This window comes from Dipodomys ordii, unplaced genomic scaffold (genome assembly GCF_000151885.1).
Source record: "Dipodomys ordii isolate 6190 unplaced genomic scaffold, Dord_2.0 Scaffold11, whole genome shotgun sequence".
Taxonomy (NCBI): domain Eukaryota; kingdom Metazoa; phylum Chordata; class Mammalia; order Rodentia; family Heteromyidae; genus Dipodomys; species Dipodomys ordii.
The window spans coordinates 14,467,871-14,539,292 of record NW_012267227.1 but is presented as its reverse complement, the minus strand read 5'-3'; the positions used below and the strand labels follow the sequence as shown (position 1 = coordinate 14,539,292).

General features: G+C 41.7%; 3 protein-coding genes across 3 annotated transcripts in view; all 3 read left to right on the top strand.

Moving 5' to 3' along the window:
• Positions 1–6,587, top strand: part of Bloc1s6 (biogenesis of lysosomal organelles complex-1, subunit 6, pallidin) — an 8,855-nt gene extending 2,268 nt beyond the window's left edge. Inside the window, exons 2-5 of the mRNA XM_013010220.1 lie at positions 2,123–2,267; positions 3,328–3,415; positions 5,370–5,456; positions 6,081–6,587. Of these exons, the coding sequence (XP_012865674.1) occupies positions 2,123–2,267; positions 3,328–3,415; positions 5,370–5,456; positions 6,081–6,200 (440 nt within the window). The 3' untranslated portion in view covers positions 6,201–6,587. The remainder of the gene's footprint in view (positions 1–2,122; positions 2,268–3,327; positions 3,416–5,369; positions 5,457–6,080) is intronic.
• A 15,042-nt stretch (positions 6,588–21,629) lies between these two features.
• Positions 21,630–64,153, top strand: Sqrdl (sulfide quinone reductase-like (yeast)). Its single transcript, XM_013010296.1, has 10 exons — positions 21,630–21,709; positions 35,483–35,733; positions 38,760–38,930; positions 45,760–45,813; positions 49,223–49,417; positions 50,894–51,103; positions 56,019–56,202; positions 61,298–61,365; positions 62,149–62,327; positions 63,832–64,153. The coding sequence occupies exons 2-10, from the start codon at positions 35,497–35,499 to the stop codon at positions 63,887–63,889; spliced, it is 1,356 nt and encodes a 451-aa protein (XP_012865750.1). The 5' UTR covers positions 21,630–21,709; positions 35,483–35,496; the 3' UTR covers positions 63,890–64,153.
• Positions 31,753–31,988, top strand: LOC105981213 (cytochrome c oxidase subunit 6C-like). Its single transcript, XM_013010297.1, has one exon. The coding sequence runs from the start codon at positions 31,761–31,763 to the stop codon at positions 31,986–31,988; it is 228 nt and encodes a 75-aa protein (XP_012865751.1). The 5' UTR covers positions 31,753–31,760.
• Positions 64,154–71,422: the final 7,269 nt, after the last annotated feature.

The window sequence follows — 71,422 nt, the reverse complement described above, 5'->3', positions numbered from 1 at the left end:
GGGAATGGGAGAGAATGAGGGAACAGATGACACTATGTGAAAGGAAATGTACTTACTACCTGACCTATATAAAGGTAACCTCACTGTATATCACCTCTAAAACAAGTAAATTAGAAAAAAATAGAGAGGAAGGTTTCATAACACAAAAAGAGAAAGGTCTCACCACAGTAAGACATATATTTCCTTTATGATGCAAAGTCAATTTTGGAAGACTATGTAAGAAACTCCATTGAGGGTTAGAGGATAAGAAGGCGTTTTACTTTTGAACTTGTACCCACTTCCATAGTTAAAAAATTTTACAGTAAGAAACACATAAAAAGAAAAGGGAAGGAGAAGGAAAGAAGGAAGGAGCGAGTGAACTTCAACTCCTCCTCATTTCCCTTAGGAATTATTCTTAGACTTCTGTAATGGATGTATTTCCCCTGTAATGATACCTGTCCTACTCTGATGTCCTTGCATCGCTTAGGAGGGCAGTTTTGCAGAAGCCTTCCAGGGCCTTGAACCTTTTGTAATATGGACAAATACTTTTTTTTTTTTTAAGCATCTGGATTCTTAAGTAGTTTAGAATTAGTGTCAGTATTTCAGCTCCTTGAGTGAAGATTTGAAAGTTTCAGTTCATTGTATGGTATGATTTTCCTTTAGTGCTATGCAACAGTCATTTTTGGTGGTATTGCCTTTTAGTGCTTATTACAAAGGAACGTCAGTTGTTTAATCCTGTTAGAGGATCTGCCTTGAAAAATACATAAACATCTGGCCGCGGTGGCTCACACCTTTAATCCTAGCAACTCAGGAGGCTGAGGTCTGAGGATCACGGTTCAAAGCCAGCTTGGGCAGGAAAGTCTGTGAAACTCTTTTTGTTGTTGTTGTTGTTGGTCATGGGGCTTGAACTCTGGGCCTGGGCACTGTCCTTCAGCTCTTTAGATCAAGGCTAGCGCTCTACCACTTGAGCAACAGCGCCACTTCAAGTTTTCTGAAGATAAGGGTTTATTGAAGATAAGAGTTTCATGGACTCTCCTGCCTGGGCTAGCTTTGAATCACGATCCTCAGCTCTCAGCCTTCTGAGTAGCTAGGATGACAGGCGTGAGCCACCAGCACCCAGCATCTGTGAGACTTATCTCTAATGAACCACCAGAAAACTGAAGTGGCACTGTGACTCAAGTGGGAAAGTGCTCACCTTGAACTGAAGTGCTGAGGGACAGCACCCAGGCCCAGAGTTCAAGCCCCACAACTGACAAACATTAATCCTAGAATTTGGACTTTATGTTAAACTAGTAGCTTAAATAACTTTTTCTCTGGTGTAGTTTACTCCTATAATTCTAGAACACAGGAGATTGAGACAGGAGAATTGTGAGTTACAGGCCACCTTGGGCCACAAAGGTAGACCCTGTCTGTAGAAACGAACAACAACAAAAAGTAACAACACAGAAAAATACCTTTTGAGTGCTAATAATCCCTCCCGCTCCCTTTTTTTTTGTGCCAATCCTGGGGCTTGAACTGGGGGTCTGGGTGCTGTCTCTGACCTTTTGTGCTGAAAGGTCATGCTCTTATCACTTGAACCACAGCTCCACTTCTAGTCTCTTGAACTTTTCCTGTCCAGGCTGGCTTCAAACTGTGAGCTTCAGATCTTAGCCTCCTGAGTAGTAGCTAGAATTATAGATATGAGCCATTGGTGCTGTGCTTTAACACTCCCAACCCCCCCTCTCTTCCCCCCCCCCCTGCCTTTTTTAAAGAAAAGCTTAGATAAAATGTTAAAAGGAAAGAATATTTGTAGAACCTGGTGCTGGTGGCTTGTGCCTGTAATCCTAGCTATTCAGAAGTCTGGGGTGACGATTTGAAACCATCCCTGGCAGGAAAGCTTATGAGACTCATCTCAGATTATCCAAAAAAGCTGAAAGTGCAGCTGTGGCTCAAGTGGTGCAGTGCTAGCCTTGAGCAAAAAAAAAGCTGACGGACAGTACCGAGGCTCTGAGTTCAAGGCCCAAGACTGGCACCAAAACAAAAAACAAGCCCCTGTAAGTTGGGATGATAGGTGTTTGCCTTCATCTCCGCTGTGGGCCTTCTTCCCTCCTTCCTGCTTATGGAATTAACTTGTTTCCTAAATTTGATTTTTGCTTGGGGACAGGATTAAGTGATGCTTCTCCGGATGAAGGATTTACAGTAGAGGACTTGATGGTTGAAGACAAAGCTGTTGAGCAGCTGGCAGAAGGATTGCTTTCTCACTACTTGCCAGATTTGCAGAGATCCAAGCAGGCCCTGCAGGAACTCACGTAAGCTAACAAAAAGTCAGGTCTGCATTCATTTCCCCTCTCTGTTAAAGTTGTGTATATATTGGTGTGCACACACAGAGATACCCATATACATATATGTTTCTTTCTTTTTTTGAGGGGAGGGAGTTGGTTGTGGGGCTTGAACTCTCAGGGCCTGGGTGCTGTCCCTGAGCCTCTTTGTGCTCAAGGCTGCGTTCTACCGCTTGAGCTACAGCACCACTCCCAGCTTTTTCTGAGTAGTTAATTGGAGGTAAGAGTCTTAGAGACTTTTCTGCCTTGGCTGGCTTTGAACTAAGATCTTCAGATTTTAGCTTCCTAAGTAGTGAGGATTTCAGGCATGAGCCACCAGTGCCAGACTTGGAACACTAATTTTAAGATAAACCTTGCAAGTGTGATGTAATTGGAGAAGCTTGGAATCCCAGTATAACGAGTAGTTATGATTGGAGAATGATGGCTTGAGGCTAGCATGGGCAGAAAGTTAGTGACACATCTCCTCAATCCCATCTCAACTAAACAAGCTGGGCATGGTAGGTCACAGCTGCAATCCCAGCTATCTGAGGCATTGGTAACAGGATAGGTGAAGTGATCCCAGGAAAAAACAAGATATTTTACTTGAACAACTAAATAAAGGGCTTAGACATGGCTTAGGTGGTAGAGTATCCTCCTAGCAAGCTTGAAGCCCTGAGTTCAAACCCCTGGTACCTCCATTCAAAAAAAAAACAACAACAACAGAAAGTTGAGTTTCTTAGGCTAGTTATTATAAAGTAACTTTTTTTGAGGGGAGAAAATACAGTTACTAAAACTAATAATAAAATACTTTTAAATTACTTGGTTATTTTAATAATTAGAGGCTGAACTTGAGGCAATAATGAAAGTCACATTTATTTGTTAAAGTATTATCTTGAAAAAATTATGCTAAATTGAACAAGCCTTGGAAGGGCAATCAATTTCCAACTTAATTTCTAACTTTCAACATTGATCCAGATGTTTGAGATTTTTTTAAAATAAACTAACAATTACAGTGCATGAGACTTATTTGTCCATGTGCTTTTTGTTTCAGACAGAACCAAGTTGTATTACTAGACACACTGGAACAAGAGATTTCAAAGTTTAAAGAATGCCATTCCATGTTGGATATTAATGCTTTGGTAAGTATGATTTTCTTGATGTAATGACATTCTGTTGTAGAAATAACTGGTTTTTATCCCCCCAGCTCTGTGTTGGTGTATCTTTAGGATCTTTAACCTCTAATTTTTTTTTTCTTGTTCTTGGGTTTATTTCGGGGCCGGGCTCTGTCCCTGAACCTTTCTATGCTCATGCTTAAGGCTAGCGCTCTACCACTTGAGCCACAGCACCACTTCTGACTTTTTCTGAGTAGTTCATTGGGATAAGGGTCCCATGGACTTTTCTGCTTGGGCTGGCTTTGAACTGTGAATTCTCAGGTCACAACCTCCTGGCTAGTTAAGATTATAGGTGTGAGCCACTGGCCCCTGGCTAAAATTGGTCTTTTTGTAGAGAAAACCTTCCTTTATTTATTTTACTAGAGCTTCCAGATTCTTGAATCACTGTCTTTTGTATGTTGCACTTGTAACAGACAGTTGAAGAACTTATGAATCTAGAATAGATCAGCTTATAATTAAAGGTGTAGAAAAGAAAAGTGAGAGGAAGGAACTTTGGGGAACTGCTTTTGCCATTAAGGAAAGTGCATCTTCTATCAGTTACATGATTTCTTAAGTTGGCATTTCATTGAATTATCAGGCATTATGTGCAATGCCATAGTAAGTTCATTTCATGAGCTGGAATGGACACCTTAAAATAATTAATTCATCTCTGAGGATAAATAGAGTGGTTGAATTTCTTCAGAAGCTGTTGAGAGGAACTGATAACTATTTTAAGGGGAACATCAGAAATAAGAGTTGATGCTCTTTATTTCAACATTAGTAATTGCTTGGTTTGTATGATTTTGTAGGGATTTATAACTACCCCAAAGATGGATTTTTCACTGGACACATATGGTTTAGCAATATTCTCCTTGTGCAATAATATTTAATAATAATAATAATAATCTGTATTAGGCCTGTTGTAGTAAGGGCAGATCTGTGCACGGTAGTTCCTGACTTCTTGTGAAGGAGGTGAGCAAGGCTACTCTGACCTACTACTTTCTTCCTTGCCCAGTTCACCTTGCTGTAGAATACTGTTTATTGAAGCATGTGTAATTCTGTTGCTTTAGTCTAAAGGGTCAGAGACCGAATCTTCTCCTTTTTCTTCTTTCAGTCCAAGATTAGTTTTAATTATATAAGCACTGAAAAGTGGAAGGCTTTGAGTGGTGCAGAGATGATCTGTTAGTCCTAGAGCTCATCAGACTATGATTTTACTCGCGGCTATGTTACGGTTTCAAATCTGTCTGCTGACACTTTTCTTGTTTCTTTTCCTATTGCCTTGTCTGAGGACAAGGCATTCTTCCCTTTTCTCCCACCTCTATGAGTCTGCCTCATCCTCCCATCTTCTGACAGGGACAGGTAGGCCAACTGAGCTTACAAAGTGTGTATTTACGCTTGTGGGAGGTAGAGTCTCCTCACGTAGGCGGCTGTTTTGCTTGGTCCAACCCCAAAAAGCAAAGGAACATGACTGAACATTTCTTTGTGCTCTTGGGGATTTCTGGCACAGCTTGGGTTTTCTTGATAAGCAGATGAGTCACACTATACTGTCCTTATATGTCCTGTGTACCCTAGCATACTCTCTCCTTTATAAAGGAGTGTTTTAGACAGTTTTAATTTCTTAAATGAAATAGATGGCATTATTGGATAGTTTCAACTTAGATTTTAGAACTATACATGTTTTTAAAGCACAGTGTACTCTATACTAAATTTAATGTGAATATCTCTTTTTGGGCTTAGCAAATTGTTTAGATGTATTCTATTCTGGAGTCTAAAAAGTAGATAATATTAAGGTTCTACAAAACTTGAGCAGTTTAGGAAGTTTAGGTACTTTCAGCTGGTTTGGCTGTTAACTGCTTTTTGCAATGTAGGCACTGACATACTGACTCATTGTGATATTCTAGTCTGTGTTAACTTGACTTCTCATTTACTTTACTGTGGTTAGTTCACTGAAGCAAAGCATTACCATGCCAAATTGGTGAATATAAGAAAAGAGATGCTGATGCTTCATGAGAAGACATCCAGGTTAAAAGTAAGTTGAAAACTCTTTTTACATTCTTTATAAAACTGAAAGTTTGTTTCATTTTTTGACTTTTTATATCTCTACCTACAGTAACATACTTAAATCATTAATTTCTTTTAAAAAATTGTCATTTTGAACCCTTCTTAGCTTTACTGTTACCTTGGGCTTGATAAGCCCATATTTTCTGCATATACAACTACTATTTCATTTAATAAGGGTTTGGAATAACTAACACATATTTTGTTGAATCAAAGGACCATAAATTACCAGAAATCATATTTATAAACCAAATGTGTGATGTCTTGGATTATCTCAAGCCAAATAATCACTTTTTTTTTTTTTTGTCGGTTGTGGGGCCTGAACTCTGGGCCTAGGCACTGTCCCTCAGCTTTTCAGCTCAAGGCTAGCACTCTACCACTTGAGCCACAGCACCACTTTTGGCTTTTTCTGCTTATGTGGCGCTGAGGAATCGAACCCAGGACCTCATACGTGCAAGGCAAGCACTCTACCGTGGAGCCACCTTCCCAGCCCAAAGAATCACTTTTAAGTTAGGGCACCATTTTAAAATTAGGTCATAAACTATAACCCTTGATTGTTGACTTGAGTTTTAATTTTTTTTATTTTTTGACACAGAAAAGAGCACTTAAACTGCAGCAGAAGAGGCAAAAAGAAGAGCTGGAGAGGGAGCAGCAGCGGGAGAAGGAATTTGAAAGGGAAAAGCAGTTAACGGCCAAACCAGCTAAAAGGACATGAAAAGTCGTGTCTGTGTGCATTTTCTTTTCTTGTCCCATATTCTTTGGATGTAAGAGGAAGTGAGTGGAGTGAGGTTCAGGTAGTGCCTTATACCTTTGTGGTGGTTAGTTTTAAGTCCTTGTTCCAGGATTTATGTGCTCCATATCTTCCTTTCAGTCATTCAAGAAGCCTTTCTTCCTAAATAGTAGATGCAGTATCATTTGTTTTTGATATTTATATGTACTTTTTCAACTTTTGCTTAATTTAAAAATTCATTCTTTTGATCTTAGAGTCATTTATAAAGTATAAAATGCTTTGACCACAAGTGTAGACTCAGACAGGCGCTGATGGCTTACACCTATAATTCTCGCTTCTCAGGAGGCTGAGATCTTAGGAACACAGTTCATAGCCAGCCTGAGCAGAAAAAGTCTGTGAGACTCTTAACTCCAATTAGCTACCAAGAAAGAAAAAAAAAAAGAAGCCTGAAAGTGGAGCTGTGGCTCAGGTGGTAGGGTGCAAGCCTTGAGCATAAAAGCTCAGGGATAGCACTTAGAGCTCAAGCCCCAAGACCAACACACAGAGTCTAGACTCCCAAGTATTCAACATGAGTCCGAATGTTTTAGCTCCTTGAGTGTTGACTTAAAAGTTTCATTTTAATATATGATATGAATTTGTTTTTTCTGTAGTGCAACACTCATTTTTGGTAATTGCCTTTTATTGCTTAGTTACGGAATACCAGTTGTTTAAGAGTGCACTGCTAGAAAAACGAGACGGTAAGTCTTTGTGAAGGATGTAATGGGAAAATATGTATATATAGGAAATAATAACACCTTCGATGTAGACTGTGGTGGGTGCCAGTTTCTAGCCATGTATTCTCTGTTTCTTAGTGTTGATGCGTATTCAGGTTTTGGCTTAACGTAGGTTACATCCATTCCTAAAGTTTGGCAGAGATCGCAGAGCTATCACATACTCATCTGTACTTAGTCAAATGTAGTAACAGTTGTCACACACTGAGCTACAGTTCCTATATGTACAGCTTTTAAAACTCCTTAGATGGATTGAAATGTACCAACTCCCCGCTTTACAGGTAACAATAGGATTGGTAGAAAATTAGTAAATAGTGTCACAAAAGAGGCGGCATGATACCTTCAGTATTACTTAGGATTTTTTCTGATATTGTGTATATGAACTCCTTATGTGAGGTAAATTTATGAGGTTATAAAACAAGCGTGTATTACTATTATTTTAGTATATCCAAATAGTCTCTGATGTCTATTATGTATGTACTGTAAAAAACCTGTGAAAGTGTGTGAGTAGAATGTATATCTTGTACAATCCATATCACCACATGGTAAACTGGAATCACTACCTCTGACCATCTTCAGGCCAATGACAGAGAAAGCACTAAAGTTGAATGTTAAGAACGGACCTGTTTAAAGGTTTAAACAATTTCATGAGTGAAATATGACATTACAGTTCACTTGACTTGGACATTATATTGAAAACTATATTTTATTTGAGTAGGTGTTGGCCTCTTGCTAAGTTTGTGTAGTAGGGCTTGCAGGCCAGCGTCTTCTAAATTGTTGAATGTACTTATTTATAATATATGATAAAGGCTGTGCATTTTTTGCCAGAGTAGTTTTAGACCAACTTCCGTTGTTGTTTAAAATGCTGGTTCCTGGACATCACTTTTCAATCTGTTGAAGTTAATCTATTTTTATTGTTGTTGCTCTATTTTTGTTTAAAAGGTTCCCCCAGTGATTCTTATATACCTTGAAAGATCAGAACCACAGGTCTGGCGGCGAAGGTCTGGGCTTCTTCCCACACTAAGATGCATATCAGCTTCAGTTGGAAACTTGAAATATACACATTCCAAATTCTTGTTTATTAGTTCTGATGTGAAGACCATATGTTTTTAGAGTGCTCCCCAGATAAATATGAAGAAAGAACCAGATGTTTAGAATAGTTTAGCCGTAGAATAGTTTAATCAATAGCATTTGGCATTAATTTTAAATTTTAAACTGCTGTTTTTGATATACAGTCAAATTTAAGGCTGAACCCTAGCTGGCAGGAAATAGATATGTACATCTGGTAAACTGATTGAACTTTAATGAGTTGTATTAAAGTGAATCATGTTTATTTAATGAGTGGCAAGGCATATGGACTTTCAGAATTACATTGCTGAAGTTTTAAAAACTTAAAAATCACAAAGCAGCAGGGTGCTGGTGGCTCACACCTATCATCCTAGCTACTCTGAGGATCATGGTTCTCCGGATCACGGTTCAAAGCCAGCCTGGGCAGGAAAGTCTGTGGCTCAAGTGGTAGAGCGCTAGCCTTGAGCTGAAGAGCTGAGGGACAGCGCCCAGGCCCAGAGTTCAAGCCCCACACCAGCAAAATAAATAAAAATCACAAAGCAAATACATATTACCCATTATTTTAAGGTCATGGATAAATCCTTACCTTGGTAATTAAAATCTAAAACTTTAGCCCGTTACAGTAACCTAGAAACTTAACTAACTAAATTAAAGCCTGTACAGTTAGTCTTAATGTTTTTTTTTTTTTTTGCAAAACAGGGAATTGATTGAAAAAGTTGCCTTTATTTTGGAACTCTGAAATGTGTACTGAGCCGAGATAATGGGTACTGTGCAGTGAGCATTATATAAATATGCAGACACTGAATCTGCTACCGATTGTGTCCATAGGGAAGATTTTGATGTATTCAGCCTAAATATACCCAGTTACCAAACCTAAAACATTTGTCTGGTGTTTGTCTTGTAAAACAGTGATTACTTTTTGTGCATTTAATAAAATCTCTTAGTCAGTATTTATCTAGCAGCATCCTGTACATGGTGTGGTATAGTTCCTTCTTTGTCTATTATGCATCCTACTTTTTTGCTGTTCTTCTCTCTTCTTCCTCCAAGGTTCTTCATGGATTGAGTAACAAAAATGCCAATCTACTTCTCTTCAAGAAAAATGATAGGAAGTATGTGAAAAGTATAGTAGACATACCCTGACTTCATAAAGTTCTTGTTGCTATTGTTATATTGTTATTTTGGCAATATTGGAGTTTGAACTCAGAGCCTCACACTTAGTATGGGCTGGTTCTCTACCATTTCAGTCACACCTCCAGCCTTCTTTTTTGCTGGTTATTTCAAGGTAAGGTTGTCAAGTTTTTCAGCCTGGGCTGGCCTTGAACTACAGTTGTTCTGTTCTCGGTCTCTGGACTATCTGGGATTACAGGTATGAGCCACTGGTGCCCAGTTTCCTTTACAGTTCTTTTAGAATAAATATAATAGCTATAACCTAGCTGTCTGTAATCCTCGGGAGGCTGATGTGGAAGAGCTATGAGTTTGAAGCTAGCCTAAACTACATAGTGAGGTCTACCATTTTTTTAGAAAAGCTATTTTAAAAGTTTGGCAAAAAGTGCTTAGCTTGGTTTGCTTTGTGAAGCCAAATGCCATAGTAAGAGTAAAGCAAAAAACAAGTAGTCTAATGACTCGTGTCTGTAACCCTAGCTATGCAGGAGGCTGAGATCTGAGGATTGTGGTTTGAAGCTGGCCGGGGCAGGGAAGTTCATAAGACTCTTATCTTCAATTAAGAAGCAGAAAATGAAGCTGTAGCTCAAGTGGTAGAACACTAGCCTTGAGCAGAAAATGCTTAGGGACAGTGCCTAAGCCCCGACTATTTAAAAAAAAAAAAAAGCATTTAAAAGAAAAACTCCATAGACAATGTAAGTAAAGGAAAGGCAATTAGAAGATGGGTAAAATTTGGAGTATGGGTGATAATGTAGAGGTAGAAAAGGAAAGACTATCACCAAAGTGGAAGGCCAGGACACTCTATGAACATTCCATGAATAAGGCCTATAGGCTAGTAAAAAAAAATTTCACTTGCTTTTAGGATTAAAAAAATAAGTAATAGAAGGTTGCCCCCTATCGTCACTTCATTATCAACTGAAGAAGAGGTAGCTGCTCATTCTGGTTTATACCATGGATGTATTCCTGATGTACTCCAGGAAGTCCACAGTAGTCAAGTTCAGGTAAGGACGGAGCAGAAAAATGAGTGATAATGTGTGGATGCTGAATACTTACTTTTTTTTCTTGATGGTTTTATTAGTCCATTTGAAAAGATGGTTGGAATATGAAGAAATAATAAGAATCATGTCTATAAACCTGAAGCTTCCTGGCCTCTGATGGTAAAATTTAAAAATATTTAATGCAGGGGCTAGGAAGGTGGCTCAGTGGTAGAGTGCTTGCTTAGCATGCACGAGGCCCTGGGTTCCATTCCTTAGCACCACATAACCAGAAAAAGCCCCAGCAGTGGTGCTATGGCTCAAAACTAGCCTTGAGCATAAAAAAAACTCAGGGGCAGTGCTCAGGCCCTGAATTCAAGCCCCAGGACTGGCAATATATGTTCTTAAAACATTAGGTCCCTAGTAATAAAACGGCACTGTGGACTCTGAGGCAAGACTTGTCTTGGTTCATTTTCCTACTTGATTTGGGGTCTTGGAGCAAATTGCTTAAATTCTATGTCTTTTTTTTTTTTTTTTTTTTGGTCCTGGAGAGATCGAACCCATCCTTGATATGCAAGCACTTTGCTACTGACCTACATCCCGGCCCCAGTTTCTGGAAAGTTGGAATAACCCAAGAGTTTCTTGCTTCATAAGATGGTGAAGTTTTGCCAATTTTTGTATAAAAGTCTTAATAGAGTTCAAAGGTCGAATGTTATCTGAGTGCCTAGACATCACAGGTACACCCAGGGGAGCATACTTAATTTTGCATTTTTTGCTTATAAGTTTTCTATTGCCTAGAATCCTTTGTCCTGTAATCTCTTACTGTCAAAACTCCATTCTTCACATCCTCAAGAACTTTTTTTTTAGTACTTTCATTTACTTAGGATATTAAAAACCTTTTTTTTTTTTTTTTTTGCAGTAGTAGGGTTTGAACTCAGAACCAAACACTTCCTAGGCAGGTGCTCTAAGCTACTATTGGAGCCAGACCCCTACCAAAATCTTAGTTTTCTTTTCAAAATTTATTTTTAAAAATATATTTTCAGTAATAGAGTTGGAACTCAGGTCCTTGCAGGTAGGTACTATACCACTTGAACCATGCCCCCAGCTCTCAAAAGATACTTTTTTTTTCTGATCTGTAGTTGATGTGTTAAAGGTTTTCCAGAGAAACAACCAGTAAGATGCTTAGTTTTTGGTGGTAGTATACACCAATAGTACAAGAGGTTTTATTCATGTTTATATGTATAGGGAGGGGTACATGCATTCATGATAGGAATAAAAAAATGGGTTTGTGTATGTGAGAGGATGTGAAGAAAGGGAATGAGTAAGGTTAGACTGAGATGGAAGCTAGCAAGTCTGAAATTTTTAGGCAGGGTGGAGACAGAGGTTTAGAAGAATTTATTTTGCAGTCTGAGTTGAGAAGTTGGAAGAATTGCTTCTTCCTCGGGACTTCAATCTTTTTTAATAGAAAAAGACCTTCAACTGGGTTAAGCCCCTGTACTCAGTTGAGACACCATAGGCAACCTGCTTCCCTTGAAGTGTACTGACTGGTTGTTTCATGGGATCTAGTGACTTTTCAGTCGAGGCAGGAAGGTCTCTAGTGAACTCTGATAAGCTCCAGCATATTTTACTTGTACTGTGCGCCAACATTGATGCATGGCAGAAAGTAGCCTTTGTCTCTCCTGTCTTTTTAAGAGGGTGTGGGGCAAAAATAGGCTCTGAGGTGTTGTGGAAAGTAGACTTGGGCTTCACCAAGAAGAAAGAAGATCTCATTAAGAGGAGAGATGAGATGGAAAGTGGGATTACCATTATGCAGAATCCATGACAATACAAGCTTTTACACTGGCTTTTTGGGAGGCAGGGATCAGTGTTGGGAATTACATGCATGCATGCTAATCAAGTTTAGTACTGAGTTATAGCCCCAGCCACTCAGATTGGTTCTTGAGCAGACAGGACATGGAGGATGGAAAATACAACTATGTTCTTGCCAGTGGTCTAGACAACAAGCTCTATGAAGACCTGCAGTGACTAAAACTAGGGTCTATACAGGGTTGTATCATACTGTGACCTCATCAGGTTACCATGTAAAATAAACCATCATTTTTCAGATATATTTGGGGATCTAATCTAGTAGAGAAAGGATACATTTTAAATGACTATAATGATTATACATTAAACATCATAAAGTTACACGTTACACAAAGTATTCAATTTTTGAAACTCAGACATGTCTAAGGAACTCGTCCTAGTGGCTTGTTCAATCTAACCACTGCTTTCATGCCTAATTATATGAGACTAAAAACTAATGATAACAGGTACCAAGATCTTGGCATGAACTCAGAGATAAAGAGTGGACTGTAGGACAGAAACATAGATGCCACATATATACTGTTTAGATTTATACTGTCTCTATTTAGTTGGGGCTGGCCACATCTCAGAGGAGAGGTAGGTAATTCCAGAGCAAGCTCAGCAGCTGAACCAGACGTTTTTTTAAACAGCGGCTAAAGTATAGATGGCAGGATGCTGCCATCTTGTGGTAATACTCTGTCATTCTACAAATTCTGACATTGTATAAACTTTATTAGTCTCAATAGGTTTAATGAGATTTGGCTAAGCCATTTAAACCACAGTTCTGGTGAACAGTAAATCTTAGAAAGTTATCTATGTTAGTTATCTAAATTAGTTTAATTTTTCTCACTTTGCCTCATTTAGTTTGATATTGGCCTGAGGACTTCTGAGAATTTTGTTCTCTACCTATCTCTTTCATTATATACCTGTCCTCAAGCAAGCTCGGTTTCCCCTAAAAGCATCTCAAGGGCTGGGAAGGTGGCTCAGTGGTAGAGTGCTTGCCTTGCATGCCTGAGGCCCTGGGTTCGATTCCTCAGCACCACATAAGCAAAAAGAAAAAAGCCGGAAGTGGCGCTGTGGCTCAAGTGGTAGAGCGCTAGCCTTGAGCTGAAGAGCTGAGGGACAGCGTCCAGGCCCAGAGTTCAGGCCCCACGACCGGACCCCCCCCCCCAAAAAAAAAAAAAAGCATCTCAAGATCTTGCTGTGGACAAAAGCCCAGAGAATTCTTTTTTTTTTTAAACCTATATTATTGATTGGATCTGGGTGAATACTTGCCTTGAGAACTGGTAAAAGCTGTGGCCTATAGTGCATTTCACTGGCTCAGTCAGTCACTGTCTTTAGCATTTGGGGGAAATTACAGTAATGATTCCATTTCTATTTTTATACTTTAATAGGTGAAGTGTTTCGTCTCTCTCTGTCTCTTTCTCTGAGTCTATGTTGCCCCAATGCTGATCTTCAACTTTCGTTTCTCCTGCCTCAGCTTCTTTGGGATACAGATGTACTGGGGCTAGGATGACAGTTTCTGGTTCTCTTTTTTTTCCCATTGCCAATTTGATCTTTCCAAGAAACCAAACTTTTCATTTTCAAAATTTTGTTTATGATCTTACATTATTTCTTCTGTTGATTTGAGATTTGATTATTTTATTACTCTTAGTACAAGTTAGGTTGTTGGTTTGAGATCTTGTTTTATTCTCATCACAAAAGTCTTTTAAATGATGATCACTACCCCAAGTAAGAACATGTAACACACTTTTGAATTGTATCATATAGTAATTTTGGTGAAGAGAAGCCCAAACAAGTATGCTAGTGTTCATTATTCTAAAACTTAGCCAGAATGGAGTAATTCAAGTTTGGCCATTGCTTCACACACATTACAAAATTACTAGTTTTTCATAGACAAAGCCCTGCCCTTCAAAAAGAGCCTAAGAGGAAAATTATTGAATACATGTTTTTTTTTCTTCAAAGCTCTTTTCCCTAGATCTAAGAAAAAAGTCAACATTGATACACACGTTGCTTGAATTAAATGACACAGAATAACATAACATATGCCATTAACTTTCTAAAAATATGAAGTAAAAGTGAAATGTTTGGCCATGTATCAAGTCTGAACAAATAAGGTAGATTTTCTGCTGTCAAGGTGAAGATTACCACTCTATGATGTATAAATAATACCTTTTCATAATAATGAGTTTTGGGGGCTGGAAAGGTGGCTCAGTGGTAGAGTGCCTGCCTTGCATGCATGAGGCCCTGGGTTCGATTCCTCGGCACCACATAAGCAGAAAAAGCCAGAAGTGGCGCTGTGGCTCAAGTGGTAGAGCACTAGCCTTGAGCTGAAGAGCTGAGGGACAGTGCCCAGGCCCAGAGTTCAGGCTCCACAACCAGATAAAAGCAGGGAGTTTATCCACCACTCAGTTCATCCTGGCTCTGCCAGGAGGTCTGGAGGATGGTCACCTTCCCTGCTTCTCCTCCTCTATTTCAGTGTTGCAATGATCATAGGATCCCAGTGTGGTGCTTTCCTTGATCTTGAACTCTCTTTTTGCAGGTTGAATTTTGGTCAGAGCTTCAACTTTGCCTGCTTCAGCCTGTGATTCTTTTGTGTACAGTCTTGATATCTTGTTAACCTGCTTCTCAGCCTGAAGTAACTGCTGTACAATATGGATGGGCCATTGTGGCAGCCAGTGAGGTAAGTGATCTCGATTGATTCAGTAGCTCCAGGGGTCAGTTGACCTGGTGCCTCCTGTCCTTTATAGTTTCCTCTTAGCATTGTTTTTTGCTGTGTCCCATAAGTTTTTGTATGTGGTGTTTTTATTTTCATTTGTGTCATTTCCTTTGTGATTCATTTTTGATCTGTTGGTTATTCCCACAATTTTGTGAACGTCCCAGTTTTACTTCTGGTATTGATTTCTAGCTTCATTCCATTTTTTTTCAGAGATAATTTGTATGACATCTGTCTTTTACCATTTATTGAGACATACTTTGTGGCTTAACATACCTGGAATATGTTCCATGTTCACTTGAAAAGAATGTGCTTGTTAGCCTTGCTGGGTGTACTGTAGATATCTGTAAGATCCAGTTGGTTTATTGTGTTATTTTTTTTTAAATTTATCTTCTGTCTGGTAGTTCCTTTTATTTTTGAGGGTGAAATGCTAAAATCTCCAGCTATTGTGGAGCTTTCTGTTTCTCCCTTCTATTCTGTCAAGTTTTACTTTATGCATTTTGATGGCTTGGTTGTAGGTACATACATTCATGTTTACAATTGTTTACATTCATGTTTACAATTGTTATGCCTTTTTGCGATATTGAACATTTTTTCAATGTATATTGTCCCTTGTGTCTTACAAACTTTTTTGATTCAAATTCTGTTTTGTCTAATCCTGTTTGCATGAAGTATTTTTCTATCCTTTCACTTTTTAACATAGTTGTGACTTTTGATCCAGAGTGAGTCTTTTCAAGTCAGCAAAAGTTGGATCATGTTTTTTAATTCATTCTATCAATTGCCATCTTTTCATTGGAGAATTTAATCTATTTACATTTTAAGTAATTATTGACTAGAAGGGATTTCTGTCATTTTGCTATTTGTTTTCTCTTTGCCTTAGAGTCCTTTTCTCCCTTATTTCCTGCCTTTATTCTAGTCTTATTTGGTTAGTTGATTTGTTTTTGGTAGTAAACATTTAAAATTCTTTAAATTTCCTTTCATGTACATTCTATAGATTTTTTTTTGGTGACAATAATGGGTATTGCATTTAACATTAAGTTGTAACACGCTAAGATAAACTTTTGCTAGATGAACTTCAGTAACATATGAAAACTTTGCAAACTTAACAACTCTGTCTTCTACCCTTTTTGTCTGTTGATATAACACATTTGAATCTTTATATACCGTGTCTTCTAAATATCAACTAATCTTTAAAATATGTTACATAAAAATATGGAGTTATAAAATTATAATAATATGAGCTTTTAGGCTAATAATTGTTTTTTAAAGTCATTTAGAAAACAACAAGTAGAGTTATAAACTACCTTGTAATAAAACCTTTTTGTAATTGCCTACATATTTACCTTTTTGGGTTCTAGTGGTACTGGAGCTTGAACTTAGGGCCTTGTATTTGCATGGCTGGCTTGCTTAGCTGGCATTGTACCACTTGATCCATGCCTCCAGCCCTGCCTTTTGTTGGTTATTTTGGAGGTGGATTCTAGCAAACTTTTCTTTCTGGGCTGGTTTCAAATCTTGATCTTATTTCAGCCTCCTGAGTAGCTAGGTTTATAGGCGTGAGTCATAGGCAAGTAGCAAACTATTTGATAACTATTCCTATCACTCTCTCAGTCTGTTTTGTGCTGCTGTAACAGAAATACAAAATGTGAGTAACTTGTTAGGAACAGAAATTCATTGACTTGAGCTTGTAATGAACAGAAACAGAACTGGCTTGCAGTTTGAAGGCTGTTCAATGTCAGGGTATGGGCACTCGGTGCACATCATGGGTGTAAGGTGGGGGTGAAGAGGACAGGAGTGGCAGGATTTGCTCTTTTTTTTTTTTTTTTGGTCTGGTCGTGGGGCCTGAACTCTTGGCCTGGGCGCTGTCCCTCAGCTCTTCAGCTCAAGGCTAGCGTTCTACCACTTGAGCCACAGCGCCACTTCCATTTTTTTTCTTTTTGCTTATGTGGTGCTGAGGAATCGAACCCAGGGCCTCAGGCATGCAAGGCAAGCGCTCTACCACTGAGCCACCTTCCCAGCCTAGGATTTGCTCTTTTATAATGCCATCAACCCCACCCAGGAAAGAGGAACCCTTCCCACAGACTTGTACTTCCCCAAGGCCCCACCTCTAATACCCAGCTATAATGGCAATAAAATTTCAACATGAGATTTGAAAGGGACAGATCAGAGCAATGACATTACAGTTGTAAAATTCTAGTACCAATCACTAACTAAATGCTTACTGTATTCTAGGTAGAGCACTGATCACTTTTATGTAAAAATTTATGAGGTTTATATATGCTTATACATTTATTCATATGAAGTGCTTTAAAAAATACTCACTAGTACAGTTAACTGGGGCCAATTAATGCATTCCCCAAAGTAAACTTTAAGGTTCATATTCCACAGACTGAAGCTCAAAGGATATGCTGTGTCATCTCCTAGCATACTCTTGGGGTAAAGGGATATATTTCAGCTATATTTTACACATAAGGAAATTCAGGAAAATGAAGTGACTAAAGCTGAGTTTGGAACTAAATTTCCGAAACAGACTTGATTCCAGATCTGGTATTTTTCTTTGTTTGCTTGTTTTTTTTTGGGTCTGGTTGTGGAGCCTGATCTCTGGGCCTGGGTGCTGTCCCTCAGCTCTTCAGCTCAAGGCTAGCACTCTACCACTTGAGCCACAACGCCACTTCTGGCTTTTTTCTTTTTTCTTATGTGGTGCTGAGGAATCGAACCCAGGGCCTCATGCATGCAAGGCCAGAGCTCTACCACTGAGCCACCTTCCCAGCCCTAGTATTTTTCTTATATCCTGAGGGAACCCTCTGGATGGAAAGTCTAGGCTTGTCTCTAAGCCACACCACTGATCTATAGCATTTTTTTTTTTTTTGCCAGACTTGGGGCTTGAACTCAGGGCCTAGGCACTGTCCCTGAGCTGCTTTTTGCTCAGGGTGAGTGTTCTATCACTTGAGCCACAGTGCTACTTCTGGCTTTTTTGCATAGTTTATTGGAAATAAGAGTCTCATGGACTTTCTTGCCCAGGCTGGCTTTGAATTGCGATCCTCAGATCTCAGCCTCTGAGTAGCTAGAATTATAGATGTGATCCACTGACTCCCAGAGCTTTGTTATTTTGTAAATAGGGGCTTACTTTTTTTTTTTTCCAGGGCATGCATAGACCATAGTCTTCCTAGTTGTATCTTCTGTGTAGCTGGGATAAGGGTGCTTGGGGCTAAGTGATGCAGGTCTCATGAGCTTTGTGCCTCATCTAGCCTCAAACTCCAATCCTCCTAATGTCAGCCTCACTAGTAGCTAGGATTATAGGCATGTGGCACTGTACATTTTACTTTGAGCCTTTTAATAATCCCTCTTCTACTTAAGGTATCCAGAGCTGGTTTCTTGTTTGCAACAAAGGATGCTGACTGAGACAGAACACTGTATTTGTGAAGCACCTCCATAAACATTAGTGTTTCTGGTCTGAAAAACAACTTGATCTTATATGACACAGATGAAGAAACTGCTCTGGAGCCTGATAGCAGTTTTAGTTATTATTTGATAAGCAGTTTGGCTGTGAGCAAACGAGCAATTTGGGAAGTGTCGTGAAGCATAAAACATAACCATTAATCTCTGTAGCTCACCTACTCTCTCCTGGTTCTGAGACTTCTGGCATGATGAACAGTGGGGGCTGCATGGTCCTAGTGGATGGCAGGACCTCATCCCCAGCTCCCTGCCTGTATTTGCCATGCCCATACCCTGTCTCCTTCAGTGGGTCAGGAATAGTATCATTTTGCCTAGATTGGTGTCCGAGGTTAGGGAGGAGGGTTTGTTGGGGGCCAGTGTATGCTGCCTCTCCAGCTCTTCCCTCATCCAGGAAGCATTTGTGGTAGGGAAAGGATTAGGGTGAACCTTGGTGAATGGGCAGCAAACAGGTCCTATTTGAAAGGATGTACTGGCGGAAATGGCCTCTTTGCAGGATCGACCTCTTTGCTTTGCTTTTCCTCCTGGGGCTTGTCCTTTATTGTTATACTGCCAATCACGTTCTCCGTTCTATTCTTCATTCTAGCCCATTCCTGCCGTTAGCCCTTCCTACCACAGTCTTCTCAGAACCCTTTCAGTTTCCTTTTCCCTTTCCTGGATGTTTGTGACTTGTAATACATCCTTTGCAGTGCCGGTCCCTCCTCTCATATCCTTTGCCACTGTTTAACCATGCTTTTCCTAGTTTTCCATCTCCGTAAGTACACATTTCACTATTCTGAAAACTTCACATGGGTAGAACTGAAGTCTGGTGTTTTTCAAGTGCCTACGTAGACAACAAGCACAGGTTTCACTTGGCACATATGACATAGACTCAAGAGAATATCCATTAGAAGAAATAATGGCTATGAGTGAGTTAATTCGAAGCCTCCCCCTCCATGTCTGGCAGGCAGGTACTAGCTCCTGTTCTCCTTTGAAAGGCTCTTTTGCAGTGGGTGAGATAATGGAATGGTGTCTCCAGATGTGGGATTGCTCAGGAGATATTTCTTGAAATTTGATTGCACAGCCACCAGCTCAATCCACTTAGCAAGCAGCAATGTGCAGATTCTTCCCTGTCTGAATTCTTCCCAAGGGAACCAGGATTTCTTAACTGGGGTGAGGAGGTGGGAGAGTTACGGAGTGTGTTGATTCATTTTGGAAATAGAAGGGGGGCAGTTTTTATTAAAATTTAAGACAATTTATTGGCATTTAGAGGATGGGAAGGAGGGATGCCAACCTCCTGGGCTATGTAGATAGTGCCTTACCACAGGGATTCAGTCTTGAGTTCTACCCCTTATTCAAGTACACAGATTACTTCTTGGTAAAATAAGCTCAGTTTAGCTCTACTCATTGCAAAATTAAACATTTCTTTGTTTTTTCAAGATACTAAATTGCCTTAAGAATGGCTGTATTGGTGAAAATCAAGAGGAGATTATACTTTATTTTGTTTAGAATTTTGCTTCTGATTATTCACCATGGTAGAAATGGGGTCACAAAAGTAGGGTTGGGGGCATTGCTCAAGTGGTAGATTGCCTGTTCGGCAAGCTTCAGACCTTGAATTCAAACTTCAGGGCTGGGTATATGGATGGCTCAGTGGTAGAGTGCTTGCCTTGCATGCATGAGGCCCTGAGTTCAATTCCTCAGCACCACATAAGCAAAAAGAAAAAAGCAGGAAATGGTGCTGTGGCTCAAGTGGTAGAGTGCTAGCCTTGAGCTGAAGAGCTGAGGGACAGCGCCCAGGCCCAGAGTACAGGCCCCACGACCAGCCCCCCCCCCCAAAAAAAAAAAAAAAAAGAAAAAGCTGGAAGTGGTGTTGTGGCTTAAGTGGTAGAGTGCTAGCCTTGAGCAAAAGAAGCTCAGGGACAATGCTCAGGCCCTGGGTTCAAGCCCACAAAACAAAAAAACCCACCAAAAAACCTCACTACCACAAAACCCAAAACAGAAACAATGCTGTAAATGCAATGAAAATAAAAAATCTTTAATGAACATTTATAACTATGGTGTTTGTGGTGATTTTTACCAATAGATGCATTTAGGAAGTAGAGTTGTAGTTCAAGTGGTAGAACACTAGCCTTGAGCAAAAAGCTCAGAGACAGTGCCCAGGCTCTGAATTCAAGCCCCAGGACCAACACACACACACACACACACACACACACACACCAACCATAGATGTGTTTAGTATAGAAACTAGAGTTGTAGTTCAAGTGGTAGAGCACTAGCCTTGAGCAAAAAGCTCAGAGACAGTGCCCAGGCTCTGAATTCAAGCCCCAGGACCAACACACACACACACACACACACACACACACACACACACCAACCATAGATGTGTTTAGTATAGAAACTATTGCTTGAAACAAAAACCTCAAAAATTGTTAAAAATGCACAAAACCAAAATAAGTACAAAAACAAATAATTTATTTTTAAAAGTATTTTTTTGAGAGCTGAGCACTTATATTTCTAAAGTTATGAAAACTTGAAAGCTCAGCAAGCTGGCTCAGCTCACACCTGTATTCATGAGGCTGAGATCTGGGGATGGTGGTTCAAAGCCAGCTTGGGCAGGAAACTCCATCAGAAAAACTGAAAACGGAGCTGCGGCTCAAGTGGTAGAACACTAACCTGAAGCAAAAAAGCTCAGGGACAACCCCTGGGTCCCGAGTTCAAGGCCCAGGACTGGCACATACACACAAATAGTGCAGCAAGACCTTGGGGACAGTTTGTGTTTATTTAGAAAAGCCTCCTGATCTGTTCTGTGCAGTCTAGTTCTCCTACTTTTGTCCTCAGTAGGAAAGAAACAGCACATTGAAGATCATGAAGTAATTGGGGCAGAACACGGGGTGGTGGCCAGGGACTGATTGAAAGCCAGCTGGCCCCGGCCTGCAGTCACAGAAAGGAAGACCCTATGCTTTTCAGAGCCTGGTCTACAAACTGAGCTCAGCAGAAGCTGCAAGGCTGTGGTGGGAATGAGGTGAGAGACACGGGATGCATTGGAGCACCCAGTGCAAACCGCCCGGGCCTCTCTCCAAGTGCCCGCCTTGCGCCTTCCCTTTGCCAGTTGGAATTGTGCAATGCACCCAGGGGCGGGAGCATCAGGTGCCCCAGTGCCCTTGGCTCTGTGTGTGTGTGTGTGTGTGTGTGTGTGTGTGAGTGTGAATGAGTCTGTACTGCCAGTCACCCCGCAGGCAGCTCCTGGGAGAGGGGGGCACTGGAACAATGGGGGTGGCTCTGTCCCCAGTGCAAGCTAATGACAGGGTTGCGGGGTTGCACTAGGCCAGGGTAGCAGGGAGACCTTTCTGGACTTTTCCTTTCCGGGCATGGAGAGCCTTGTTCTCCCCGCCTCGCCTGGAGCCTCCTCCTCCTCCAGGGCTGGGCAGCTGGGCGGCAGGGCGGGGCTCCAGCCGAGCCCTGATCCCCAGCAGGAAGCAACAGCTTTTGCTGCCAACGCTGTGGCCAGGAGGCTTCTTCGCACACCCTTTGGTAAGAAGGCTTCGGATGGTAGTTGGCCTCTGATCTCTATCTCTGGTGGACCCCTGCCAGGACAGGGGGACTTGGGTGGGGACAGAGATCATCCCTCTGTCCCACACCCTCAACTTATTCTTTCCTTCCAGACACCTCCTAGATGCAGATTTTGCCGTGCTCTTCTGAAACTCAGCTCCTGGGGACCTTTGCTTCTTTCTGGGAGCGTCAGAGCCTGGTCTTGGGGGTGGAGCTGTGGGTAGGCCGACCTGCCAGGGAAGGTGAAAGAAAACCTGAGGTCTTTAGGAAGGACTCGTCTCTGCGTGGGAATTTCCCATGCCTTTCACTTGTTGACTGTGTAGCTCCATGTGTGTGGTCGCCCTAGAGCAGGAGTGGGTATTCAGCTTGGGGGATGGGCCGGATCTGGTTGGAGATCCCTCCATCTGCCCACAGAGATGACACTTTCACACCAGCTAGGCATAATGCAGGGTCAGTTGGGACCTGAACCCTGGGGCTGGCAGAGGAGAGCATTTAGGGCCACAGGCTGATTAGGAATTGGTAGGAAGCAGCCGAAAGACTGCTCAAAAGGAGCCAGGTTGTAAGTAAGCATAGCTCTGGATTTGCCTGGGTTGCCCCATTATACTGCTGTACTGCAGGGTTTGGAATCATTTTTGTTCTCAGGTACCCCTTTGGCAGTTTTGGGACCCTTTCTCTAAAGGCATGAAAGAAAAGGCAGAGTATTTAAAAAAACAGTTATGATGACATGTAGAAATATTAAAATAAACTGGGGCGTGGCTCTCATCTGTAATCCTAGCTACTCAGGAGGCTGAGATCTGGTGGACTGCTGTTAGAATTCAGCCAGGGCAGAAAAATCCCTATCAGTTAGATATAGTGAAAATAAAGATGTAAACACATTTTTTTTTCTCCATCTAGATTCCTGGGCCCCAAATTAAGATCCCTTGATAACAGAAAGGGCATGGCCTAGGAAATTGGGTACCTTGTTTTGGGGCTTAATAGTTCCACGGAAAGCCTGGTGGCTTTGGGTTTGAATCTCTTATCTGATTCTTCATTGTAAAGTAGGAAAAAAAAACCCCAAAACACCAGTAGTCAGTACCTTCCTATATATTTTAAGGCATTCAGCACTGCACCAAGTATAGAGGGGTTAAATGAGTTCTATCTTTTCGAACTTGTCTGTCTCCTCCTTCTCTAGGCAATAGCCATTATTCAATCCTGGTATATGGGAGCTATTCAATCAATTTTTATTGACCAAATAAGTGAATTGGTGAAGGTTGCTTGTGACTATGTTTAAAACCAAAATTAATCAAGGAGACAGCTGGTGGTTTGGGAATGGCTGTTTAAATTTTGAGCTTTTTTTCCTCTCTCTTAAATCTGGCTGAATAAACACATAAACACCTGGAATTGGAGTACTTGAAATGTCAGTGAGGACCCATGAGTCTGTGTGTCAGTCTGTATGACTGGTGCTCTGCCAGAGAAAAATAAAATTGAATGTTGAAGGGAAAAACAGGAATCCTTGGCCGAAGTTTCTTCTCCATCCTGCTTGTGTTAAGGCTTGTTCATCTGCTGTGTTGTAACACAGGAAATGTCTTATAAGGAAAGAAGACAGACTCACGATGAGGCATTTCTGGATCTAAATGAACATTTATCTTCCCTCTTTTATCTTTTCCCAACCCCTTATTCAACACAAAATTCCTTTCGGACTCTGGAGACTTGGTAAATGGGACTTGTGTATGTAGTGTGTTAAAAGTTGCCCAGATTAGGCCTGAAGCCAGTGAAGCCTTGTTTATAGATTGAGAGCTCCCCAAGAGAGTGGGGTTATGGCTTTATTTTAAATTTTTTATTAGTTTTTATTATTTTATTATTTAAGTAGTTATACAAAGAGGTTTCAACTCAACATGTCTATGAGCACAAAGTGGTTTTGTATCGAGAGTCTGTGTAGGATGCTTGAGATGAGATGTGAGGTAGCACATTTTCTCTGGCTAACTTTGGTTGCTAATCATGAGACTCATGGTCCCAGGTGATCAAATCTAATCTATGATTTTGAATCATAGAACAAGAGGGCATTTCTTTGTATCAGTCATGGGGCCTGAACTCTAGGCCTGGGTACTGTCCCTTAGCTCTTCAGCTCAAGGCTAGTGTTCTACCACTGTAGCCACAGCGTCACTTCTGGCTTTTTCTGCTTATGTGGTGCTGAGAAATTGAACCCTGGGCCTCAGGCATACCACTGAGCCACCTTCCCAACCCAAGAGGGCATTTAAACTGAAGTAGATATATCTGTTAATTTTATTCTCAGGGAAATGAACTCAGTGTAGTTAAGTGGTTTGCTCATGGTCCTACCACTTTGGTTTTCTTTTTTTTTGTGGTCGTAGGGCTTGAACTCTGGGCCTGGGCACTGTCCCTTAGCTCTTCAGCTCAAGGTGAGCATTCTACCACTTCCAGTTTTCGGGTGGTTAATTGGAGATAAGAATCTCATGGACTTTACTGCCTGGGTTACCTTTGGACCATGATCCTCAGATCTTAGCCTCCTGAGTAGCTAAAATTACACAGGCATGAGCCACCAGCGCCTGGCTCCTGATTTTCTTACAAAGTGGGGATAATGTTTTCCACTTCTCTAGTTATCACCAGAAACTATACAAAGTGCATATCACTATGTCTGGCACATTGCATGCCTTCCACAAATGATTTATCTTCCTGATCCTTTTATTATCCCTTGCATCTTGCACTGACCTGTAGTAGCTATGCAGTGGATGAATCATAGTAGATTATGGTGCAATTACAGGACTTGGTGGAAAGATTCCTTCCCTTCTGACTATGTTGCGAACTCTGGCCAATATTAAAATTTTACAGCTGTTATGAACTCGAGGAGTTAGAACATATCTCAGTGTGAATACCTATTTGTGAATTTCCCTGTCACTTTTTTCCCTTCTCATTAGAGTTTTAGAGAAGGAAATAACCTTTGAAACTACCCAGGCTAGTCCTTTTTATGAAGAAAGCATGGTCCAGAATGGCTAAGGATGAGCTCTTCCTGGTATTACCTGGAATATGGTCCAAGGTCTCTTGACAGTTGACATACCCTTAGACAAAACTTCACCAGGAATGGGTAGCTGTGTGGTCTGGTTGGCCATAGGAAAGACATGAGCTGTTAGGGAACCTGATACACCTATTACCTTTTATACATCTCATTCTGTCGTATTAAAAGATTGACTGTAGCGTCTCTCTAATCATCTTCAAGCATCATGTGTAATTTGTAATTAAAGAGTCTTTTTTTCTCATTAGGACCTCACACACTGGATTCCAGGAAATGATATTATTGAGTAATGGCCAGTCTCTTGTTTACAAAGACACTACCCTTTCAGAGCCTCCTAGACAAGGAGATTCTGGGCAGAGATCCCAATGCATCCCAGCTGATGAGTAATTTTATTGTCATAATGCAGATTTAATAAGTCAAGTTGCAAGTTGACCCTTGTGTGACTGGTAGCCAATGACTTCCATCCAAGCCTCCCTCTCCAGTGAGTCTGAGGATAGCTGCGTCTAGGTGTTTATAGTAGACCTTGAAAGGAAACCTGTAGTACCTGACTAGAGGCCAACTCTGCATGCATGATGGGTTGGAAGTGAAGATAGGTTGTGTTTGGCTTTGTTATTCATGTAGTATAACTTGAAAAGCCAAACTCCTATAGCAAAAAGGAAACAAGGCCTGTTTGTCTCTATATCACTTGGTTAAAACAATCAACTTTCAGTGATAATCCAGTTTGCTGATTAAATATTTTCTTTTTTTTAGAGCTTGGATGCAAGACTTCTCCTTATGTGAATATAATTTTTCTTTTCTGCCTAGCAGTTGGATTGATTTCGTGAGATTGGCAGTCTTCCCTTTACAATGTTTCCTCTGATAGTACCATAACTATAAGCTAGGGACACTTGTAGAGAATTTCTCAGGAGAAAAGGAAGTTCATGTTTCCTTTTATAGTTCTCTTTAATAATCCCCCCCCACCCGCTTCGTCCATACTGGGGTTTGAACTCAGTGCCTCAAGCTTGCTTACTTACCTATTGCTCTACCACTCTCATGGCTTGCCTCAAGTCATCATCCTCTGGATCTCAGCCTCTAGAGTAGCTATGATTACATATGTGAACCCTTATTAATACAGTTGACCCTTTCAAGAATTAGCGAACAAAGACTTCAATATGGCTCCAAGCTTTGAATCAACAAGAGAGCTGTGCACACTGCCTATTTCTTGGATGACTTAGTCCTGGTCTACTCCAGGAGCACTTGCTTTTCAGCTTAATATTTAAGCGAATGTTTGGATTGGTAATAGTTCTCAAGGGAGTGTTCCATCATGGCCTGCAAGGCTAAGTGAAGATTGCTTCATTTTCTTTGTTTGTTAGCAATATAGTAATTCAACTCTTGGCCAATGGGCAGGAAAGGGTGCTGTCATTACTCAAGAGGAAGGGTGCAACCCGTATAGTCCCTTTGCTTTCTTTGTCTTACCACACTTTGTACCTTCATTTCACTTTGAGTAATCCCATATAGTTACTTACATCCTATCTTCATTGTATTTACCTGGACGAGTGAATATAATGTGGTAGTTTATATCCTTCCTTCCTTCTTTATCCCCCCCATAGCTCAGGACACAAAAACTCCTTCGTTGTCCCACATTCACCTTCACTTCTATTCCCACTGCCTGCACCCAGCTCTTGTGATGCCTGCAGTTCTGAAACAGCCCCTTCTCAGATCTTCATACTCCTGTTAAGTTGCTCTGATTGATCTGTCTCCCTGGTGCCTATCACAATGCCTGGTGTTCAGTAAACGCCGACTTCCTGCAGGAGAACCCATGTAGAAGCCAGGAGACCGGGGCGGGTCCTCAACCCTTTATTCATCAGCTTTCACTAAGATTCCTCATTCCACCTTGATACATGGCTTCATGTTCATTGTTTTTCATAATTATTCACCAACCCCTTTCCTTACCCTTCTCCTCCATAGTTAGAATCATGTTCTATGTGTATATACATATGTGCGTGCCTATGAATATGTATGTATTTTAGGTCTAGCGACTATATACAAGCAAAAACATACAGTATTTGGCTTTTTGTGTCTTACCTTATTCTTGGCATATATGATTAGCAGCTGGTATTCCCTTAGCACACAATCTAGACTGGGAGTGGGGGGACCATCAGTGTGGGTCATTAGTAGATGCTCAGTGAATACATTGGAAACATTCTTTTTTTTTTTTTTTTTTAATGGGTCCGGTCGTGGGGCCTGAACTCTGGGCCTGGGCTCTGTCCCTCAGCTCTTCAGCTCAAGGCTAGACCTCTACCACTTGAGCCACAGTGTCACTTCTGGCTTTTTTCTTTTTTCTTATGTGGTGCTGAGGAATCGAACCCAGGGCCTCAGGCATGCAAGGCAAGCGCTCTACCACTGAGCCACCTTCCCAGCCCCATTGGAAGCATTCTTAAGTAGCAGCATGATAGTGACCATATGTATTTCATGTGATCCTGTTTCTTTTTGTAGGTACTCTCACACAGTTAGAATAGCTAAATGGTGTTTAATGTGTATGTTTTTGTGCAGGAAATAAATTCTAAAAGTAAAAATATACATCAGATTGTGTTTTCTTATTTTCAGTTCTGAAAGCACTGCATGATTGGGACAAGTTCAATATGGGAATAAAGCTGAATTTGCACACAAATCTAGATTTCACAGGAAACTCATTCCTTAAACTCTTTTCTAAGCAATTCTGCTGCCTCTTTGTCACTGCTAAGTGGGTAGGAGAGAGGTAAAGAGTTTCTTTGAGCCGGGCGCTGGTGGCTCACGCCTGTAATCCTAGCTACTCAGGAGGCTGAGATCTGAGGATCGCGGTTCAAAGCCAGCCCGGGCAAGAGAGACTGTGAGACTCCTATCTCCAATAAACCACCAGAAAACCGGAAGTGGCGCTGTGGCTCAAGTGGTAGAGTGCTAGCCTTGAGCTGAAGAGCTGAGGGACAGCACTCAGGCCCAGAGTTCAGGCCCCACAACCGGACACAAAAAAAGAAAAAATAAACCTGATTATTACAGGAGGACTGGAAATACCTCCAGGAAGAGGAAGCAGCCAGTTTTTTTTTACCCCCAGTTTCACAAAGCGTTTAATGCAAGGTCATGAATATTATTGCATGAATATAACAGTGTCATGAACATTCCTTGCATGTACTTTGGGTTAAGATGAGGTCATGAGAAGGGACCATAGAATTTGTGAGCCAGTGTCTGACATTTTCTTGGCACTGAAGTAACTGCTCACTTTTCCAGACTTAGACCTGACTTCTGTTTTTTCAGTCAGAGGGTATGATGGCTAGTTTTATATTTATCAGCTTGATTGGCTATACGGTGATCAGATGTTTGATCAGCTATTCTAGGTATATCCACGAGTGTGTTTATGGACAAAGTTAACATTTTAAAGGTAGACAATTCTTCCAAGACAGGGTCTTGCTAACTTGGTCCAACTTGAGATCCTCCTTACTCTGACTCCTCTCTGTACCTGGAATGATAAACATGTGTGACCATACCTTGTTTATGACTATATTTCTAAAAGATAAAACCTCTTAAAATTACACAAGTACTTCTATTGCAACTCCCATGTCCCCAGATTTTCTTCCTTTCAACTTAGCTAAAATTTCATACCATATATGTTCTCTCATCTTACTCCTTGGGATATAAACAAAGCACTTTAAATCTGAATGAAAGTAAAATTCCACAAAGTCGAGATTTTCCTGAATTATTGAAGAATCAGTTTGAATTAAACCCAAATGTTTAATATAATTGGGTGAATGCCTGCACCTGGATAATTTACAAAGAGCAGAGATTTATTAAGATTCTAGAGACTGGTGGAAAGTCCAAGGTCCAGGGACCCACACAGATGTGAGGAACCTCTTGCTTCATTATAACATAGTAGAGAGCATCACATGACAAGACACAGCACGAATGGGCCAAGCTCACTTCTCCAACCTACTCCCATATAACATTAACCCATTCATGACTTAACCACTTGTTAAAGGCTCTGCCTCTCAATACGGTTGCAATGGGAATAACTTTCCAACACTCAGGTTTGAGGCCATGTCACAGCAGTGACCTTAGGCAAGTTCCCTCACCACGTAATCTAAGCATTACTTTTCTCATCTGCAAAAAAGAGATACTACTTTCAGAACTATGAAGCATAGAGCCGTAGTACAACAGCTAGTAAACACTGACAAATGTTAGCTGTTATTATTATAATGGTTTCTCTATGCTTTTTCCATATCAGATCAAGTTTTGTGGAAATCATTTGGTTGAGAGGTATATAAGTAACTCTTCTGTAGCCTGAGGGCAGGTATACTTAAGTAGGCCAGAAGGCCTGAGAGGAGGATCTAATTGAAGAGTTTCCCAGTTCTACCATGTGGGCACCAGGTGAGTGCACTGAAGGCTCGTTCTTTTATGCCTCAGGGACTGCATCCCACAGTGCTCCAGACCTAACAGCTCCGAGGAAGTGTCTACCTAATGTCTGGTGGGAAGCCAGGGGAGCAAAGCTAGATGCTGTTTGTTGTCTATGTTAATCTTTGATTTTGGACATATTCTCTAAGGTTGGTCTTGTAGTTATTGAAGCCTAAAGCCAAGTGAGCCTAGGCTTGAGTAGGCTTGGGAAGAAAACAATCGTAACCCATATAATACTTTTTTCCCCACAAAATAAAAAAAATAGCTGAAGAATTGGTAACAAGCTTGCTAGCTTGGTGGATCTTTTATTAAGAATGCTGTGGCTAATTCTTGTGTAGATAGCGGCTCTATTTAAACTCAGCCAGGTGTCCTAGCTGCTCACAACGGAGTGGAATGTCATGTGACATAAGATGAACAGCGTTTGACATAGGCCATCAACTATTTATCCTGGAAAGGCTGGCTGGGGAAAGATGTGGAGTCCCTAAGACCTGTCCAGACCTGGGCAGGGAGCCAGCCAGGAAGCTATATAAGGTAGCTGCCTAATCTTTCAATCAACAGGGATTTTATTCTTCTAGTTAGACTGTGGATTTCTAAAAGCATTTATTGAGGTCCTTTGATAAGGTACATGACTGAGGAAGTTGTATCTGACTTTTTTTTTTTTTTTTGTCGGTCATGGGGCTTTAACTCTGGGCCTGGGCGCTGTCCTTGAGCTCTTCAGCTCAAGGTAGGTACTCTACCACTTGAGCCACAGTGCCATTTGTGATTTTCTGGTGGTTAATTAGAGATAAGAGGCTCGTGGACTTTCCTGCCTGGGCTGACTTTGAACCACGATCCTCAGATCTCGGCCTCCTGAGTAGTTAGGATTGCAGGCCATGAGCCACTGGCACCCGGCTTTGTAACTGACTTTATAGCATGACATCATTTAATTATAAAACATACTGCATGTGCTATTTAGTAAATGGAAGTTAATTTTTGTCCTATTTATTGAATACAGATCAAGTTACTCCATCCTTCTGTACCACTGGTAGTTCATTCTTATTTCTTAAACAAGGATATACATTTCAGGAACTGGCACTGTGGCTCGATTGGTAGAGCACTAGCCTTGAGCTGAAGAGCCGAGGGACTGTGCCCAGGCCCAGAGTTTAACCTCCATGACCGACAAAAAGAAAACAAAACAAAAACACCTGGAAGGATATACATTTCAGGCATCTTCTGGGTGAATTTGAAAGTTATAGCAGATTCTTGTTTCTTCCTTATGTTAACAGAGGGTTTCCATGTTTTCTCTGCTGACTTTGGATCAAGTTTGCCCTTCTTTTCTTTTCTGTCTTCTAGTTAAGGTTGCATGGCTGTCACTTCCATGGATTGTCTGGTTTTCTGAGTGTTGCTAGAGACTTGGTTTATGTCAATGCCAGAAATCCCTGTTGGTTCCCAAGTGATGTTCTCTGACAACACTTCTAACACCAAAGTCTGTTTTCTCCCCCAATACCAGCAAGTTCTCCTATACCAACTGGGCACCTAACAGTTCATTTTTGATATTTATTCTAAGTTAGCAGAGATCCCATAAGTGGTACAAGGCTCAGTCCTAAAAGACTGCCGCACCCACTTCAGATGCCCAACAAGCACATGGGTGTCTGATTAATACAGATTCAGAGTTTCCAATAATCCTCTCACATTTGAAAATTATCTGGAACTACAAAAACTCAGCAAAAACACCTTACTCATGTTTATGTTTTGTGTGTGTGTGTGTGTGTGTGAGAGAGAGAGAGAGAGAGAGAGAGAGAGAGGGAGGGAAAGAGGGAGAGAGAGAGAGAGAGAGAGGATCTCAAGACATAGCCCAGAACTCTAGGCTGGTCTTGAACTCTTGACTGAGTCAGGAGTGCTGGGATTGCAACATGACCAGTTGTGTGCTGTGCATATACAGGCTACAAGTCAGGAATGGCCAAATGAAAGGTATGGGGACACAGAGCTTCCCTTCCCTCTTTGGCACACCACTCTCTGGAATGCCGCTCTCCCAGCACCAAAGCACATTCCTCAACCTGGAAGCTCTTCAGAGCTCATTCACCATTCCAGGGTTGTAATAGAATTCAACCCATTATTCCCCTTTCTTTTTGAAGGGTCAGGATGAGGCTCAAAGTTCCAACCCTCTAATCACAATTTGGACCCAGCTTGAATCACCTCAATACATACAGTCAGGAAAAAATAATTTAAGGGTTTTAGGAATGAGGAATAAGGACAAATTGATTATATCATAAATACAAAATGAGGTTTAAAAATGATCATTATACATTATTGTTTCTTTTAAAAAAACCTTTTAAGTAGTTGGACAAAAGAGTTGTCATTTAACAAAGCTGTTTGTGAAAACAATGTGTACTGTTTCTTATCTATAATATTGTTTCATGCCTCCCTTCCTCTGCAATGTTAGGTTAGGATCCTGGGTTTTCTGATCTATATTTTTAGATGACATTATGTTAGAATGAGAGTGTTATTGAGCCTTTTTTTAACTTGAAATTTGAGACATTTCCTCTAACAAAAAGTGAAATAGGACTCTTAACGGCTGGGGATTTTAGGATGAATGTTGGTTATTAATGAAGCTGATAAAACTGGCTAAGAGAGTCCATTGCTACCATGGCTTCTGGTACATTGGCAAAGCTTAAGATGCGGGATCTTCTGGCCAAGCGTCTGCGGATTCATATTGTTAGAGCATTCATTGTCTCTTTGAGGGTCTCAGCTCTCTATAAGTTTGGTATGGCTGAACCAAGAAATAAGGCATATGCAGATTTCTACAGAAATTATGATTCCATGAAAGATTTTGAGGAGATGAAGAAGGCTGGTATCTTTCAGAATGCAAAGTGAATTTGGAATGTGAAGAATTTTTTTGGATAGACCTGTGTTCCTGAACTATGAAACAATATGTAGGCTGATGAGTAGTTTCTCTTATAAACAAACAAATACTGTGGATCCCCCCCCCCTTAAAAAAAACTGGCTAAGAGGACTGAGTGTTTATGTGGGTTGAATCCAGAAACACGTTTTGTATAGCCACTGAAAGAAGACAGAACTAGCCTTCTTGGCTGAGGGAAATATTTGTGCAAGTTTCAAGAGGTCGGATAACTCAATGTGCAGCTGGATTGACTGCAAGCCAGAAACTTAGCCTCTTCTTCTCCAAGGTTGACTTTATTTAAAAGCAAAGCAAAACAAAACAAAACTCTTTCCATGGAGCTAAGAGGTAGTATCAGGACATAGAAAAATATTTTCCCTTTTCTGGGAAGTGATTCTGTTATTCTGCCGGCATCTAGAAAGGAAGCTAAGGTATGAAAGCTGTGTGTTCAACACAAAATACTTAACCTATTTCCTACTAGACAGCTATATATACGGTGATTCCTTCCACAAGTCAGTGTTAAAATGTATTTGGATATTTTAAAATGTGAAATGTAGAATTCTTAAAGAAAACTTGATAGTAAGTATATACAAAAGAGAGGAAAAGTATCATTAATAGATACATCAAAACCATTGTTAATACTTAGGTGTCTGGAAAGTTGTAGAAAATATATTGTTCTCCCTCCATTTTTCCCCCGATGCTATGAGAGAATTCCAGAGGGAATTTAAAGGAGGAAAAGTTTCCTTTAGCACATCGTGTCAGAGGGTTTGGTCCATTGTCACTTCCCTGTTGCTTTGGACCTGTGGTGAGGCAAGAATTCATGGCAGAAAAGAGCTATTCATTTTATGACAGCTGAGAAGCGAAGAGAAAGGGACCAGGATCCCAATGTCTACTTTAAGGGTACATTCCCAATGACCTAACTTCCTCCCATTAGGCTTTACCTCCTAAAGGTTCACTTCCTCCCAATAATATCACACACTGGAGACCAAGCCTTCAATACCTGGGCCACTGGGGGAAATTTAACATCCAGACTATCACATTGCTGATACATAATTGTTCTAAAGAGCACAGAAATAATATCATGTTGTAGTTGAAAGTAGAGGCTCTGATACCAAAATACCTGGAATCAGATCTAATCTACCATTTATAGGCTGTGTGTCTTTTAGAGCATCCTTGAAATGTTGTCTGCTTCAGTTTTATCATCTGTAAAATAAGAACAATGATAGTAGCTCAGTCACAAGTTAAATGCTTACAGATGGATTGGAGATGTGGCTCAAGAGGTAGAGTGACAGCTGTGAGTGAAAATCCAAGTGAGAGCACAAGACCCTGAGTTAAAACACACACACACACACACACACAGACACACACACACACACACGTGCTCACAGAAAGGGCTTGAAATGTTAGTTACTGTCATTGAAATTAGTATTTTATTATAAATATTGATATATAGGAGGAACTTTTGTGCAGAAAGGTAGAGAAATAAAAGTCATTATTCCCAAACCCAGAGAAAATGATTTACCCACTATGATGATTTTGGTTGTTTTTATTATGATGCATTTTCTCTTACTTAGTTGTATGCTACAATAAATATACTATATCATACTAAATATAATATTTTATATCAATTTGTATCTTAACTGTAAGCATTTTTCTTTCTATATATGATTTTAAAAGGTTACAAGAATCATCTTGGGTAACATCCTTTACTTAACCTTTTCTCAATATTTTGAGATAAAAAATACTTTCTGTCCCCATATTAAGTAGAAATAGAGGTTAACCTCAGTTAAAACAGTCAGGAAACTAAATCTGTCTCTGATCAGGAACCAGAGCTGTTTGTGGCCTGAGCAGATCCTGCAGTTGTTTGTTTCTGTCCCAAGATGTAATCAGGAGTAATGCACAAACCTGTCAACTCAGGTTTGACCATATTATGAGAAATAGTTATATAATAGTTATAATAGTTTTTGCTTCTTCAGTATTAGAGGTTACTTCCTGAGACTTGACTCTCAAAAATAGAAACACAGGATCAAGAAGATGATAAGTGTTATTTTCTTTCTTATTTATTAGCTTACATTAGTTATACATTATTCCATTCCATATCACAGCTGTTATTTTTATTTTTATCAGTCGTGGGGCTTAAACTCAGGGCCTGGGCACTGTCTCTGAGCTCTTCAGCTCAAGGCGAGCACTCAACCACTTGAGCCACAGTGCCACTTCCACAGCTGTTATTTTCTAGGACAGTAGAGTGATTTCAGTCTTGCAGTAAGAACCTATGAGCCTGTCTTACTGTCTGTGGTCCTGCAAACACTTTCCCTTCTCACCGCCCCCGCCCCAGCTCTAGGCCACTTCTCCGATTCAGTATATTGGAGAATATTGAGCCTCAGGGATATCAGAACTGTGGGATGGAGTTAGTCTTAATTAAAATGGCCATTCCTTGTTCTTCTTCCTCATAGCCTATCATTTTCCCCCTCTCCTTGGGGTCTTTCTCACTTCCTTTCACAGCCTCCTTTCCTGTCAGCTGTATCTAATCCCTATGGCACTGATAAAATTAAGTCATACCCATTAAGAAGTTAGTGACCTTCACAGCTAGAAACATTTCTCCCCTGTGTGGTATTTGAATTTTATAAAAGGTTCTTGGGGGCAGTGTTGAACCTATAGAACTGAAAGGGATGTTTGAGGCACGGGGGAGCTCAGAGATGACGAGGCCTTGGATTTGGGCCCTCAAGTTGTACAAGTCAGTGTTGTCCTCCATGTAAGCACAGGTCTATGGACCAGCAGCATCAAAGGCTGGTCTCTTGAGAAGCCTCAGTTCCCCCACTGCCAAAGCACCAACTGTTCAGAGTAGAAACACACTTTAATGTCTCCCAGAGGAGCTACTAGGGAGAAACTGTTGACTGACTTAAATTAATAAGACTGGTCAGAAGCATGTGCAGATTCTTTACATAAAATATAACTTTATGAGACCAGGTAGGGCTCCTTTTATAGCTTTGCTTTCAATATCTGGTTGTAATTGCTTAAGGTGTGGAGGGCCTTTGCTTGCACATCTGTCACCAGTGATTTGATTTAATGGCCTGTCTCTGGGCCAGCAGACCTGCAGGGTCTCCGCGTGGTGACTGAGGCCCTCATTACCATCTTCAGAATTTTTGAGTGGCTGAAGGTGGGTCTTTCGCTGGGCTCTCTCTCATTCCTTCAGCAAGGTCACAGGGATCCTGTATGATACAGTGTTACAAGGTCTCTGTTTCCATCCATTGTAATGGATTGAAAAAGCTAAGGAAATGAGAAGAAGAGGAGAAATGGAAACTTTGCCATTAGCTAGACATTAGTTGAATGTTCACTGGAGTGCATAGGATGCCAAGTAGTCTTGCCAGGCGATTGTAGGTAAAGCTGGCATTGGGCCTGTGCCAGCCTTCTCTTCCTCTGGTTCTGGAGTGGTCTTCCCTTGTGACTCACAACCTTCTCTGTTCCCTTCCAGCCTGACCCAGCCTGATGATGGTCCCATTGGCCTCTGTGGTGTTCAGCCCCCGTGCCCGGCTCTTTGCCCATTTTCTCAGGCTGGGCACTCAGCAGGCTGGACCCCTCCAGCTGCACACGGGGGCCTGCTGTGCAGCGAAGAACTACTATGAGGTGCTTGTTCTGGGTGGAGGTAGTGGTGGCATCACCATGGCCTCCCGCATGAAGAGGAAAGTGGGTGCGGAGAACGTGGCCATCATTGAACCCAGTGAGGTAAGGGTTCCCTTTTGAATGCATGTGTGTGTGGTAGTGGGTGACTGACAGGCTCCGGCCTTTATGTCCTCATATCTTCTTACTGAATAAGGAGCCGCCCATCCAAAAGGATGGGGAGAAAGTGGAGGGAAGGAGGGGGGAAGAGGAGAGAGGAGAGAGGGAGTGCAAGGAAGAGAGGGAAGGAGAGAGGGAATGAGAGGGGAGGAAGGGAGGAAGAGAAGAGGGAGGAAAAGAAAGAGGAGAGGGAGAGAGGAAAGAGAAAAAACAGACCGCTTGGCTTTTTGTACTTTCTTCTGTTTTGCTTTCTTAGGGCTGCCATAACAAATGACAACAAACTAGGGGACGTAAAGCAAAACCTGTGCATCTGTCACAGTTCTGAAGGGAGAATTTCCACAGGGCCATGCTTCCTCTGACGGCGGGATGGTGATTTTGGGCAGAGACATCTCTTCCATGCTTTCTCCTGGCTTGGTGGCAATCTTGCTGCTTCTCGGCTCGCAGCAACGTCCATCCATGCGCTGTGTGTATATCTTAACATGGTGCTCTCTGTACCAGCATGTCTTCAATGTCCTCCTCATAAGGTCATCAGTTACGGAACTTAGGGGGCAACCTATCCAAGTCTGGCCTCACCTTAACCTGATTAAATTCGCAAAGACCGTATTTCCAAATAAGGCCACTTTCACAGGACCTTCATCATACTGGTTTTTGGGGAGACACGATTTAATGGATGACCTCCTCCCACTGTCACCTCCTTGTGCAGAGGAGAACCAATGGGTGTTGTCCTTCCATGTTTGCTCCTGTCTGAAGAAGGGGGGGTGGCAGGAGCCTCCTGGGAAATTGAGAACCATAAGCTTCTTATACGGGAGAAAAGGAGGGGACACCAGTGAGGCGCTGTTCTCCGAAAAACATTCTACGATAAACATTTTAAGATGAACACTTAAGATTCTATCAAAGCATTTCAAAGATACTCTTGACTTTTGGTGAGTTGTCTAGTGTTTCCCAAGGAAGGAGCTAGGGGGAGCATCAGTTGAGATCTGCCTCCTCGGGAGGAGAAAGCAAAGTGGAGATAGTGTCTGTTTTGAGGGGGAGGGTTGGATAAGAAAGAGAAGATGTCTCTCCAACAGGAATGAGGTCATCCAAGGTCGTATGGCAAAGGAGAGACAAAGGGACATTTTCTGTAATCTTCTTTATTTTTATCGTGCTATGACTTAAAATGTGGGTCTTGGACATGCATAACAAGCTTCCTACCATCTAGTCACAACTCTAGCCCCTGTCACTTTTTTTTTTTTTGGTTGGTCATGGGGCTTAGACTCTGGGCTTAGGTGCTGTCCCTCAGCTCTTCAGCTCAAGGCTAGCGCTCTAACACTTGAGCCACAGCACCATTTCCTGTTTTCTCGTGATTTATTGGAGATAAGAGTCTCATGGACTTTCCTGCCTGGGCTGGCTTTGAACCATGATCCTCAGATCTCACCCTCCTGACTAGCTAGGATTATAGGTGTGAGCTACCAGTGCCCAGCATTGTCTTTTTGTTTTTTGTTTTAAAAGAGACTTCTTTTCAACTCAAGCATGCCACATTAAACAACAGTGGCCTGGGAGCTGTATCAGGTGCTGTCCTCTCTAGTGCATTTTATATTGTGGTGAATTCATGGCTGGCTTCCCAGCAGTGCTTCATTTTGTGGTAGGCCTAGCTCTTCTGCCGGAACAATTCAGTGGACCAGAATCCTGTGAGCCCTGTCCACAGGGAAGCCCATATGATTGGAGTCACCTATCTTGCTGTACCTGGTTTAGTGATTGCTGGAGCTATTGATAATCTGAACAAATTCTGAAGTTGTCTTTTTGTTCCTCTTCCTCTTCAAGATGGACTTGAATGTGATGAGCTCTCACAGCTGGGGACTTCTGCCTCCCTCCTCCATAATTACATCCATCATTGGCTATAGGGAGACCAAACCATTTTTTTATCTTCTTCCTCTCCCTGTCAGTTTTGGCTGCTCTGGCCACTCAGTTTGGAGCATTTTGGAAATATCGAGAGTTGTTGATCCCTCGGTCCAGTCCCTCAGTGGGTCCTCAGAGAGTACTAACCCAATCTGCTCTCTCCCCCTGACCCTAGAATGTCCACGAGTAACTTAGATCAAGAGCGGAGCATCTGAAACAAGACAACTCTAGAAGATAGTGAAAGTTGGAGTGTGCTTTGTGGGTTTTTTTTTTTTTTTTTTTTTGGGTCTGGTCGTGGGGCCTGAACTCTGGGCCTGGGCACTGTCCCTCAGCTCTTCAGCTCAAGGCTAGCGCTCTACCACTTGAGCCACAGTGCCACTTCCGGCTTTTTTCTTTTTTTCTTATGTGATGCTGAGGAATCGAACCCAGGGCCTTGAGCATGCAAGGCAAGCGCTCTACCACTGGGCCACCTTCCCAGCCCTGTGCTTTGTGTTTTTGAGTGGGATCTGGTACCCATTGGCCTGAGGAAGGGAAGGAGGAGTTAATTGCAAGTGGCTGCAACTCCTCCATGGGCTTGGGGACCAGACTGTGTAAGCAGACATGATACATGACTGTAATCCCAGAAACTCAGGAGGTGAAGACTGGGAGGTCTGTGGTTTGAAGCCAGCCTGTAAAAATAGTAACCCCCAGTAAATAATCTAGGCATGCTAGTAAGCATCTGTAATTCTAGGAAGGTACAAGAGGATCATGGTTTGAGACCAGCCCAGGGCAAAAAGCAAGATTCTATCTGAAAAATAAAGCAAAAAAGGACTGAGACATGGTTTAAGTGGTAGAGTCCTTGCCTAGTGCTTAAAAAAAGAAGTGTGGCTGCAAACTTCCCAGACTTCCCTTCCTGTTGTCTTCATATACTTCTGAGGACCCCTATAAAGGCTTTGTGACTGTCCATTTAATGGAATAAGAATTCACATTTTGGAGATACTTCTAAGTGGTGCTTAAGGGTTAAGAGTAGTTAAGAAAATCTGACACCTGTTCCTTTAACTGAGATCTTTTAGATCAGCTCCAAGATGAAGTAAATAAGCAAATCCTTTGTTTTTCAGAGACATTTCTACCAGCCAATCTGGACACTGGTGGGTGCTGGGGCCAAACAATTATCCTTATCCGGCCGTCCCACGGCCAGTGTGATTCCATCTGGTGTAGAGTGGATCAAAGCTACAGTGGTTGAGCTGAACCCAGACAAGAACTGTGTCTACATGGACAACAACAAGGAGGTAACCACGAGGGGCCTTCGGATTTTTTTGTTTAACTGAGACCTTATATGAGCACACTGCCCTTCTCAAGTTGGATGGCTTCATGGTGATAGAGACCGTGTGTTTGTGTGTGTCTGTGTGGGGAGATGTTGAGTACTGCACAAGATGGCTAGGTGGTAAATGGAGTATAGATGACAGGACCAGGTGGTAGTGAACTAATCAATAAACAACCATATAACTACTTGTTAAATACCCATTGTTTACCCTGTTGGTTAGTGTAGGATCTTGTACCTGAATGTTTATTGAACAAATACGATTGCTCCATGTTAAAATAACAGGCATCCCCTTCCTTTTCTTCCCCTTGAAGCAGCCAGGTTTTCCGTGGTTTTTGCCACAGCGTCACTTCTGGCTTTTTTCTTTTTGCTTATGTGGTGCTGAGGAATCGAACCCAGGGCCTCTGGCATGCAAGGCAAGCGCTCTACCACTGAGCCACCTTCCCAACCTTCCATGGTTTTTGTTTTCTGCTTTTTTTCCCCCCTCACATCTGGCCTCCCAAAGGAATGAATGGGGTATTAAGGAATAGCTATTTGCTGTTTCTGAGTCACACAGCGGAAATATGCTGGGCTCACATTAGGGGGTGCTGTGCCAGAGTTGAGGGGAATCCTTTAATGGAAGGTTGGGGAGTAGTATGGGACATTCTTGCAGCTAGCATTTGAGCATTTGAGGCTCCTCATGGCTCAGCACCATTTAGAACATTTATAAATGACTTCTTTCCCATGCACACCACTCCAGGATTCAAAGCTTTTTTTTTTTTTTTTAAAGCAACTCTGTCCATATATTTGCCTGAGGGGTTGAGACCAAGATAGTGAGACCTCCAGCTCAGAGTCTACCTGTGGCTCTAGAGGAGACCAGAATAGCTGCAGTCAGTTGTGCTGGGCCTTCACCACCCTGGGGTGCTTGTTACTCAAGCTTCTCCGCTCAAACAGGCATTTTCACAGAATTGTCGAATCTGAGAACTGATCTGAAAGGTTTCCCTTCCCTTCTTCTGCGATGGGTACTCTTAAGCTTTCCTTGGGTCATGATCTTTCTGAGAACCCTATAAAAACCCTCTTTAGAGAAAATACAGATATGTTTCAAATTTTGCATTTAATTTCAGCAAGTTGGGACACTCTGTGGATGGTGATGGGGACTTCAAGGGGCTTCACAGTTCTTGATCCAACACTTAAGATTAGGATTTCCCCCAGGTGTAGCAGAAGAACCATGAAGCTAGTAAAGAGTGATGTATTAGGAAAACAGAATTACAACTCAAGGCGGGGGAAGTGGAAAGTCCAGGTAAAGATCGATTGTGGAAGGTGTCAGGGATTGCAGTCTTTAGGCATTGCAGAATGATAGCCCTTCTTGTCTTGTGGGCCTTCTCAAATAGTTTGGTCCCTGCCGAAGCTGTTTGGGTGTGAGAGGCATAGGCCTGCACATTTGATCCTCTGTGTTCTTCCCAGTTAAGATAGGGAGGTGCTCCATGAGGACATAGGTCCATCCTCATAATCACTGTGGTCATTTCCTCATTCCTGCTCGTGTTTGCCTAATTGCCTATGCTAACAATTCTTTGGAGACTTTTTCTGTACCCCATCAAGAGTACTTGTCTTATCGGATTGATTGTCTTTGGCTCTCTGGACTGCACTCATTCATTCATTTATCCATTCATTCTACAAATATTAAACATCTACTCCAACTAGGGATAGTTTTAGGCCTTTGGGATATGTAAATAAATGAAAACTGGCAAAACCCTCACTGTCCTAGATTTTATATCCGAGAGGATGAGGACGGATAAGTAAATAATAGAAAAATAAGTAAATTATACAATATATTAACATGGATGAGTATTAATGAAAAAAAATACAGCTGAATAAAGGGGGATGGGACCCATGGGCGTTCAGCTTAAAATAACTTGATATTTAGACCTGACCCTCCAGCCAGGGAGTCATCTGCAAATAAATTAACCCTCTTCAGGTTTTAGACAGGCAAGTTATATGAAAGTCTTGTTTTTTCTGAGTCTCAATCCACTTTGCTTTTTTTTTTTTTTGTCAGTCATGGGGCTTGAACTCTGGGCTTGGGCGCTGTCCCTGTACTCTTCAGCTCAAGGCGAGCGCTCTACCCCTTAAGCCAATGCGCCACTTCTGGTATTCTAGTGGTTTTTATTGGAGATAAGAGTCTCATGGACTTTCCTGCCCAGGCTGACTTTGAACCGAGATCCTCAGAACTCAGCCTCCTGAGTAGCTAGGATTACAGGTGTGAGCCACTGGCACCGGCCCACTTTCCTTTTAATCCTTGTTCTTTCTTGGGCCTCCAGGCTATTGTTGCCCTTAATTCCTTGTTTCTGCCCTCACTCTGAGAAAATGTTTTCTGAGGGGGAGCCTGCAACTCTTTAAACAGGCTTCTTACATTCTGTGTAAGTTCTCTTTTCAAGTAGACTTGTTCCCTCTTCCCACACCCCTCAGCCTTTTCTTACCTTTCATGGATTCCAGTCCCTTCAGTCCTCTATTAATCCCCATGGGACATCATTTGGCTTGTTTCTTTCTGTCTCAGTGAGCGGCCTGAAAGAGAAGGTATCTACAGAACAATCTAGAATTCAGCAGGCTGTTCTCTCTCACAATCGAATGCTGCCTCTGCAGATCTGCCTTTGCAGTGACAATCAGCACAGGACTGATGCAGATCCTTTCTCCTCTCTGAGTCCCTTCCATGTGACCCATCGTGACGTTAGGCTTCACAATGATGGCTGGTCATTTACCTGAAGGCAGGAAGGGATGCATAGACATAGAAGTAAATATCTATAAATATGTTATAGATGATTGTAATTATATACATAATACATAATACATAACTCTATAATATATAAAATATATAATTATATAATATATGTAGCATATAGGTTATATATAAAATATAATATACAATCTTAATTAAAAAGTTAAATGTGTACAGATTGCTGTCCCCCTGATGGTTCAGAACATCTTTATTTTCCTGTGTCGTAAGTCCAGTCTGGGCTAGGGAGCTGTTTACATTGCCAGTTTCTGGTTCACAGGCCAAGAGGCCTTTCTTACCCTTGGTCCTGCAGGACCCACCTCAGGGCCTCCCCTGGTTAGGTTCACCTGTATTTGTCACATCCTTGTCTCATCTCTTGAGAATGAGAGGCACGAAGTAGGGGCTGTCCTTGATGTGGCCTGATTGTTATTACAAAAGCTCAGGGACCCAGGGAAGTTCTAGGGTCTAATTTTAAGGAGGAAGTTGCTACAATCTAATGACTTTCTTCTAGGATTTTAGGATGCATTTGTACCTTATAGACAGATCAGAAATCAGCAAATAACATCTTATGTGAGTTAGCATCTTGTTTTAGCTCGCCCTCCCCACCTGTCTGGATCTTTTGGATCTGTGATTCTTGTCATCCACCGAGCAATTTTTCTTAGCTGTTATCTACAGATGCCTTCATTTAAGCTCAAGGTTTCAATTTTGTAACATGTCCTTAGAGAGCTTTTTTTAGACCACAGAAGTTAATCAGCATTCTTTAGCAAATATTATTCAATTCACTAACTCAGTCCATTTTCAGTTTACACCTCCTTATTCACTAGGTGAAAGATGGAATTCAGACCACCACTGCAAACTGGACTGAGTGTCTCTGACTGCCCAGGCTCTTTGTATATACTGGTCCCTCCTCCTCCTTTGGACTTCACTTGGTTTTATTCCTTCCTTCCTTCATGCTTGCTTCTTATTTTCTCAAATGCTTCTGTCTCCTTCTAATCCCAGGACATTTGCACATGTTCATTCCCACCTCTACCCCTAGCTAACACCTATTCATCTTTAGCTTATATTTAATAATTGAGCCAAGCCTTTGACCCACCAGGCTTGATCAGGTTCTACTTTGTCAAGCTACCTCAGCCTACTGCAATCATTTGTATGATATATATTTGTGCCTGTACTAGGGCTTGAATTCAGGGCTCAAGCTCTTGCTTGGCTTTTTTAATCTCGGCGGGCACTCTCCTTGAGCCACGCCTCCACTTCTGGATCTTTGCTGATTAACGGGAGATAAGAGTGTCAGAGATTTGTCTGCCCTGGCTGTCAGATCTATTTCCTGTGTATCTAGGATTTTGGTTGTGAGCCACTGGTGCCAGGCTGTGATTATCTGAAAATATTATCTTTTCTACTAGTGTAGGTAAGAATTATGTCTATCTTATTTATCTGGCATACTCAGAACCTAACACATAGAAAGTACCCAGAAAGTATTTGTGAGCAGCCATATCTCAATTTCTTCATTTGTAAATGTAACACTTACCTAGGTTGTTTTGATCATTAAGTGATGGGAAACACATAACACACTGCCTTGCACAAGACAAATGCTCAAGAAATAGCATTATTGTTTTTAAAAGAATGCATATAAAAGGAAACCTTGAGTACCTGCTATTTGACGGCACAGTTCTTGATCCCTGATTGAAAGCAGGCTTATCATTTCTGATAAGCATCTTGTTGAAGCTCATTTTTTTTTCTAGATCACTGAAACATCCAGTTAGTCGCTGAGCTTAGGATTTTGCAAGGAATCAGCAGCAAAACCTATTTGTTAGCTTCTTATTGTCAGGATTCCTCTTTGCATCCTGTCTGTCTCACATTGACTGTCTTTCAGCTGTCTGTCTAAGTCTGCCCTGATGTCTTCACTTGCTCAAAAATCTTGTCTACAGTGTTTGCAATTCCTAGGACTTAGGTTATCTGACTAGAAAGTTGAACTCAGTGAGAAGGTTGAGGCTTTTCTTTAGTTCTCTTGCCATCTAGGGCTTGTTTCCTTTCTGGCTTCCCCACCACAATCTTAAGCTTGTCTGTGTTTAGCACCTAGTGTTATACTCTGATAAAACCACTGCAATAGCCAATAGCAGGGCGCCAGTGGCTCACACCTGTAATCCTAGCTACTCAGGAGGATGAGATTTGAGGATCATGGTTCAAAGCCAGCCCAGGCAGGAAACTCTGTGAGACTCTTTATCTCCAATAAACCACTAGAAAACCAGAAGTGGCCCTGTGGCTCACGCGGTAGAGCACTGGCCTCGAGTTGAAGAGCACAGGGAAAGCACCCAGGCCCAGAGTTCAAGCCCCATGACTGACCAAAAAACAAAACCAAAAAAACCCACTGCAATTTGCACAAATCAGAAGCTCTTTTCATTGACAGCATTGCTGCCACCTCTAGATCCTCATCCTCAGACCCCTCTTCCCCATCCATACCCATCCACAGGCCTGCACACCATTCAGTCCTCTATGCATTGGGCCTACTTCCCTATGGAGCTGAATGTTTCAAGGCACCAGTTCTCTGTGGATAGGCAGAGTGTCCAGATAAAGATGTGTTTATTATCTATCCATTTTGAGAAATTGTATTTTTTTATAATCTGAAATTGCCCATCCTTTTATCCAATGCACATTACTGAATCCTCACTTCAATCTACAACTATGATAGCATCTTGGAATATAAGGAATAAGATGTGACTTTATACTCTAGGAATGTTCCATATTGGGGGAAGGATAGCTAAGGGAGCTTCCGGAAGGGCCCATGGTGAAAGTGAGTTGCAGAAAGCCTTGTGTCCTTGGAGCTGAAACTCCTGGCTGCTAGGATCAGGTCTCTCCCGTGACTTGCTTCCCTCACTCCCTAGGTGGACCGAACACTCTCATGTCTTGGAGTCCTCTCTCTTCACCTGGGATTTGCTCAACTTTCTGGCTCTGCTTCCCCCTTCAGTACAACAGCATGGTAAACAGTACCTATTTCTCCTTACTGGGCTCCTGAGTTGTATTGTAATCATTCTTCATCATTAGTTTTTAAGGCTTATTCTTTTATTTTACAGCCTCTTTTCCAACTCAAGTCCATGTGTTTGCTAGGCAGGTGCTCTACTCTCTGAGTCCTTTTTGCTTGTTATCTATGTATGTATGTATGAATCTATCTATCTATCTATCTATCTGGCTAGCTAGCTAGCTAGCTAGCTAGTTATCAATCTATCTCAGACTTTATTTAATTGTCTTTTAGTTGTTCAAAGGAGTTTCAATTTAACATGTCAGTTTAATTATCTTTCTATATATGCTTCCTACATAACTGAGATGATAGAATATGCTACCATATCCATTTTTTTCTTTTTCTTTTTTTTGTCGGTCACGGGGCTTGAACTCTGGGCCTGGGCATTGTCCCTCAGCTCTTCAGCTCAAGGCTAGCACTTTAACCCATGAGCTACAGTACCACTTCTGGTTTTCTGAGTGGATCATAGGCATGAACCACCTTGCCAGCTTATCTTGTGAGTTTTGTTTTTGTTGTTGTTCATTTGCTTGTTTCATTTTGAGACAGTTTTTCATCATTTAGCCTGGGTTGACATTAAACTCTTCTCCTGATCCTCCTGCTTTAGCCATCCCCATTCCCTGAGTGCTGAGATTACAGGCATGTGTCACCATGCCTTATTTAGTTGACTGTCTTTTAACATTAGAAGTTCATTTTCCCACCTTTCAATATAAAAAAAGTTTATTGCACAAATAATCACATCTTTTTTATTACTCTCCACTATATAAACAAAAATAGGCAAGCACCCTAAGCCTTTGGAGAGGGGACTGGTTACATAGTATTTGTGAGTACTGAGCACTTGTGAGACCATAGAAAATGGGGTAGGATGGCCAACTGGAGCATTCATCCCTCCCGCTTGCCCTGCCCACTACCCTCCTCCCCAAGACATTCACATTGAAGCATAGGTGCATGGCACTATTGACACACATCTGGGGCCACTGTCAGTCCTGGAAGTGTTGCTTTTAAATCCTGGTCTAAAAACAACATCTTTTTGTGTTGCAGATCTCCTACAAATATCTTATTATTGCTCTTGGAATCCAGCTGGACTATGAGAAGGTACTGTATAAAGTGGTTCATATGTTACATTGGCCTATTTTTGCCAAGATCAGACACTGCATTTGGTTGCTATACATTCATTCTGACAAGAAAGTGTTTTTAAAAAATCCTCTCCTAGCTTTATTTCTCAGCAGTCCTTTTGTGGTATATATATATATATATATATATATATATACACATACATACACATATATACAAGTCTTTTCTAAAATTCCATTGATAGTAGCAACATTTAGCTTTAAACTTGAATTGGAATTCAACATGTCCATGCACAACAACAGGTCTTTATGCACTAATAGAAAATTCACCTTTCTACATTGAACTGAGTTGGTTGTATTAAAGATTAAGACTGTATGTATGTATGTATGTATGTATATGTTCAGTTATGTTAGTTATGGGGCTTGAACTCTGGGCTGGGTGCTGTCCCTCAGCTCTTCAGCTCAACGCAAGCACTCTACCACTTGAGCCACAGCACCATTTCTGATTTTCTGTTTTTGAACCATGATCCTCAGATCTCAGCCTCCTGAGTAGCTAGGATTACAGGCGTGAGCCACCAGCACCCTGCTAGATTAGGAATTCTTAAGTAGTTAGCTTGTCAGACACTGGAAGGACAACTGAGTTTTATCATATAATTTCTGAGTTTTCTAGTAGTGAACAAATATAGAATAAATACTGCCATAGACATGCCTCAGATCTCTTTTCTGTGAGCTTGGACCAAATGCCAGTTGTCAGCGGTGAGTTTCAGGTTTATTTTTGTAAACTCAATGGAGCAAGCCAGTAGTTATGATGTCCAAAAGTTTGTTGGGGGACAGTAGGTCAGTAGTTGAGCATATAAAGCACAGGGCTAACCAGCTCACAAACTGCGGCAATGTGATCCCAGAAAAGGCCCAGGAAAGGCCTTTGACGTAAGATTAAGTACAGAAAGCATGATTCATGACATGTCCAGGTGAGTGTGACGTATCTGGGGTTGTGTTATGTGAATGTTCAGATAGAGAAAGGCGCCAACCACAAGTGCTTTTGGGAGGTTCAAGTATCCTCCCTGTAATGTCTGAGTTGCTATTTACTGGCAGAAAGTTCCTCCTATTGTCTGGCCTCAGTTCTTCCTGCTATTGGAAATTTATTCTCTCCCCTGAATCCCTTTTCCTTTGGAAAAGAAGGATGTCCATGAGAACAAAAATGTAAAATCAGAAACCAGAACAAAATTATTGATAAAGGATAAAACCCCTAGGTAAAGAAAAACCTCAAGCAAAGGCTAACTACTGGTCAGCTTTAGCCTCTTTTTCCATCCTTGCTAAAAACCAAAAGAACATCTCTCCCTCACTCAGGTTTACCACGCTGGGAGCTTTGCAGAAGGCTACTGCCAACCTTGAGGCCTACTACCAGCTGCACTGGGTGGCTGTATTAGCCAGGAGCTTATGATAAAAATCATTTCTGTAATAGTGTCAATAGCATTGATAGTATTGGTCATGCTGACCAAGTCAAGATTATGTTTTGCCTGTGCTCGTGGAACTCAAGGCTATGTTTTTGCTATGTGTTGCTTCTGTAACCTTGCTGGCTTGCCTCAGTAACAGGGCCTTAAGATCACCAATTAAAGACCACCACCGAGTGGTCCCACGCAAATGATTAAATTATTAAATAATATGCAAATTATTACATATGATATTTACCATAAAGAACAAATGAATTTAAAGGTCATGTGAACATAACCAATGAAAATGTGTCAAACCAGCCTTGCATGGCTTGTCTATGTAACTCTATGTAACCTACCTCTATAAAAACACACCATACCCTTTCTCTTACTTTCCTGGTGGTAGGAAGCAGTCCCTGCGCACGGTGGTAATAAAGTTCCTAACTCCTTTAACTCCCTCCCTCCTGTCCTCCCTTCTGTCCTCCCTCTCCCTTCTTTCTTTCCTTTCTTTTGCCAGCCTGGGCCCTGAGCTCCTTTTCTTCGAGGCTAGCACTATACTATCTGAGCCACAGTACCACTTCTGTTTTTTTCTGTTTATGTGGTACTGAGGAATTAAACCCAGGGTTTCATGTATACTAGGCAAGCACTCTACCACTAAGCCACACTCCCACCCCGGATAATTGTTTCTTGATGTTAGAGTTGAACCTGCTCTTGCTGAGAATTGGTGCTTACATTTAATTTGACTTGTGACATCTTCATTATGTTCTCTGCATCTTCTAACATTTAGCATAAGTGTCTAGTTAATCTTACTGGCTGTAATTAACATAGAGTTCTTACTGTGATCATACATCATTTTCCCAAGCCCTTTACCTAAGTCTCATTTGCTCCTGTCCTATGAAGTTCATTATTTTATCCCCATTTTCCGGATATTCTCAAATTATCAGTGTGTGTCAGTCAACAGGAGGAAACCTCTCTCTCTCCCTCCCTTCCTCCTTCCTTCCTTCTTTCCTTCCTTCCTTCCTTGGTCCTGGGGTGTGAACTCAGGGCCTTGTACTTGCTAGGCACTCTACCACTGGGTCAGGCCTCCAGCCTTTTTTGTGCTGGTTATTTTTGAAATATGGTCTGACTTCCTACTTGGTATGCATCGGGGCTTCAATCTACCTATTTTAGTCTTCTCATTGTAGCTAGGATGTCAGGTATATTCTACCATGTCCAGCTGTTGGTTGAGAAAGGGTATTGGGCACTTTGCTGTCTGGGCTGGCCTTGAACAGCAATCCTCCCAATCTAAACTAGCTTCAAATCCTCCCAATCCTCAAGTAACTAGGATTACATGCATGAGTCACTGGCGCCCAGCTGTAGGGCAATTTCTGAACCTACATACAGTTTCTGATTCAGTAGATTGAGGGTGATGCTTGGAAATATGCATTTCTAGCAAGTTTCCAAGTGGAACTGTTGTTGGTCTGGTAGCCACAATTAGAGACTTATTGGATTAGAAATAATAGATAATTCCTTCTAGTCGCAACAGTATTAGGTAGAAAAGCCAGGATACAAGCTAGCTCTGTGAGACTCCAAAGTCCATGCTTTTAATTACCTGACTTTACTGCACTTACCAAGAGCTTGGATCTGGTACAACCTGATAGAGAGTAGTTTGTTTTGGTATTATTGGCAGTATAAACGAGTGGCTCTTGGTTTAGCCTATCCTCTTCCTTCCAAGTAAGGCAGATAGTTCTCCTAAAAGGAAGTGTGATTGACACCTTGCCTTTACTCTGAAGGTGGAGGGAACTTGACTTGAATCACAGCCTCAAGGCCACGGAGCGGGTGGGGAATGGGTGGGGAGAGATCTTTGTGGACTGGGCCCGTTCAGCAGCTTGACAGAACTCTTATTCTCCTGCCTGTTCCATTTTGTGTGAGTTCCGGGGAGAAATAATAACGTGGGGATATTTGGCAAAGAAAGGCATCTGTGCTGTTGCTTAAAAAAGTTTTCTCTGTGCTTGGTTGCAGATTAAAGGCCTACCTGAAGGTTTTGCTCATCCCAAAATAGGGTCTAATTATTCAGTTAAAACTGTAGAGAAGACCTGGAAAGCTCTGCAGGACTTCAAAGAGGGCAATGCCGTCTTTACCTTCCCAAATACCCCCGTGAAGTGTGCTGGAGCCCCCCAGAAGATCATGTATTTAGCAGAGGCCTACTTCAGGAAGGTAAGCCTCCTCTCTAGGATAGTGTGAGGCCACATAGAAGTTCATTGACATCCCTATCACAGATGCTTTTTTTTTTCTAAATTTTTATTATATTGCATACGTTAGGTGTCTCCTTTAATAAAGCTGCTGTCATCAATTTGAAATGTCCTTCTACAGTTTAAAAAAATATGGTCACAATCATAATGTACAAGAGAATTTTAAATGTATTGCATGTTATTAAATAGTCCCTGTGACATAGTTTTTAAAGATACACTAAAAATCTGCTGGGGGGATATGTTGGAGAGTGTTTAAATACTTTATAGTTAGATAATTAATTGCTCGTTGTATACTTTTATATACAATACTATCCTTAACTGCTTCCAATCAAGTTCAAGGTCACATATATTTTCTTGGTTATGACACACACACACACACACACACACACACACGCAAATACAGGCAAAATGCCAGTTTGAAACGTAGACACAGTGTTGACATGGAACTTCAAAGCTCTATGGAAAGAGAGCTTTAGGGCAGCCATTTTTCACAAGGCACTTTCTGCTCAACTTTCCCCAAACTGCCTGTGTCTGCAGACAAGGTCCACTTGCGGTGAGATTTTACCTTCCCTTGTCTTAAGATGTGGCATTTTGTTTATCAAATCCTTGTTTGACCAGAGACGCTGCTAGGGCTTGAAGGAGCCTGTGATTCTGTAAAGGGGAGAAACGGCGAGAAAGATGAAACTGAAGAATTGTTAAATGGATGGTTGTGGCCAGGCAGCTCCAACACCTCACTGGAGTTCTGTAAATCACAACAGCCCTGTCGGGTGGTGATTGAGGAGACAATTTTAGTGATCATTTCTGACTCTGAGAAAAGTTCTGGATTCAGGGGACAGGGGACTAACACAAACATTTTAAGACTTCTCATGTTGAGATTCAGGCAAGCAAGGCCTAAAAGGAACAGAATAAAGTAAAGAGTGGAAGACCGGCTGTTTCTTGCATTCTGAGCATTAATTCCCTTGGTATAATTCGTTTCTCCCGAGTCTTCAATGGCTGGAGAGGAAGGTTCTCTCAGGTGCCACAGCGTCTTAGCATGTGGGAGAATACTAGCCAGTTCCAAACACGAGAACAAACACCAAGGGGACAGGAACTTCACCAGTGCCTAGAATAGAATCTGACCAGCTCTAGGCCTCATTAAATATTTATTGGGTGAACAAGTCTATGAATAAACAGTTGGCGGTCTAATCTTTCTTAACATAGACTTAGTCTTCACCTTTCGCCTTTGACTAAGCAATGGCCATTTCCATCTCCAAATAAGGAGGCATTGGACCGATACACACATCACCGCACCATAGTGGGCTACAAAGTACCCACTGCCAGCAATGCAAATTGCTGGCAAGGTCTTCTGGGGGACAGGTGTCTTAATTTGTACCTGGGTTAAAAAGGAGATGGCTGGCATATTGCTCTGGTGGTAGTTGTTTTCTTCTTTCCTTTTGCTCAGACTGGGAAGCGATCCAAAGCCAATATCATCTTCAATAGTTCTCTGGGAGTAATTTTTGGGGTTAAGAAGTATGCAGATGCCCTTCAGGAGATTATCCAAGAGAGGAACATCACTGTTAACTTCAAGCAAAACCTCATCGAAGTTCGAGCTGATAAGCAAGAGGCTGTTTTTGAGAACCTGGACAAACCTGGAGAGACCCAAGTGATTTCAGTGAGTGTCACAGTAAAACTCTCTGCCTGAGGCTTAGTCTGCTACACTGGGCTGTAGACGCTGTGGTACCACTTCTCCGACCACGACCATTGCTTCCTGAGAAAGGCTGGTTGCAGTGAGCACCTGAGGGCAGTGATTGGGTGAGATGGTAGACCAAAATGTGTGGGGGAGAGCAAGATGGAAGGGGGAGGCGAGGGGGGCTCACATGCTTATGCAGGAAGCTAAACATACTTCACAATGAACATACTTCGTTATTGCCTAGGGAGTTGAAGGAAGACTCTTCAAAAGCAGGATCTGGTGATTGTCTCAACTTGTGCTTGTAAGCAAGAAGCAACACTATGGGGAGCTCAAGAGTAACCAGAGGCTGTCGGGTGCCAGTGGCTCATACCTGTAATCCTAGCTACTGAGGAGGCTGAGATCTGAGGATCAGTGTTCAAAGCCAGCCCAAGCAGGAAAGTCTGTGAGACTCTTCATCTGCAGTTAACCACCAGAAAACTGGAAATGGCACTGTGACTCAAGTGTAGAGCGCTCTCCTTGAGCTGAAGAGGTGAGAGACAGAGTTCAAGCCCCACAACTGACTAAACAAATGAAAAAAGTAACCAGAGGTGTCTTTCACCTGTGACACAGAGGCATTGGACAAGGCTGTCTTTGAACATCTTTCAACCATGATAAAAGGCAATCCTTGAAAGTCTGTCTGTCTGTCTTTCCTTCTTTCCTTCCTTCCTTCCTTCCTTCCTTCCTTCCTTCCTTCCCTCCTTCCCTTCCTTCCTTCCTTTCCTTCCTTCCTTCCTTCCTTCCTTTCTCTCTGTCTCTCTCTCTCTGTCTCTGTTTCTCTCTCTTTCTTCCTTTTTTTTGTTGGTCATGGGGCTTGAACTCTGGGCTTGGGCAATGTCCCTGCACTCTTCAGCTCAAGGCAGGCACTCTATCGCTTGAGCCACAGTGCCACTTCTGGTTTTCTAGTGGTTTATTGGAGATGAGTCTCACAGGATTTCCTGCCCAGGCTGGCTTTGAACCGTGATCCTCAGATCTCAGCCTCCTGAGTAGCTAGGATTACAGGTGTGAGCCACTGGTGCCCTGCTGAAAGTCTTTCATAAGGATCTGGTAGAGCAATACCTTCCTTGGAAAGATCTGACCTTTGTTGTATGGGCTGGGCTTTTATATGTCTCTGTTTCTTCTTCCATGAAGTGGGAATAGTACTTTTATAGAGGCAGGACAATTAAGAACAAAATGCAGGACATCTGGAGAGGAATACTTCTTTACACCATTCTGGCAATGGTGTTGGCAATGAGAAAGCATCACACTCCTACATCTTATTCATTGAGCATTTAAGGATAAAGCATTTAAGAAAAAGATTTTAGGTGAACTGGAAATCAGCCTTCTAAACATCAAAATGTCAAATTTAACACTTTCTAGCTCAAGCTCTTTCTCAAATTGATTGTACACACCGTTCCTTTCTTAAATGGAGCACCATTAAATATCATTAAAAATGTCACTAACTCAGGGCTATACTTAACTAAAATATTTAGAAATAACCTCAAACTTAGAGAAATAGTACAATGAAAACTGAGTAGACCCTAGATTCACATATAGAATTGCATACAATTTGCTTAGCTTTATCATTTGGTCTCTCTATTTATATGCTTTCATGTATGTTTCTATTCTTACCATTTTTGTCAAAGAGAAATTGTATGCATCAAACGTTGTTCATCTTTATTCCTAACGACTTTGTGATAAACTTTTAAAGATGGTTATTTTCCTATAAAACCACAATATTTATCAGCTCAGTTAATTCAGCACATATACAATATTTTATTGTTTGTATACCATTTTGTTGATTGACTAAACAACATTTGTGTCATTTCCTCCTCTTCAGTATAGGCTACAATCTAATTTTTTTTTTTTTTTTGGTTGTGGGGCTTGAATTCTGGGCCTGGGTGCTGTCCCTCAGCTCTTCAGCTCAAGGCCAGCACTCTACCACTTGAGCCACAGCGCCACTTCTGGTTTTCTGGTGGTTTATCTGAGATAGGAGTCTCACGGTCTCTCCTGCCCGGGCTGGCTTTGAACCGTGATCCTCAGATCTCAGCCTCCTGAGTAGCTAGGATTACAGGCGTGAGCCACCAGTGCCCGGCTTAATTTTTTTTTTTTTTGGGTCGGTCATGGGGCTTGAACTCTGGGTCTGGGCGCTGTCCCTCAGCTCTTCAGCTCAAGGTGAGTGCTCTACCACTTGAGCCACAGCGCCACTTAGGATGCAGTCTAGAGTCAACAAGTGCATTTAATTGTGGTATCTCTTTAGGTTCCTTTAGTCTGGGATGTTTGTACAGACTTTATTTTTTCTTCTATCTTATTGACATTTGTAACTATACAACTGTCCTTTCATCACTTAAAAAAAAGAATGTTCCTCATTTTGGGATTGTCTATTTGCTAGTGATTAGTTTTAGGCTATACTTCTAGACTGGACAATTTGCATAAGTAATGTGTTCTTCTAGGAATCACATTTGTACATATATAATGTTCATTAGTTCACTGTTGATGATGTTCATTTTGATCACTAGTCAAGATATAGTCCAAGATATGGTTCATTTTCTCTCATTAATAAAAAAAGTCCATGGGGGATATATTTTAAGACCATACAAACATCCTACTATTTAAAATCTCTCCATATACTTGGCATCCATTCATGATTCTTACCTAATCTTACTATTGCAGTTGCAAAGTGATTTTTCTAGCTCTACAATTATACCCACATTTAACATTAGAACTTGGCATTTGTCAGTACTAACTCTTTGCTATTTTTTTGTTGCTGTTAAATTAATTAGAAACTGGTTTGAACTCATGAATTTAATTTTTTCCCAGAAGTGTATTATACCGTAACATTATACTTTAATAATGTTGGTATTCAAATTGTCTCAAATTTGGTTAGTAGGAGCCCCTTCTGGCTCATGTGTTCCTGTGACATTTGATCATCCTGAATTTGTATGTTAGTGATCATTTTACAAAGGATTTTTTTCCCCTCTATGTGGTTTTTTTTTTGCCGGTCATGGGGCCTGAGCTCTGGGCCTGGGCTCTGTCCCTCAGATCTTCAGCTCTAGGCTAGCGCTCTACCACTTGAGCCACAGTGCCACTTCCAGCTTTTCTGCTTATGTGCTGCTGAGGAATTGAACCCAGGGCCTCATGCATGCAAGGCAAGCACTCTACCACTGAGCTACCTTCCCAGCCCCCCTCTATGTGGGCCTTTCCACCTGCTAGGAAGTTGTGACTTTGGAAAGGTCCCTTCAGCTCTGCTTCTTCTTCTTTTTTTTGGCGGGGGGGGGGCGGGCTGGTCATAGGGCCTGAACTCTGGGCTTGCACGCTGTCCCTCAGCTCTTCAGCTCAAGACTAGCACTCTACCACTTGAGCCACAGCACCACTTCTGGCTTTTTCTGCTTATGTGGTGCCAAGGAATCGAACCCAGGGCCTTATACATGTGAAGCAAGCATTCTACCACTGAGCCCTTCCCAGCCCACCTCTAGCTTCTTTTAAATTGCAGTTTTTACTTTTTTATTGGCTAGAAAACTGTAGAGCTGAACTTGTTAAATTGTATGTAAGGTAAAAATGAATTGACTGTGAATGAGGGTCTAGAACATACTTTTTGTGAGCAAAGTGTGTGTTAGCTCGAGTGCAGGGAATTACTATGTGCTTTGTTTCCTTTTTCCTTTGGTTCTCAGTTGTTTTCTGGATAGTTGAGGTTGTAGGTAAGACTTGGATAAGTGAATGCTTATTGCTTTTCTGTGAGGTTTGAACTGTAGAATTCCAAGGAAGATATTCTTTGATTTCCACTCTCGAAAACTGAATTTTGAAAAAGATCATCAAAGGCCTTCAAGCAGTGGCTGTCAAACCTCTCTGTGTTGGAGTCACTTTTAAAATGCCCTGATGTCTGGGTCTCCCCAACAGAGATTTTGATTAATGGGTTTGGATTGCAGACTGAAGATGGGAGTTAAAAAGAACAATTTAAGACTGGAAAAAAATACCTTTCCCCTCTGCTTTTCTTAGCAAAACTGGTACTGAGCCCCTTTTCTACTTCTCCACAGCGCTAGATAGTTTTCTTCTCATTTTCATTTTCTGCTGGCACATGAAGTCATGGTCTTGCACTTGCTAGGCAGAGGCTTTACCACTTGAGTCACACCCCATTCATATCATCCTTAAAACATGTTCATTATAGGGCTGGGAAGGTGGCTTAGTGGTAGAGTGCTTGCCTACCATGCATGAAGCCCTGGGTTCGATTCTTCAGTACCACATAAACAGAAAAAGCTGGAAGTGGTGCTCTGGCTCAAGTGGTAGAGTGCTAGCCTTGAACAAAAAGAAGCTTGGGGACAGTGCCCAGGCCCTGAGTTCAACCCCCAAGACTGGCAAAAAAATTTTTTTCATTTTAAATGGATGATTTGGCACTTTTCTTTATGTGTTTTGTAATGATGATCTATATTTGGAAATGTTGCTTGCTTACCAGCTCTTACATGCCATTTACAAGTTCCAGAGACTCTGAGTACCTCCTTCTGGAATAAAAGGGAAGTACCAGACATTACAAGTTGGCAGCTAAGGATCAGAGACAGAGGAACCAAGCTATATCACTCCTTTAAATTTAGTAATAATAGAAACATCAATGGATTCTTTCAGATTATTAGTGAGTTCTACTGTAAAGCTTCGAGGTCCTCATTGTCTTAGGAGCTCACGTGGGCTCAGGGAGATCGGGTCAACCCAGAGGTTGACAGCTGTTTAGTTTATCACCATTCTCCAGGTAAGGTGTTGGACAGGGTCTGAGCACTAATTTCATAGTGCTCCATGCAGCCAAAATTGAGTACATAGAGTAAGAATGGTGTGGGAAAAGCTATAGGATATATGAATATTGAAAAGATACAAATTTGGGTGCTCTTTTGTGTAGTATGAAATGCTTCATGTCACACCACCAATGAGTTCTCCTGACGTCCTCAAGAGGAGTCCTGTGGCTGATGCTGCTGGCTGGGTAGATGTAGACAAAGATACTCTTCAGCACAAGAAATACCCGAATGTGTTTGGGATCGGGGACTGTACCAACCTCCCCACGTCGAAGACTGCTGCTGCAGTAGGTAGGACACCCAGCTCCTCTTCCCTTTCTTTCGAACTGACATCTTCCTAAGGTACCATCCTAGCAGCAACCAAAGTTTGTTATGAACAACATCCCATTAATAATGGAAAAAACTTTTGTGGCAAATATGACTCTGACCTGCCTGAGACAGAAGCAAGTTGTCAACGAACCCAATATTGTATGAAGAATTACCTTTTGAATACTTTTCCTCACCCCCATGATCATGTCTGCTTTTTCTGGTCCCCAGGGCTTGGTGTCAGGGCAGGGGCAACAGAAAGAGGGCATTTCACCGAGCCCTCTGGAATTCTGCTACTTTTCACAATGCCAAGCTTTTGTCGCTAGTATTCATAGCCCTTGTGCCAGGCAAGTTGGTTGTTTTTCTTAGGCTTGAAACACCTAAAAAAACAAGGGAAACATTTGTTTTTCCATAAAATGCATGCAAGTCAATGGAAGTTTGCAGAGTAGAAAATTGTTCTGTTGAGACAAATACAGTGGAGCATGGCCTGATTGGACATGATTAAGATCTCAGTCTGGAAAACGAAATTCTTTACCTTGCTGTTCTGCACTAGCAGTGATGGGGAGAATTGCCTTTTAGATTCTGTTCTCTGCAGACAGGAATTGTCTTTGGATGCTGTGAAATGTGGACCTTCCTGCTGATGGGTAGTGTTGTGCTTTGTGGGAGTTAGATACATGCAGGACATATTATGTTACTTTCACTATTTCAACATTAAGAGAGACTTTTCTTGGAAATCTACTGGAAGTAGATTTTCATTTTTTAAAAGTCTTTTTTTTTGTTATGGTCTTGGGGCTTGAACTCAGAGCCTGGGTGCTATCCTTTGACCTTTTTTTGCTTAGAGCCAATATTCTACTATTTGAGCCACAGCTCCAATTCTGACATTTTGATTAATTGGATGTAAGAGACTCATGGACTTCCCTGTCTAGGCTAGCTTTGAACCATGATCTTCATCTTTCAGCCTCCTGGGTAGGTAGGATTATGGGCATCAGCCATTGGCACCCAGCTGGTAGTTTTCATTATTAATTTCAAAACTCTCAAATCAAAGAAAAGCTTGGAAAAGAGTACAAGAAATACACATGTGTCTTTTGGCTCTTAACCAATTGCTAATATCTTGTGATATTTGCTCCATCACTTTTTGTGTACTTTTTGGCTGAGTTATTGAATGAAAGTAATGTTTCACTTAGCTTTTTAGCCTATTTCTCTGAGGTAGAAAGGACATTTCCTTCCTTTCCTGCAGGATCCCTATCAAGCCCAAGACATTTAACATTGCATAAAAAAAAAGCATCCCGAGTACTATCCAGTTTGAATTTTCCTGAAAACATTGTTTGTGGCACCCCACTGGCTTTAAATCCACCAGCCTGACACAACACACACTAAATTGGTTATGACTCTAATCTGTGTGTGTGTGTGTGTGTGTGCGCACGCGTGCGTGCGCGTGTGCACATGTATGTAGAACTGGGGATTGAATTTAGGGACTCATACTTGCTAGGCAAGTATTCTACCACTGGAGCCATGCAGCCGGTAATTTTTCCTTTTAGTTTGTTTTCTTGATAGGGTCTCATGCTTTTCTTTGGGCTGAACTGGGTCCTTAGTTTTCTTACTTCCTCCTCTTGGAGTACTTGAGATGACAAGTGTATAACACCACATCAGGCTTGACTTTGAGGTAGGGTCTTGTTGTCCTTTGCCTAAGCTGGCTGCAAACCATGATCCTTCGATCTCAGCCTCCTGAGTAGTTGGAATTACAGGCTTGAACCATCATGCTTGGTTTTTGGTCTCTTTCATTCTAGACCAGGTATTTCATGAAACTGCCATTTTTTCATTCATAATATTTGTCTTGTATTGTTGTTGTTTGTTGAAAAAGTTCTCTTTATGTATCCCAGGCTGGTTTTGAATCCTGAATTTTCTTCCCTTTCTCTCCTGAGTTCTAGAAGTATAGGCATTTATCACTACGTCTAACAGACATGGGCATTTAAAACTCAAGGTTGTATTATTTTGTAGGTTATTTCACAATTTAGAATTGTCCAGATGTTTTCTTATGGCCGTATTTAAGTTAAATGTTTCAGCAAGAATTTTGATACTTGAGACTTACATACCTCCAATGGAAGTACCTCAGGGCTTGTCCTATCAAATTTATCTTGTCTTTGGTAAAGCTGGATTTCATCATTGGTGTTCACGGTCTCCTCCTTCCCCCTTCCGCCCCCCCCCCCAGAAGAGGACACCTTTTCTCTTTGTAATATACAATAGTGTGAGATGCCGTAATTTGAGTTGATATTCACTTAATGTAAGCCTACTGCATTTTTGTGGTAGAAATGCCTGTGCTATGAGGCCCTGCTTATCCAGCTTTTAGTCTCTTTCAGTGAACAAACATTTCATTCAGTGTTTGAGATAGATAATATTCCATATGATTAAGCAAAAAGTTAGGTGAAAAGTCTTGCTCCAAGACCTGCCTCTCATCCCCAACCATGTAGAGCATATGCTTGCTGTATTTTACAAATGTGTTTCAGCATCTAGTCTATTATATGATTGCCCCAGAATTACTAAAACAGTCCACTCTCAGTTTACTTCATTTGCACTCATTTTATTTCAAACAGTACTGTAGAGAACGTTCTTTGTCATTCCAATGTGTGGATATCTATTTACTCATTTTTAATGTCTAAATAGCTATTGTTCTAGGTTTCCCCAGACAAATCTGCATTTCTTACTACATTTGTGTTGTGTTCTTAAGCAGCGCCCACACTTATTCCATACTTCCCTCCTTGGGTTTACTTGCCTCCCACCCTCTGTCCAGACTACTAAGCAACTGCGAGTGAGAGCCTGTCTTACTGTGTTGAATGTGGCTTTCCTGTAGCTCAGGCTTCTTTCTTGGCTTGTTTCTGTGCCAGGATTTTCCCTTAATTGCCCACAGTACAGCCAAGACAGGAAGTGGCATTTATCAGAGTTTGCTGAAGGCCTGGGCATAATAGAAGAGGATTATCACACAGGAAAGAAACATGACTCATGTTGGCTTGTACACATGCACACTTTCAAGCGGGGCATTGAGGACTGCTTCCTAGGCTCACAGGCCTACGCTCTCAGCATTGGTGCCCCTGGTCAGCTTCTTTCCTTTTCCATTGACCTTGATGCCCTGGGCAGGGGCCTCCTCAGATGCTCTCAGTGCAGATCCCTCAGTTGTGTGGCCTCAAAGATGAATAAAATTTTCTCCAGGGAAGCATGATCTTTGGAGATACTACTTTGCCCACAGAAAAGACAGTCATTTAATAGTTGTAAGCAGATCTAGCTATCCCTTACTTTTTGGAGCTTCTTCATTCTAGAAAATAAAAACAAATAAACCTCATTGCTTTTCTGATTTGAGTGTCAGCCAACTATAAGTTAAGCTAAAATGTAGTATATTGCCTTTTTTTTTTTTGCAGCTGACTACAGAATGCTTTCTACAGATTAATATTCATCATCAGTTCAATGATAGGAGACTAGTTCTCATTCTAGAAACTGTCCTCATTCTATAAAGATTCCCTTATTCTATTAATGAGAACTAGTAAAACTATATTACAGAATATTATCATACTTGGCATTCTAGCAATAAGATTTTTTTAATGGATTTTTTTACTCTTGTTATATAATATCTTTGGTTTTAGGCCTCTTGACCCACAAGGCCTAAAAGTTTTCTTTGCAGGAAAACTTTTATGACCCCGATTTTGGGGATTATTCTTGAATGAACACTTTTTAGTATAAAAATAACTTATTTTCTCTCAAAAGTAGATCTAGAGATCTATCTCCAGAGCCACAAACTGCTTATAGCTTTAAAAGGATACTCTTCACTAGTCAAAATTGAACAAAGGTTGGGATTAGTTGATATCAGGAATTCTTGCTAATGTTTTTCCATGTGAAAATGTGCTTGCATTATAAACATTTTTTAAACATCAGAGATGTACACAAGGAATACTTGCAGGTGAGTAGTTAGGATGTCTGCTCTAAAATATATATATATATATATATATATATATATATATTGGGTCTGGTCGTGGGGCCTGAACTCTGGGCCTGGGCGCTGTCCCTCAGCTCTTCAGCTCAAGGCTAGTGCTCTACCACTTGAGCCACAGCACCACTTCCGGCTTTTTTCTGTTTGCTTATGTGGTGCTGAGGAATCGAACCCAGGGCCTCATGCATGCAAGGCAAGCACTCTACCTCTGAGCCACCTTCCCAGCCCTCTAAAAATATTTTGAGAACAAGTAGCACATGTAATGGGATAGTTGAAACAAGAATGACAAAGTTTGAACATTTTCATAATTAAAAAGACAGTGTCTCCACTCTGCCATTGAAAAAAGTAAGTATATGCAATATGGAAAGACTAATGTAGATACATATCTATATCTGTCTAGTCCAGCTTCAACCAGAGCAGTGTCTTAGAGAGTCAAGCCCAGTGTTGTGCCTGATTGGAAAATCTAAGCCGGGAGCAGATGACTCGCACCTGTAATCCTAGCTACTCAGAAGGCTGAGACCTGAGGATTGTGGTTGAAAGCCAGCCTGGGCAGAAAAGTTCGTGAGACTCCAGTTAACCACCAGAAAACCAGAAGTGGTGCTGTGGCTCAAGTGGTAGAGTGCTCACCTTGAGCTGAAGAGCTGAGGGACAGAATCCAGGCCCAGAGTTCAAGACCCATGACAAAAAAAAAAAAAAAAAAGAAAGAAAATCTAAGGCCACCAACCTAGGTTGCCTGCAAACAGTAACACAGAAATGTCAGGATGACCTTAAACTACTGGGAACCCAGACAAATTGATGTCATCAGTCCCCAAGAAGACAGGAAATGTGTTGAGGTAGGGCCATCTTACAGCCTATTGGAGAGAGTTGGCTCTTTCAATTCAAACCAAGAGAAACATTTTTGTGGGCCTTTGATAAATTGAAGTACTCCTAGGAGTCAGGTCTTCAAGTTGTAAGAAGAGTATTGTTCTACTTACAATCTAGAGGAAGGATGGAGGAATGGAGTCTTCCTTACATGTTTATACCAAAGTTGTTTGTAAATCTGTTTTCATGGAGAAGCTAAATGTGCTTTGTTTTTTTTCTCTGACTTTTCTATTTCTCTTATAGCTGCCCAGTCAGGAATACTCGACAGAACAATTTCTCAAATTATGAAGAATCAAACACCAAAGAAGAAGGTTTGTATGCCTAGTAAGAATTACCACCTCCCAAGCTGTGTGAAGGTAGTGTTCTCCCACAGTTTTTGGTAGAAACTAATTTCACTAGTTTATCCAATATGAGGATTTTGATTTTAGCCTTTTATGCCATTTTTTAATGACAATTTTTTTTAATATTTTCTTGTGTGTGTTTGTGTGTGTGTGTGTGAACTCAGAGCATTGCAGTATTCCTTGGCTTTTGTGCTGAAGACTGATGTTCTACTACTCAAGACACACCTCCATTTCTGGCATTTTTTCTGGTTTATTGGGGATAAGAGCTAGCATTTCTCTCTCTGTGTTGATTTTGAATAATGATTCTCAGATCTCAGCCTCCTGAGTAGCTAGGATTATAGCTGTAAGCCACTGTGGTTGGCTGACATAATCTATATCTTTTTTTTTTTTTGTCTGTGTGAGGCTTAAACTCTGGGTCTGGGTGCTGTCCTTGAGCTCTTCAGCTCAAGGTTAGTGCTCTACCACTTGAGCCATAGCGCCATTTCTGGTTTTCTGATGGTTAATTGGAGATGAGAGCCTCATGGACTTTCCTTGTCCAGGCTGGTTTTGAACCGCGATCCTCAGATCTCAGCCTACCGAGTAGCTAGGATTATAGGCGTGAGCCACCAGTATCTGGCATAATTTACAATTTTTAAGTATAAAATGTTAGTATATGCAAAAAAAGTATAACTTCAGAAAAAAATAAATTCTGAACTGTCTGTATACAACAACGACAAAAGCTTCTTCCCAGCTCAGTCTTTCTTACAATTTTAGTATGATGGCTACACATCATGTCCACTGGTGACTGGCTACAACCGTGTGATTCTTGCGGAGTTTGACTACAGAGCTCAGCCAATGGAAACTTTCCCCTTCGATCAAAGCAAAGAGCGACTTTCGATGTTCTTCATGAAGGCTGACCTGATGCCTTTCCTGTATTGGAATGTGATGCTCAGGTGAGTGTGTCACCTGTCCTGGTGTAGAGGATGCACCTTTTACTGCATTGCACAAAGTTGTGCAGGTGTGATTGTTTCCAGGAGCCTTCCAGCTTCCACCTAAAGCAACATTTGCTAATGGGTTCCAATTATGTGCTATTTTATTATGAGTTGATGACTGGCACTCTGAAAGGATGCCAAGCCTCAGTCACACTTAGGAAAGAGGGCTGCCCTGGGTAAAGAAAAAGTTGTGGCAATCTACCATGTACAAGGGATGTAGCTTCTTCTTTTCATTATTAGCAGTGATTAAGTCTTCTGTTTAGCATGTTCTGGCTCTCTTTTGCTGTTGGATAGATATTATTAATAATAAAATACATACTTTCCCCATATCAAGTACTTTCTCATCTGTGATTTTATAGTTGCTTTGACTTTATTCAGGGAAAAAAATAGAAATAACCACAAGCAGGCTTTGGAATCTGACCTGTGTCTGAATCATGCTTTTACTTTACTTCAGCTCTCTCCATTTCATTTTCTGCAAAAGGAAAGTAAGGAAAGTAATATTGCCTGCCTTCTAAGATGGAGGCTGAGCTGATACATACAGGGATAGGTGATAGTAGGCACTGTATAGATAGAGTAATATAAGTGAGTAATTCCTCTTTGTTACAAAACAAAACAGTGATCTTTCTACTCAAATTACATGAGTTAGCTGTGTGCTGTGTGCCTTACACCTGTAGTCCTAGCTACTCAGGAGGCTGAGATCTGAGAATCTTGGTTTGAAGCTAGCCCAGGCAGAGAAGTCTATGAGACTCTTATCTCTTATCTACTTAGAAAAAGCTGGAAGAGGTACTGTGGCTCAAGTGGGAGAGCATTAGCCTTGAGCAAAAAGAAGCTCAGGGACAGAGCTCAGACCCTGAGTTTAAGCATCAGGATCATCACTGAGAGGGGGCGGGGAGATGGCGAGAGAGAGACAGAGAGACAGACACAGACACAGAGAGACAGACAGAGAGAGAGGATAGAAAGAAAAAAATAAATTACATGAGGTTGATTGATTCAGGATATCTATGCCAGTGTTCCTCACTCAAGGATAGTTTTGCCCCCAAGAGGACACTTGGCAATATTTGGAGACATTTTGGTTCTTACAATTGGAGTGAAACTCTTGGCATCTAGTGAGCAGAAACAAGAGATAGTGCTAAACTTACTGCAGTGCACAGGACAGCCATCAGAATAAAGAAGTACCTGGTCCAGAATGCCAATAGCTGAAACTGAGAATCTCTGACCTCTCTGGAATTGATAAACAAGTGAAGGAAAGGAGCAATTTAAACATGGCAGATGCTTTCTACAGGTTTGCTGAGTGGTCTGGATTCATGGAGGAGTCAGTGTTCAAGCTAAGATGCAAGCAGGCTGTATGGGCTCTTGCTACCTTGCTAGCAAATCTTAGTATAATTCCTGGCTTCGCCTTTAATATCTTGCTGGTTGGAGTCACCTAGTTTCTTTTGTCTCCAATAACTTCTGTTATTTTTTGCAGGGGATACTGGGGAGGACCAGCCTTCCTGCGGAAGTTGTTTCATCTGGGTATGAGTTAAGAATGGCTCGATGCTGGTTCTCTTTGGATGGCTTCTGGGCCTAAATCCAGTCATTGAATGACCCAAATGGCACAAAGGACTCAGAACCTAACCCTGTAAGGAGTTTCTTGCTGGATTTGAGGACCTCAGTACTTTAAACAGCCACTGTATGGGCAGCTCAAGACGGCTTTGACTTTTTGGAAATCATCAAATAATAGACTTGAAATAATGAAATCATGAAATAATAGACTTCTATTTTCCAAATAAAAGTTTGTCATTGATTGATTTCTATGAGAAAATTCAATCTTCACCAGTAGGAGCAAAAACTTAACACACTTAGGAGAAGAGGCTGGTGTTGGTGGGTTAACTAACTTGTTATCTGCTCTGAGTGTTCCATAGCTAAATATAACTTTATACACATAATTAAGTCACAGCAAAGAATAATTCCAGAGACGACATTGCTTTAAACACAGTGGATGGAAACCCAGAACATGACTGCTTAAAAGTTCTAGTGCTAGACACGGTAGGTTGGATTGAGAGTCTAGACGCTGCCTTTAGGCTTCTCCATCCTGTTTCTCTGGAGGTCATGGTTTCTCCAAGCCCATGATCGACTCCATGGGGCATTGGTGCCCATTTGTTTTGCAGGATATGGGATTCCTCTACTGGGCAATTTTGTCTCTCTGCATCCCTTTTAGTCTAACTGCCAGCACTGTAGTGAGTCTGAGGTCTCCCTCCCCCATTCTCCTCCTGCAGTCTCTCCTTCGGGGGTCCTCGATGCATGTGGGTCTGAAGGGCTATGCTACCTTTCCCTATTCCTCCTCCTTTTCTGTCACAGGCATTTGTCCCACTAAACCTTTTGCAAATTGGATTTTCTCAGAGAACTTATATACAATGACTCAGATTAGAGGAATTCTGATTTTGTGGCATTTGTTCAGTTTGGTCTCAATTTAGGTCATCATAATCCAGATGGATCTGAACCAGCATATTGCAGGAAGTAGTTTTATTTGAAGTCCAGCAGTCACTTCAAAATAATTTTCTCCCAATCAGTTGATGGTAGGCATTTGGTTTCAGCCAAATGGATATTTTACAACTGTGTATATTTTATACTTAGAAATGCTACCAAGGTGAAAGGTCTAACAGGCTGTACAATGCCTTGTAAAGTTAGAGGTCAGACCTTGGATGTGTTATGGGATTTTTGTTGTGACAGAGCTGAATGTAGAGGAGACAGGGAAGACTAGTGAGGATAGGGATTTGGAGGTTGGATGACTCCGAGGCTTGGGTGACTGTGATGAATTGTGGTGTCATCATTGGAAGGAAGAAGTACAGAAGAGAGGGATATTGGACAGGAGGGGAGGCCATTGGGAGGTTAGATTCCCAAACCCCTGCCAATGGTAGAGTGGAGTCATGGCCATCTGGTCCAGTGGGGTTTAATCAGATTTATTCATAGAGAAGAGCCATAAAGTACTTTTGACATAAAAAGAAATTGGTATTCCAAACCAGGGATTCACAGTTCTTGCTGTGGCTGATGAATATCCAGCTCGCAGGCTAACACAGTTGTAAATCTTCCTTCGGTAGGTTTAAAGAAAACCTTCTAGGAATTGGAAAACATTGGCAATCTCTTGGCTCAGGGGCCCTGTTGGCAGGCACAGTCTTTTGGATGCCAGAGGTGGGTGTGGGAGGAGGATAGTGGAAGGGAGAGAGAAAGTGAGAGAAAGAAAGAAGCAAAGCAACAGTGAGAATATTAAATTGGAGGGGAGGCAGTAGGAGACAGAGGGTGGAGATGGGAGAGAGCGGGGGAGGCTTCATTAACAAGATGATATGTTACTTAGTCCCCGTGCGGGAACCTGTGGGAGAAGAGCATGGGGACCGCACCTGCTGAGACCTCTAGTATAACCAGGTCAGTCAGGACTCGCCATCTCTTCCCAGACCAAGCTCCCTACTGTTGACTAGAGATCATATTCTGAAGCTTGACAAGATTGTGGCAGAAAACTTTCCCCAGCCTCGTATCTGAGAAGAGACCCAAGAATCTCACTTGTGGGCCTTTTCACTCTATAAAGATGAGTTATTAGCTTTGCTTCCCTCATTTGGTAATATTCAGCTTACAGATCCATCATTACACACTACTGTGACATCTTACACCTAATTAGAGATCGCTCATCTAAGTTAGGGATGCCTTCTAATAGTTCTTAGGTGCAAAGGCAATATTGTGGGTACTGAAACTGGCTGTGAAAACAACATAGCAATTGAATGCACTGAATGTTGGTGTCCTATTCTTACGTTAAAGCCTGAGCCCCAGTATGCATGTATTTAGAAATAGGGTCCGTGCAGAAGTAATTAAGTGAGCTTTCAAGGGTAGGTTCCTGATCCAGTAATTAGTATTCTTACTACAAAAGACACAACAGTGGGCTTTCATTCTCTGCATGTGAGGATGCAATTAGAGAGTACTTGGTCGGGTGAGGCACCGGTGGTTCATGCCTATAATCCTAGCTCAAACCTGTAATCTTAGCTACTGAGATGTGAGGATTTTGGTTCAAAGCCAGCCCTCAGGAAAGTCCATGAGACTCTTACCTGCAGTTAACCACCAGAAGATCGGCACTGTGGCTCAAAGCCTTGAGTGAAAGAACTCAGGGACAGCACCCAAGAACTGAGTTCAAGCCCCACAACTGGAAGAGAGAGAGAGAGAGAGAGAGACAGACAGACAGACAGACACAGATAGAGACAGACAGACAGATAGAGACAGCGACAGAGAGAGAGACAGAGATAGAGAGTTCTACTATTGTCTGATAAAGCAGATTCTTTGATCTTGGGCTTTTAACAGCCAGAACTATGAGAAAAATTTCAGTTGTTTAAGTGTATTAGTCAGCTGTTGCTATGACAAAATACTTGAGGCAATCAGCTTATAAAGAGAAACTTTATTCTGGCTCATGGTTCCATGATCAGTTGGCTCCATTGCTTTGGGACTATGGTAAAGGCAGCATATTATGGGATAGGTGATGGAGTAAGCTGCTCACCTCTTAGTATCTGGGAAGCAGAGAGAGAAAGGATAGGTCTGAGGTGCCAGTATCCTTTTCAAGGGCCCACCTGCAGTGATTTATCTTTCTTCTATTAGGTTCAGCCTCTTGAAGGTCCCAACATCTCCCAACAGTATCTCAAGATGACCCCGGTCATTAGACTCCCAAGTCTGCAATACATGGGTCTCTGGGGTCACTTCCAAGCCATAGCATGAACCCATTGAGTTTATGACATTTTGTGCTGCCCCACAGCCTAGGTTCCCTCCTCCTGCCTTCTTTTTGGAAGTATTCAGCAAACATCCCTCAGACAAAGGAGGACGTAAGTGAGACAGTGCACAGGCTCATGCTCACCACCGCACAGAAGCATCCAACGGTAGGATCTTGTTATTTTCCTCCAGCCTCATATTTAATTATGAGGCATTTATGGGCCAAGTCGTCACAGGCTGATTAACACTGATTTCTAATTACTCTTGTAGGGGTGATGAGCTAGTAAATGAGACGTGGGGCTGAAGTGTTCAGTAGGTGAGGTTAGGGTAACGATAGAGAACAAAATAAAGTCAAGGTTAAATGTCGTCATTTTGGTTAAATTCTGAGGTGTCAAAAGCAGAACCATTTCCTGCTAGGTGAGCCTGTCCAGCCCAAATGATCACAATCGTGATAAAAAATATGTTAGTTGTTACAATTGATCAAGAACTTTGAGGCATAAACTGGGACCGGGGCTTTAAATTTCCTTATTGAATCCTCAGGATCTCCGTAAGAGTGGACATTTGTGTTTTATGGAGGACTGAAGATGAAGTCACTTGTGCAGGTCCTGTGGCTAGAAAGTGACCTTTCAGGCCATAGCCACACGAGGGCGCACTTCCCTTTTCTATTTGTCCTGTGGGCCTGGCTTTTCCACACACACTTTGACAAGTGTGTGTGTGTGTGTGTGTGTGTGTGTGTGTGTGTGTGTGTGGTGGAACTTCACAAAAATACATCCCCTTTTACCTGTCTGTGGCCAATAAACCTTACTGGTTTATTTCCAGGGGGGCAGAGAGGCTTTCTGAGTATGGTCAGTAGGTAGGATGAACATTTTTCTTGAAGTAAAAATTATGCTAGTTTACTTATTTTTAAAGATTATTATTTTTTTTATTACTTATGTCTAAGCTTTTACTTATTTTTTTTCTTTATACTTAAGAGCAAAAGTTTTGCACTCAGGAGTTTTGTAAATTCTGTGATGTTGTCAATACTGTAGCAGATGAAACTAGAATGATCTGGGAAACCTTTGTGAGCTGGGATTGACAGGAAGCTCCCGCACTTACCAAGAGCTGTCTTCAGGTTGGTTCGGGGTGTTCTCTCTGGCTTGAACCTCCACATGGTAGGCCTACGTTCTCTATTGTTCCCCAAGAAGTAGTGTTGGTCTTTCCTGGTGATCCCATCTGTGAGTGAGTAACCCCTCTAGTTTCTGACTGTCAGCTAACTAAAGGTGATGGCTTTCAAACCTTCATGAAGGCTTTCTGTAACCCCCGATCTCCCCATCAGATTTTAGGCGGGAGGGCAAAGACCCCGACTACTTCCTGCGCTGAACCCCTTCTCTGTATTCTGCTGGGTCACTGTAGATCTGTGGACTCCAAACCTGGAGGTACATTCTAATTAGCTGTTTTCAACTATGGCCTCTAAGCTCCTCTCTTAGAGATCCTGACTAGCTCCATTTTCTTGAACCTGTGTCGTGAAAGCAGGTGGCTCCAGTGCTTATGGCTACCTTTGGCTCCCCCAACTCAGTCTGAGGCTTTATGGGGTAGTGAAGGGGGCTCCTAGGACCCTTGGGTCTGTTAGTAGGGGCTGAATGTGGACTGCGGCTGCACGACTGCCTAGATGTGCAGTGGATTCAAAGGATGCCCATCTTTTCATTCATAGCCCGAGCTATGCCTCGAGGGTCCAGTGTGTGTAGTTCTGTATATGTACATGAGTACGATTTTGCCTTTTCCCTAAATAGATAAGCCTTCATTTTGATTATTATTCATCTAGCTCTATTCTGAGGTCTCAGAGCTAGCATTTCATTAGAATAAATGTAAAGGTTAAAATACCAGCAACAATAAGGATAATTGCCTACCTCATTGGGATATTCTGGGGATATAATCAGATGTTTGGCTAAAAAGTGTTTTACCATTCAAAAAGAACCATTGCTATACTGGTGCGTTGCTAAATGCATATTATTATTATTGCTTCTATCCAATTGTTGGGGAGTGGTCAGACAACTTGGTCTTCATATAGACTTTTACCTTCTTACGTTGAAGAGGTCAGTTTTTTTCACCCTGGTCAGAATGGTAAGACACTGTTCCCCTCTCTTTTGTGGGAGACAACCGACTAGTAAGGGGGATAAAACAAGTGTCGGGTGCTTTATATACCATTGTATGTAATTTAATATAAAACCTGTTGTATGTGGTCATTATTATTATTTTTTAATGAGCAATTTAAAAGCAAACTATAGAAAGTGGCTTTCAAGAGCAAGTGGCTCTTTTTCTGGAAAAAAAAAGGGCTCTTCAAAATAAGCACCATACAATCATCTGAATTAAAAAAATAACACACGACCTTGGAACATGCATGCATTCTGTAGACCCGTGAACTCAGCTGTCACCAAAACGTTGTGTTTTCCCGTCTTGTCCAGAATCCATCCCAGCATAACACCCTGCACTTGGTCAGGATGCTGCTTTATCTGCCTTTGATCTAGAACACTGCCTTGGCACTCTGTCTCGCACGACAGAGGCTGGCTCAGAGGGAATGGCCTCTCCTTCTCAGGGCTGACCTGAGTCTGCTTGTTGTGTCCCCATGGCCAGATCCACACCATGTTTTCTTGGCAAGAACTCCACCAAAATGATCCTGTGGTCTTCATGCATCACATTGGGAGACGCTTGGTGCTGACTCTTTTCATACTCACCTTGAGATTTTGTCATCTTGCTTTCTCTACTAGGAAGTGACTGGTTTTTCCATTGTGATTAATAAATACTTTGTGAGGGAGGCGTTCTGGCAGTATACCAGTATCCTGCTCCTCAACAAATCTGTTTACCACCTTCAGCAATTATGGAGGACTTCCTTGGTAATGGTCACCAAACTGTGGTTTTCTGTTTTTATCATTCCATTTACATTTATTTGTTGGTATTGGGTGAAAGGAAGACCCTCTCTTCCCTTCTCTTCCCTTCCCTTCCCTTTCCCTCACCTCCTCCCTCCCTCCCTCCCTCCCTCCCTCCCTTCCTTCCTTCCTTTCTTCTGGCATGACAGTATTACAGGCATTGATCTAGGTACTGACAACATAGCAGTGAATGATGAACGTTCCTCTGCTTATTATGGAGAAAGTAAGTGCACGCGCACGCGCGCACACACACACACACACACATGCTGATAAATATGAGAAAGAATAAAGTAGGATAGGGGAGTGGATGAAATGGTGTGTAGCTGATGGTGTATCTGTCTCTGCCTGGTGCACGTGTGGACGGGTGTGTGTAGTTTTATGTAGGGCCCTCTAGTCCTTTTCTACTTCCATAGCTTTGTGCATATAATTGTTTCTATTAGCCATGACGTTTGAGCTTGAACTTGAAGTATAATTGTTCCCTCCTCATTGAAGTCTTCTTTCACTCAGAGATCTTTTGCTTCTCTGAACAGAGAGAACTCAGTAGAGAACATTTTTGAGTGCTTTATATATTACAGCTTGTTATTTTGAAGTGGTAACAGATGATACTTGGCAGTATCAATGGTAGGAGTTTTTAGGAGTGTCCTTTTGTTCTCTTCCATCTCTTTATATCTCGCAGTAGATGGCTGGTCATGGCTTGAGACAGAGACAAGGAAGAATCAGCTTTCCTATGCTAGTGTAAGAGGGGACTGTGGGTCCGCTCCAGAGCCCTCAGCTGTGCTCACTCCAACCCCCCCATAAGTTTAAGGGCTTGAGGGCTTAGGGGCTTATTTAACAAATTTCAGAGAGGGCAGGTGATTGACTGATGGTCACACATCATATCTCAATGTCCAATGCTCTTGATGGTTATTTCTGACTGGCTTTACTCCCTGTTGAATTCCTGCACAGATCAACATTGTGTTAGAAATCATTCTGTCAAAATGAATTTCAGGAAGCTAAAATGTGTTGTGGGTGGTGGGGAGGACAATGGGCGGCTATGGACGACAAACAGAGGAAGAATTGGTGTATACAGTCTTAATGTTCAATATAAATAGGTGAAGATGACACCAGGTAACTTGAGGGGATGTGCAGGATTGGGACACGTGGGGTGACATTGATCAAAAGGTGTTATACTCAGAAGCTGATGTGTTGAATTGAAACCCTTTGAATGAAAAAAAAAACCCTCCAAGAAATCAGTTCTGTTAATCTAAAGCAAGGGAAAAACCAAACCAAAGAAAAAACCCAAACTGACAACTCATATGACCAATCATCAAAGCCTTTTCTGATACACACACACACACACACCCTACTGTCAAACACGATACCTGCCAAATTTAAATACCAACTCAGATGCTTTCTGACCTTCACAGGTAGCAAAAGGTGTTTTTCCAGTGCTGC

What these genes read in the sequence shown, in the direction of transcription:
- LOC105981213 (XM_013010297.1), top strand. Translation starts at nt 31,761, where the DNA reads ATGGCTTCTGGTACATTGGCAAAGCTTAAGATGCGGGATCTTCTGGCC.
- Sqrdl (XM_013010296.1), top strand. Translation starts at nt 35,497, where the DNA reads ATGATGGTCCCATTGGCCTCTGTGGTGTTCAGCCCCCGTGCCCGGCTC. An exon ending in TCCAGCTGGACTATGAGAAG is followed by an intron (nt 45,814 to 49,222) that starts GTACTGTATAAA and finishes GCTTGGTTGCAG; the next exon opens with ATTAAAGGCCTACCTGAAGG. An exon ending in GAAGACTGCTGCTGCAGTAG is followed by an intron (nt 56,203 to 61,297) that starts GTAGGACACCCA and finishes TTTCTCTTATAG; the next exon opens with CTGCCCAGTCAGGAATACTC.